General features: G+C 39.4%; 2 protein-coding genes across 4 annotated transcripts in view; both read left to right on the top strand.

Moving 5' to 3' along the window:
• The first annotated feature begins 9,457 nt into the window (after positions 1–9,457).
• Positions 9,458–40,212, top strand: trim36 (tripartite motif containing 36). 3 transcript variants are annotated; one of them, XM_034691206.1, is made up of 14 exons: positions 9,458–9,699; positions 10,834–11,080; positions 17,315–17,395; positions 18,444–18,790; positions 19,779–19,925; positions 21,759–21,854; positions 22,899–23,036; positions 23,207–23,322; positions 25,506–25,627; positions 31,957–32,074; positions 32,184–32,383; positions 34,709–34,892; positions 35,345–35,458; positions 36,905–40,212. In XM_034691206.1, exons 1-14 carry the CDS (start codon positions 9,658–9,660, stop codon positions 37,272–37,274), a joined length of 2,322 nt encoding a protein of 773 aa, XP_034547097.1. In that variant the 5' UTR covers positions 9,458–9,657; the 3' UTR covers positions 37,275–40,212. The 3 variants fall into 3 exon arrangements, with proteins under 3 accessions (XP_034547097.1, XP_034547098.1, XP_034547099.1); XM_034691207.1 differs by lacking the exon at positions 17,315–17,395 and having other exon boundaries at positions 9,459–9,699; XM_034691208.1 differs by lacking the exon at positions 17,315–17,395 and having other exon boundaries at positions 9,460–9,699; positions 10,834–11,068.
• A 4,093-nt stretch (positions 40,213–44,305) lies between these two features.
• Positions 44,306–56,779, top strand: part of ccser1 (coiled-coil serine-rich protein 1) — a 178,793-nt gene continuing 166,319 nt past the window's right edge. Inside the window, 3 exon segments of the mRNA XM_034692672.1 lie at positions 44,306–44,501; positions 53,051–54,069; positions 54,825–55,242. Coding sequence (XP_034548563.1) covers positions 53,074–54,069; positions 54,825–55,242 — 1,414 coding nt within the window. The 5' untranslated portion in view covers positions 44,306–44,501; positions 53,051–53,073.

Raw genomic sequence — 56,779 nt, 5'->3', positions numbered from 1 at the left:
AATGTGGCCTTGTGGTGCTTAGAAATTCCGATGTGAATGTGAAGGCAGAACAAAATTTAGAAAGCACTTGATCACTTATGTTATGACCTCTTATGCTTACATTTATGATTCAGTTTTTAGAACAAAGGAAAAACAATGCTAAAATGTGTCCCTACCCGTGAGAATACAGCCCAACCCAGGTTAACATTGTCAGGAGATGCTTCCTCAAGAGCCAGCTGTAGCAGCTGTGGTTTGGGTGTGGTTACAATCTCCTGTTCAACAGACAACTTATACCTTTGTGGCAAAAAAAAGACTTGTCTCCTTTATAGACTGCAAGAAAGAGAGGCTGAGAGAGAGAAAACTCGTGTTAATATGCGGCTCTGTGAACTGTGATGACTCCAGTTTTCTGTCATTCATTGAATCCAGTCCAGAAAACCATGAAGCTGACCACCGTCAAATAAATCTTTTGTCAAACACATGCAACTCAGGGAAAGATGACTTGATGTTTCGATATTTCTCAGATAGGGCTGTTGCTACTGCACGTGTGCACTGTTTTACCGCATTGCACCATGTGCTATGAATGAACTTACTGTACATGTGCTTATATAACAGCTGCTTCCTCTGTAGTTATTTAAGTTCAATCAATTCTACTTTGTAAAACAAACTAATCAATGCCAACTATTGATTATACAATCAAGTGGAGGGCACTGTGGCTCAGTTATGGGCCTTTTTATGGGGAAGTCAAGAGTCATCTTCACATTGTGTTATACATGAGCACAGGGCTCTTCCTGGGCCCAGGAGTCTACTGAAAGGGTCATTAAAGGCTGGAGAAAGCCCCCATATGTGATGCACTTGACCTGTGAGGCAACAGGGCACCATTATTGGGGAGTCAATATGCAATTACTTTTGCCTTTATGAATGTGTATTTCACTAATACTGCCATCAGAAGGTAACATGTGACCTTTCACTAATGATTTACTTACATTTAAAACTACAGGCTAGCGGCTTGTTTCCAGAGAATAATGTGATGTGTTGTGTGTCATTTGCAGTGGTGAACAAAGTACACAGCTACATTACTTAAATCAAAGTATAGATACCCCTGGTGAAATATTACTCCAATATAAGTGAAAGTTGCTCTGTCAAATTATGACTTGAGTTAAAGTACTGAAGTACTTCCATTTAAAAATACTTAAGTATTCAAAGTACTTCTTAAAAATATCTCAAAACTTTGTATTTTCACAATACATGAGTGCAGTCAAGAACACATAGGACTACATTCTGTTACATCATGTTTATCTAGAGACCATTACTTGAGATCTCTAAAAACTATACCATGGAATAAAAACAGACACTAAGTTACTCCAAGCACAGACAACTTAGTTTGAAATGTTCATCTGAAGGAATAAATGTTGCGTATCTCAACACACTTTTTCAGGTTGGACTGTGAATGTTTGTATGTTTGGGCAGAGTGGGAAACAGGGAGAACATTTCAAACGATACGTATCATTCTTCATTTCAAAAACCTCTAACACGGGCTGAAGATATGACCATGGGTGCTCAGGTGGAGAATTATAGACATCATTACCACCTCTAAATGAACTGCCTGATCTGAGTGAAATTTGCTCTGTTTGATATACAGGTATGACTAAACCACTGAGACAAACAGAACTACACAAACACATTTTACTGTCTTAGGGATCAGATTTCAGAAAAGAGAAGGAAATGAATGAGCTGACTTCAAAGCAAACGTAGTGAGTAACTATAGCACTAATAGAAATGTAGTGGAGTAAAATGTACAATAATTGTCTTCTAAATGTAGTGGAATAAAAGTAACAAGTATCCCCAAAAGATAACACTCAAGATAAGTACAGATACTCAAAAAATGCACTTAAGTACTGTGCTCAAGTAAATTTACTTTGTTACTGTCCACCACTGGTCATTTGTCCCAGAATGGAAAAATAATTTAAACTGGCTTTGACTTTGGGACAGAAATTCATGACTCTGTAGATCCTTTGACTTCTCTGTGAGTGCTGATATGAGGAACGCATATAGGTTTGAGTGAAAGTTCTCAACCACCATTGGACACATTATATTGACATTCAATGGAAAACACCAAAGTTCCCCTTCAGTTTCAACCACAGCAGTTCTAATTTCTACCTTGTGCCAACTTCATTCACATTAAATGTTTGGTTTACAACCACAAACCATGCCTGCATTCCCATCTGCCTCATTTGTTCATTGTGTTAATTGCTGATTAGCATGTTAACATGATAAATGAATAAACATGACACATTTTAGTATGTTTGGAGTATAGAAACAAATGTTAACAAACTGTCATGAGTGGCCCACCTAACAAAGCTGCCACAATGTAGACAGAGCTGTAGACTCAGGGTTGAATAAAGGGAATTTGCAGGTGCCCCAAAGCACTGCTTGAACAGCCACTTGAGGTTGGCTTTATTTTATTTCAAATTTGGACAGCTTTTTACAGCCTGGTTCATAATTTGGTGTTGGTCTCTATGGCTTACTTTCACATGTTAGACATCTTCCAATGCTCTGGGATATAATTCAATCACACTCATCTAAATTATAAGACACAAAAGTAAGGCTGTGGCTGCTGTGACTGACAGTTGGTGCCTTGCCGTCTTCTAGGAGTCACCTCAGCGAACTCAAGGCCCTGACTTAACCTCTTGGGTGTACATCTTCTTGTCCTGATATGGTCATTTCCAGCTCCAAATTGGCAAGGTCGTGACAGCCAAAATGTAGTCCACAAACCAATGGGTGACATCATAGTGGCTTCATACACCTCTAAACTACAGTGTGTTATGTACTCAAAGTCTTTTTCTTAACCCAACAATGCCAAAAGTTGTTCTAGTTGTTGAATTCATAGTATTAAAAAGATTCGTAACAACTTACAAAATTATGACAGATAGTTTAAAAGTGTTACACTATGGGGTTCAAGTTTATCCCAGCTTTTTAGGAAAAAACAGTTTTAACTTTGAGATGTTCCCTCTTAGAAATGACTCCATTGCAGTAAACACCCCTTGTTTCAGTGCTTTTGTAAACAGTGGTCATAATGAGTTATTAGTTTTGTCATGCTCCGTTTGCTGGCTCTGTGAGGGCAGTCTGCCCGGTTGTCCCCTTCTACGTGCTCAATGGGGTGGAATATGTCTGCATGAAGCCATGAGGCCATCTGGTGACGCGGAACAAGTGGCATTGCCAGAAAAATTAAACACACGAACTTAATCCGGCCTCACGCGCTCGCCTCACATTTCTGCTCATGCATGAAGACACTGTTCTCTATATGAACCTGTGACATACATCGGGGGCAACTCCTCCCTCGATACAGCAGGACACAAACCCATGTGATACTAAAGAGCTGCGGCAGTCACAAATTTGGGTCGCAAAAAGCAGAAACCAGCTCACGTGAACCATCGTATGCACACATGGGCGCGCGGCCAGCCATGCGTAAATGTCTAACTTGACTGGACGCAGCGCTTAACAGATTTAAGACCCCCTCCCCAGTCCCTTTTAATCTTCAGCCAGAGATTATTACGATTATTTGTGGTGATTGATGGATGAAAACGGAAGTCATTCAGTGCGGGGTTGATGGATGACAAAGCAGGAGGATACAAAGAGCTCTGTGCGTATAGAGACATCGCCGCTAAGGGATGATGTAGATGGAGATACTGAGGAGAGGAGAGGAGAGGAGGGCGGGGTTTTCCCTCCAAGATGAGGCAAACTAAAAGCAAACTGGCTTCTCAGAGCCGGCGCATGTACTGTAGAGACTCTAGACAAACACATAAGGCTGCACACAGAGGGAGGGAGGAGAGAAGAGGATGGTGATGTGGTCTGAGGAGCGGTTCGTCATCTTATCTCACCTCTCATGTAAAGCTGCGGAGCGTTTGATCTCTTTTCTATAAGCCGCAGCTGCTTTTTGTGTTGTTTTTTTCTCTACGTTTTTTTTTTATTATCCCTGTTTGTCAGCCTACTGTATACATCCATCATCTCCATCTGTAGCCATGTCGGACTCTGAAGATATGACGGAGTTCGCCAGCATCGTGGAGCGGATCGAACGAGGCGAGGTGAGTCTCATCCGAATGATTTACGGCTCTCCACTGACAGCAGCGGTCTGTCTGTCATAACGAGTCCGAAAGCAGCGGCGCCGGGCCGGCCTGCAGGGCTGTCAGGGGACGGAGAGGTGGACTGACAGACCCGTACCACTCTATATCAGCCTATTTTTGACTAGAATAGAGCTCAAATTTTCCATTGGTTAACAACACAGTTGATAGTATAATTTTACTACCTTAAATATTCCTACATTGGTATTAACATGGATTATTCTGGTCCCATAGTTGGACCCACACCTATTCCACTCTCATGTATTGTACTCTATTTTTTTCCGTTTCCATTTTCAGGTGTGTCACTGCTACTGTAGTCAAATTAATGACAAACATATTAGGTCCAATCCAATGATGCTAAACATTGATACATTTACATTAAATTATATATTTGTGTTCTTACAGCCCAATAATTACACCTACTGTACATTATATTCTGACATTGTAATATGCATTGATACCATAATCTATCTATCTATCTATCTATCTATCTATCTATCTATCTATCTATCTATCTATCTATCTATCTATCTATCTATCTATCTATCTATGAACATTGTAATGAGCAGTAATAGACCCTCCTCTCATTCCCTTTCTTTTCTGATCTATTATTAGAAAATATGTAAGGCATTCGTTTCCTTTCTGATTTAACCCAACACCCCTGGAGTTCAGAAGTACTCATGCAGTCCTGTATTGTAGCCAGCTCAGGTTTTAATTTGACATTATTGTGTCCTGTATGTTCATTGTTAAGTAGTGACATGCTGCCATGACTGTATTCTGATGATGTAAGAGGATCTGAGGTATTTCTGTTAACAGCACCTTGAATAACCCATACACTGACCCCATAGCTCCTTATTCATCTCTGTATATTGTTCTCCATTCTGTGTCAGGGCTTCCTGGCCGTAAGGCACAGGCCTCTTTGCTATTCTTGGAAAAAATCATGAGCATAAAGAGTTTAATTAGAGGCTTCAGTTGCTGAGAGTGCTAGGAGTTAGATAGTGCTGCAAGCAGCTCACAGACTACTGTCAATATGTGGGACACTTGGCAGCAGCTGTGCTCTGAGACGGGGCACCGGGTTACTGAGGTGTGTGTGCACAGAGAGGGGGGTTGTCACCCATTTTACCCGTTTCAGACTGACAGAATGTGTTGAAACACATCTTTGCTGCTCACTCAATCCCTGACATTTCATCCATGCATGCATGAGCTGTGTGTGTGCGTGTGCGTGTGTGTCTGTTTCACATGTCTTGTTGAATATAGAGCACACAGAACATGCAAATTACTCAGTGGCCAGCTAGTGTTGCTGAATTCAGTGATAAAATTGTAATCAGGCTTGTCTTGCACAATAAGGTTTACTCCTATCTCTGTGAAGTCAGAACGATCAGTGAGAATAAACAACATCAAAACATCAACAGCACAAAATAAATAAAAGTGTTTCTATTTTAAGAGACTCTTGGTTAGAACTCTTTGTAGTATCATTGAACAGCACAACAAGAGACTGTAGACATTTTGCGCCCTGAAATGTCCTTTTTTGTTTATTTTTCACACACAGTCCCGCCTTCCTAAAGTGAATTCTACATTTTTAATGGGTGGGAAACAATAAGCTACAAAGAAAAGAAATCAGTGTAAATGCACTTTATATAAAGTTTAGCAGTCAGTGATAAAGGCGTAAAGAACCTTTGGCAATGAGAATGGTAAAAACACTGACTTTTAATAAAACACGATGGATCTATCTGTTTTTTTCATCCTTGGCTCACATAGGCACTATATCACTGCAACCACAGTAGATACAAAAAGTTTGATTTACTGTGGTAAAAGTTGTCTAGATATCAGCTAGAACTCAAGACATTGGTGGAAATTCTGTTACCTCCCTTGAGATACATACTGTGAAATTGCTGGAGCCCCACTGACATTGTCTGTACCGTTAGCTGCCAACAAACGCTGCTGGAAAGAGAATGACTCGACAAAGTCCTTCAGATGGCTGCAGTGCCTTTGGTGACTGTGCACTCTGTGATTAAATCAAAGATTTTAGCTTCAGTCTGTAACGTTGAACAAAGCTTTCTGTGCTACTCCCTACACATTTTACAGCTCCCTCCTGAGCTGTGTCATGGCACATTTTGTTATTTAACTGAAGCACTGCATGTTGACCTGCTAGGGGGCCCTGATGTACAATAAAATGAACCCTATGCCACTGCAGCAGACCATTAGCAGATCATAAATCCTCTGAATAAAAAGGAGGGGGCCTGACATTGGTAGAGACTGTGAAGTTCACAGGAGTTATAGCTTTTATGGATTCTTTTATAAGCTATAGGAGCCCTATTTGAGTGTTTCATATATTAACCTATTACTCTTTTGACTCTGAAAACCTCTGTTACATATTTCATGTCAATGTAAAGCAAGAGTGCGGTGAGTTTTTTTGAACTTAGCATTTTAAGCAATACTATAGGAACATATAGGCTCAACACTTTTCAGTACACGTAAGCAACTAATGGGCTATAAGTCAGCCACACTGCCATCCCATGCACTACTGTCTCTGCATCATAAAACACAAACTGCACACACTGTGTTTTTTCTGCTAAAAGTGCAATCAGGGCATGTCATGCTAGAGTTGCATTCAGTAGACAAAACTTACTGCACAAACGCACTCCTTCAAGTTTTATATACTGTATAGTTTTTGTTATTTCATTCTTTGGTCTTTGAGAGTATAGAGTATTTTTTTCAGGTTGACTCAAGTGACTCATGTCTCATTTTGTGTTAAGATGAACCTTTGGTTGATGTTTTAGCTGTTAGCTAAGCTAGGGCTACTGTTAGCCATGGCTAATGACATTGGCTGGTTAACACTTGGTCCACACCTAAAACATCTTAAAACTAAATGTTGTAAAGTTGTAAAACAAAAAAATGCCCAGAAGAGAACTCCTGCTGAATTTGGTGACCCCTGAATTTCCCCCTTGTGACACCAGTAGGTTAGCATTAGGGGATGACAATACATTAGCTACACAATAATTAAGTGTATGTTTCTAAAATTACCTGAAAATGTATGACACATAGGTGATAGATAGATAATCTTCTGACTTTTCAAGTACTGGACTTCAAGTATCAAACACTACAGGTTGAAGTTTTCACTTGGTAAGAATTTAATTGATGAAAACAAAAACACATCCCTCTTAATAAAACTTAAGTGTCTCTTAGCTTTTGCTGTAGTTCAACCAGCAGGTAGTTCAGATATTTGTGTTCCTCTGGGGATGATGCTTTATAACTGTGATGATGACCTGTGCTTTCAAAGCAGCATGTTAAACAATGAAATATCTCAGAATCTACTGTATGGACTAGCAAAGCATTCAGGGTAAATATTAATGTTGCTGTTAATATGAAATCTAAGAGCTAAGGCAAACTCTTAGCATTTTCTGCCATAGCATCATTATGTCCCATTTCAGTTTGTCTAATACTTGGTGATGACCATAGACTGTGTAAAATATGGACATAATATCCGTGACGTCAACCATCTGTTTCTGAAGCGCTGTTTGAGGCCAATCGTCGGCAGCAGCCATATTGCTGCTGTCGAGCGATTGTGACGTAAAGAGGCGGGCTTTGAGCCTCCTAGCCAACAGCGACAGTGTTCCCGCCTGTCAATCAAGTCAGCTGTGCCTCTCATTAGAAGACTCGTAATCTAATTATCTTCGAAATTGCAGCGTTAGAAAAAAAATCACCCCCGTACAGTGTGTGCCAATGGAGAAATGAGTTATCCAGACTACACTCGTCTTTTATACCAGGCTGTAAACATGTTTATTTCTGCTGTAAAGATCGGCTTTTTTGAATTACTGTGTATGTGGTTTCCGGTACTTCCGAAGCCAGCCTCAAGCTGGTCCTCGATGAACTGCAGTTTTTAGCACTTCCGCATTAGACTCATATTTTTAGACCGGAGGTTGCCGCTTGGAGAGGCAAAAATTTTAAAAACCTGCAAAAAATCTCTATATTCCACAGCTGTATTTTCAGTGTAATGCTCCAAATGCTAGTATGCTAACACAGATCAAAACATTTTTTATGTTAACACACTGGTTTTAAGCCAGTTATTCATTTAAAATGCATCAATCAGCAAAGTTATTTCTTTTCACACTTTGACATGTTTTATAAGAACTTACTGATACACTTGACCTGGGACAGGTTGCTTGTCCTAAATTTATATATACATGATTATATGCACATAATTGTTCTGGTTTTTTTTTTTGTACTTTTCTTGTTTCTATATAAATGAGTTTATTTTCTTGAAAACAGTTTAGTGTGTAAGTAATGTGGAATCAACATGAAATTATGTCTCTTACAATTGAGTATGCTACATGTGACACTCATTGATTGACATCTATCATTCTTGTTCCAATTGGGAAGAAGATGCATGTAAACTAGTAAAGATAAGGCAGCTGTGTTGTGGTCATAAGGGTGAATACAGTTAAATTTACAAGGAGCACATGAAAGCAGCAGTGGTTCCTATGGAGATTAACACCCTCCGCTCCCCCCTCTCTCTCAATTCAATTCAATTCAATTCAATTCAATTCAATTCATAGGGCTTTATTAGCATGGAAATAATAGGTAATCATTGCTAAATCTTAAATAGAAATAAAACACAAAATAAAAAACAATTACAGAATACCAAAGATCAATGTTAAACTAACAGCTGTGCAGTTTAAAATATATAAACAATAACAATAATATTAATAACAAAATAACAACAATAATAACAATAACAAAAAATACGAATGACATAAATAATACTAATAACAGCAATAATAACAATAATAATAATAATAATAATAATAATAATAATAATAATAATAATAATAATAATATAATTGCATTTAGCTTTTCAAAATATTTACAGATGACTACAGATTATTTATTAGCATGGAAAACATACATAATCATTGCTAAAGCTTAAATAGAAATAAAACACAAAACAACAAACAATTACAGAATACCAAAGATCAATGTTAAACTAACAGAGCTGTGCAGTTTGACCATTTTTTAAGTATAGAAGAAAGAAAATATATGAATAATAAAAAATAAAATTAAAAATAACAATAATAGTAACAACAAAAATAAAAATAATTACAAGAATAATACTCACAACAATAATTATAATAATAATATTTCATTTAGCTTTTCAAAATATTTACAGATGACTACAGATTATTTATAATTGTTATTATGTTTATTCTCTCTACCCACCCACCCCCCTCTCTCTCTCTCTCTCTCTCTCTCTCTCTCTTTCTCTCTCTCTCTCTCTCTCTCTCTCTCTCTCTCTCTCTCTCTCTCTCTCTCTCTCTCTCTCCCCGCCCCCTGCCTCAGTGCACTGCAGCAGTGAATTGGCTGCTGATTCACCACAGCGCTGCCCCTGTCTGTCTGTGTCGGCAGCGTCACTCTATTTAAATTCATTCAGTCGTCGCTGTCGGCATCCTCTGCTGCTGCCTGAGAAGTCATTTGTTTTTAGCCCGAACTACAGAAAACACTGGACTAAGTGTTTCAATTTGATTTTAACTCGTACATACAGGGAGGCACATTCCGCTTCATCATGAATCTGAATGCAGAGAAGCGGCGTGGCAGCATGTCTGTGGTAAGTTTGAAGAAGATTGAAGAAGCCGGGTGGATGATAACAACGCTCCTCGAGTCGTCATTGTTTAACAGCCAGTGGCTTCGCTGCTGTGCATGTTAAGAGACCGAGCACTATTGGAACTACCAGTGACTTGTTCCCATTTATTACTATTCACGAGTTGTATTTCTATATGAAACTTTTAACTTTGGACGTCTTTGTTTGCTTTTAATGTTTAAACTTCCTCTATCCTTCTGGGTATTGTCTTTCTCCACGCGTGGAGGCGTTTTCTGTCGTGAATGTTTGCTTAGGCAGACTTTATTGGTGATTCTTTCTCCCACCAGCTGAAATAAATGAACTAATCAGTTGTTTAATCGTTAGAGGACAGTTTCAGCTCCACAGCTTGTTTTTTTAAATGTTTCTACTCGTGTCAAAATGATAAAACGTGAGCTGCTGGATGGGTTTGTTTTACTACTGTTTGTCTATATTTAGCCGGAGTTAATCCTGTCTTATGTAACAGAAACAGAGTAAAGACCCCATGGCTGGATGTTATTGTGACCATCAGCGATTTTCAATGTGTTATAGAATAAAGCTGCCCTTCATGCTTATATCCAAGTTTGTTAGCCTGGCCAGTCAAGTCAGATGTCTACCAAGGAATCTGGTTTTGCTTGAGATATCTGTCTGTTCACTTGCTGTTTTTCTTTTACACGTTGTAAAGTGCTTGGTCACTTAAAATCCTATGAAATAGTACTTTCAAGGGTCCTCAGTTACCCTTTGTTTTGATTGTGTGCTATAAAAATATTGATAAATGATTGATACTGTCTGTATTTAACCATAGAGGCAGAATCTCTAACCTGAAAGAAAGAAAAAAAGGCTTGTTTTCACAGCTTAAAATGTAGATAATAGGCGTACCACAGCTGCATATTAAATGTCCTAATAATAGGTTATTCTTTCAGAAATAAAAGAAGGCTGCTTCCTCCAAACACTGAATTTGCTGTGCTTATTTCAGAATCGTCTGTGATGCTATTTCTGTCTTAGTGTTCACCCTCCTTCTTTTGTCCTTTGCTGAGTGTGTTAAAGGCAGACAGCAGGTGTTGTGTTGCTTATTGAAAAAGTACAGTTAATCAAATGTATGTCCGCTACTGTCTCCAACACCAGGTCCCGATCAAGAATATCGAGAGGGAGCTGATCTGCCCAATCTGTAAGGAGCTCTTCACCCACCCGCTGATCCTGCCCTGCCAGCATAGCGTCTGCCACAAGTGTGTCAGGGAGCTGCTCATGCTAAACCATGAGGACTCTTTCGATGCTGGCTCTGAGTGCTCCTTGCCCGGAAGCCCCAAGTCCAGGGTGCCCTCTCCCTCCATGGAGAGACTAGACAGGCTTGTGAGATCAGGTGGGTCTCGTGGTAAGGAAATAAAGAAGCTTGATTTGAAATGAAATTGTTCACAGGAATGATGGGTGCAGAGAGTTGGAACTCTCATTTGTCCAAGGTTTAAATCGTTTCACAACGGTGCTTTTGAGGCATTAGTAGGAGCAGTGTTGCTTCTGTTGTTGGTCAGCATGATTCAGTGATTTGTTATGTGAGCCAATGGAGGCTAATGCTCAAGCAATCGATGAGCAGAAAAGTATCAAATGCATCTCAGGCCGTTGGTGCTTCCAAGGAAGATAAAATTAGTTCTGTCTCTGTAATGCTACCTTCCGGTATATTGCCTTTCTTCCAATTCCCTTAACTTCACTTTTTAGTCATCATTCTGTCAGCATTCAACAGGTTTCAATAGCTTTAGTGTGGGATTCACAACAAAGAGAAGGATTAAAAGCTTTTTTATGTGGTTTCAAAAAGAAACTATTCAATTACCTAAAGGGTTGTGCCATTGCGAAGATGATTTCCTGAACTAATAACAAAAACCTTTATCCGATGCAAATTAAAGGTTAAAGGCAAAATAAAAAGCCAATGGAAACTATGAAAAAATGGGCCAGGCATTGTTATACTGTCTGGGTTTAAATGTGGTGCAGACACTGCCCTCCTTCTCTTGTCCTAGATAAACACCAAACAAACATCACAATGATTTAATAATTTTAATGCTCAGCCATTACATCGTCAGTCAGCACATCTTCCTCTAATCCTGTCTGCTTTTACAGACCTCTTTAAACAGTCAGGAACTTGACAAGCTGTATTTTTTTTGTCTACTGAGAGAAAAGAAATGGTGACAAGCTCTCTCAAGCCCTAATTGTCTTCACTGTCTGCCTCTTAGGGCCCAGGGGCATCAAACATCCCCTTCAATCATGTAAAAGTGAATGTTTTCATTGGGAAATGTTTCAGGAACTGTGAAGAGAGTAGCTATAATTTTCACTATCTTTAATCAGATAAACAGTATATGTGTGTGTTGTGCACATGAGTGAACAAAGCACATCTGTAAGCTTCTTTAGGGCATTTTCAACTCTAAAACCAAGCTGAGCCAGAGGAAGGGGAAAAATGCGGTGGAGGAGGGGTTGAAGTTGCAGGCAGCTAAGTTAACTTGTCACAACATTTGTTCTTTTCTAACCACATGGCATGGCTGCAGCCAAGCTTGAGCAGGTCAATGTCTAAGCCATGAAACAGCACGGTGGGACACAAGGCTGCCTTTCTGCCCTCTGAGAGCTCTGGGCTACAGGCCATTTCTAGAAAGATGGAGTCTCATTTGTACTCTTCTCAGCTTCTTGTCCACAAAGTCAGAGTTGCGTCTGACTTTTAAAATATATAATGATTCAAAGTGTGTTTTGTCCCGAATCTCATGCAAAGACTCAACATACTCAAAATGAAAAAGAACAGTATTGAAAGTAAAAAAGTTCCCAGTTTTAGTGATTTATGTTTACTTTATTTAGTGGAGAAAAAGATGGTCTGGTTGGTGGTGACACTACCTGGAAACCTACTTCATAATCATTTCAAATTGTTCAGACAAACAAACAGCGATTACTTCAATTCAAAATAATGTACGAGAACCATTTTGTACTAACTGCAAAAGTGAGTTCTTTTTTTTTTTACAAAGTTAATACATTTGATAAATATTATGCTGTAAAAAATTGGGCCCCAATTTTGAATTTGGCAGAGAAGATCAAAATAGCCTTTACATTGCTGGTATTGAACATTGTACTTTTATCTTCAGCACCAAACCTAAAAGGGTTTGAAATCCTAAAAGTAAACACTGACTCCCAAACCTGTGCTAAACACTTTTGCTGAAAACAGTTCAAGTATTTTGGAAGTGGGGCAAAATTAAGTACACCAAATACAGTCAGTATGCAAATCCCAAACACTTGATATTTAAGCATGTGTTAATGGGGATTAATACACAAAGGACGTTGGAGGAGCAGCTCAGAGCCGAAGAATAAACTAATTGTAGCGAGTTGTAAAATAGCTCTTTTAGAATAAGTAAAGCTCATTGTTGTGAAATTGGCAGTAGCTTTCAAGCCGAAGTTTTTCGTCCATTAGTGCAAGTCTCATGTAATTCATTTCTCGATTTCTTGTATGCTGACTAAATGTTTTTTTGCAAAGACTGTCCATAGCTCATCTTTGGTAAGGCTTCAAGACATACAAGTGGATTCCATTCAAACTGATTTAAATCCACTTTGTATACTCAATGGCCAGGTAGTGTCAAACTGATGGTATACATTCAACTAAGATGCCAGTGGGGCTCTGACCAACACTGAGAATCTAAAACAGGTTGAGCTATTAAGATCCCCAGAGTACAGTGAGGTGAACAGCTTTTTTTTGGGAGCTATTCAGCCATTCATGGTTCAACACCACTGAGACTGGGCTCTCGAACACTGCGTCCCTCATTCAGAGTCCCCCCCCTCCTTCAACCTGAATGAGTTCATTCTTCACTGGCAGGACTGCATCTGTTTACGCAGGGAATAATCAAATCCTGCTCTTAAATAGGGAAATCTGATGCATTGCTCAACGACTCTGCACAAAGACAGCTCTGTCACTTCTTCATTCTGTCTGATTGTGACTTGATTCATGTTGCTTTGTCTGTTTCAAAACCTAACTTTCCTAGATGTTGATCATGTAAAATGTAAACTTTTCATGTTTTGCTCTTGTAAAATAATTCAAAGTGTATTCATTCAGCAGATTAAGAAAGCAAACATTTCGGCCATCTGATAAACCTGTAGGGAGTATGCTATGAGAAAATAAACCCCCTGACAGAACAACAGAGTAACATTGCTGACCGGGTCCAGCACCGGGAGATCAGATCATTTGTGGCCATGGTGACGCAACCTGCCTGTAAGGAATGAATAAGGGATTAGTGGAGGGGAGAGAAAGAAAAGACTTAAGGCTATATTTATCATGTGCAGCTTGGACAAGCCTTTCTGTGCTTGGACAGAGGGGGGCGGATACTAAAGCTTCATCAGCATTGTTTCTCAACTTCATCTTTCTTTAAGTTACTGGGGCTCACATAGAGCGTGGTGCATTTATGTTTGACAGCTAACTCTTGAATGTGCACTTTAAAGTTGATGTAATTACTGTTGAATTAGTAGTTTGACATTTAGGGCAAATATTCTTTCAATTGTTATGCCCACGTTTCAATATAACAGATTCTGCTTCTATGTCTGTATGCTAAATATGAAGCTACAGCCAGAGGAAAGTTAGCTAGGCTTGGCACTAAATTCTCACCCCCTCAGATACTGTTGTTTTGCCTGTTTTTGTGTTCTTGCATGCCATAGAAGCAATTGTATACTTGATTTTAGATGAAGGTAGAAATGAGAAGGTGTCTCATTTCTAAATGCAGACTTTTGCCCACTGAAACATTCACTGTCATTGATTGAAGAACACCTGTAGCTAGCTGGCTAATCTAAATTGGTTGGTTGTGAATATATTATTCCGTAAGCTTCTTGTTTTTGATTGGGAAACAAAATCGTTTGATTTAATCTGTACAGAAGCGTATGTAAAAGATTTTTCATAATGTAGTTGGAGGATGTTTTTACAATTGGACAGAGCCAAGCAAGCTGTTACTTTGCTAAGTAAGCTAACTGTCTCTGTGGCTTCGCTTCATGTTTGGCATACAGGTTGTTTTTTTTCTCACGATTTGCATTTTTGTTGCACAAATACAATTTCCAAAACAACAGCCGAAGCCTGAAAAGTTGCATGATTTTATGCCTTAAAAGCTTGTTGATATATTTTTTCAATAAGTGCAATATCAAGAGTTAATTGTACCTAAATAACTGTTGACGTCATGTATGTATATTTTGAACACACTGTTTTGTATTTCACTCTGAACTGCATAACCAGATTTTCTTTGAACTCCAAGTTCTCCTTCACATTATTTTAAGTTGGCTTCTTTTCTCCAAATTGTCAAATGTCATGATGTTTTTTTTAAAAAACAATAACATCACTTCACGTTATGTATTGTTTCATTTCCTGTTGGTCTCACTTCACTTCTCTGTTCATTGCTTGCAGCCACAGTGCGAAGGTCGTTGGGAAGTCGAGGTAGACGCGGGCTCCGTGTTTTGAGTAGCTGTAGTAGTGAGTACAGTGTTACTAGAACCCCGTAAAACCCTAGTTTGGTTCTACCTTCTCTCCACTTAATCTACTTTAGCCCTGTCAACACAACCATACAGACTCACAACACCGGACAGGTACAAAAGAGATATTTCAGGTTGACTCACTCTAATTTATGCTTTCAGAGTTGTAAAGCTCATTATTATTGTGTTAGACACCTAATGATTTGTAACAGTGGATGAAATTAAAAGCTGGATGCCTCTTAAAAAAAAATCGCCCTGAGCCTTTAAAGTAATCTGATGGTTAAATACAGATCAACCAGGTATTTAGAGATGATGTAAAATGCTTCAGGTTATGGCTGTCTTAACCTGTGGTATTTGATCTTCTCAGAAGGGAAGGAAAATTAGAGAAAGCTGAGAGGAAAAGTGAAAACCTTTTAATGGACAATGAGTCAGCACATAAGGAAGCTGATTAAAAGAGGAGTGGCATGGAGAAAATTTGATGGGGAGGTAATAATGTGTCAAAGTAGAATTTAAATTAGCCAGAAGTAGAAATAGTTGAAGTTTTTCAGGATTGTAGAAGGGACAGGTATGTCTGTGTTTGTATACGCCAGCAAAGCTTTACATTCATGTTTTCAAAGAACATGGTGGCAGGTAAAGCCTCTTTAATGAGCCGGAGAACTGTAAGTCTCTGTTCTTTATAAGGAAAACGCACAACACTGAAGGAAAACATACAATGTGTTTGGGCTTGTTAAGATTCTTAACAGGCTTCAAATGATTGATATGTGCATGCCTTCAGGCTGTACTGATTAGGCTTCACTCGACAATCATTATGGTTTGAGAAACAATTTAGAAGAGCGCAGACCTGTTTCAGCCTTACTCTAATCATTTTGGGCATGCTGAACTGAGAAGTGTCAGAAAGCTGGCCAAGTAAAGCAAAACTGAATACTGGTTTTGTTGGCAAATCAGTGCAGTAATATAATGCTCAGACTATGCTTTTAAGAAAATAATCCTTCTCCTGTTCTGAAGTGGATATCTTTCTTAGAATTTTCTTTTAAATATCAAATGCCAAGATATGATGTCCAAATGAACAGTATATGGTTTAAGATAAAATAAAAAACAGGAGAGAAAAAAAAATCAAACCTTAAACTATTGTCTTCAGCTTCTGACAAAATGAGAGAAGATCCAGTTGAGCTTTTTTCTTTTAAAAAAAGTAACGACATTTTACCAATTCATCGCTTTATACATTTCAATTTACGTCAGAAATTTTAAAATGATTTGAAGCATTTCTAGAGTGCTCGACAAAAGGCCCTTTTCCTCAGGAACCATCAATAGTTTTTATAAAAATATTAAATTACATGTGCAGACATAACCACATTTTCTGTTTAACACTGCCCCTGGAATGACTAACAGAAATACAAAACTTCTGCCTTAATTCCACTATCAAACCTTATCCATGCATGGTGGACAAATAAAAATCAAGCCCCTTTTTCATCTGCAATGACTTGTCAGTTTCTGCCCTCAAATCTGCAGCCTCCATCTGCAGATCCACAAAGCAACACACAAACTTTACTGCAGGCTTGACTTATATGTTTCTAGCTGGCCACACTTGTTTTCCTGAGCAGAAGACCTCAGTCATCATACCTTCTCCTAAAATGACACACATACATGATCTCACTGTGCTTGCAGGGTGGAAACCTGCATCAGTCATTGGCTCAGATATTGAGGCTTTCTGACATATTTCTATTTTCATCCAAAGACATAACTCATGGTAGCTAGCCCATGTCACCTTCATCGCCATCATCAGGCTACGTTTTTCATCATATTTCCCACAACAGTGTTATTAAGTTCAGTTTGTCCTGAACTCAGGTAGGACGGGTAATTAAAGTATGGGCAAACAGATCTCAGAACAGTTTGTTGTATTACTCAGACAACACAACCACTGTGTTTAACTGTCCACGCACTGTCACAGCCTTCAGTTCTGCCCATATCTTTGTCACATGGCATGCACACGGCTAGCTACCCATAACACATATAGTTTACCTGTTTGCTGTTTCGTGTCTGCTTTTCCCTCAGCTGAACCTTTTTTTTCTTTTGCTAAAGTGTTGTATTCAAATAGTGTTCTTGTGTTCACGCTTACCTGAGGAGTGTTTGATTTAATTTCCAGGTCCTCGGAAACGAAGTGGAAATTCTGGCTTTCATACTGAGATAAATCCAGCACTCCTCGCTTCCCCTGTCCCCCAAAAACGTGAAGCAACTTTTTTGTCATTCACTGTGCCTTGTGCTGACCTCAGTTTGCTGGCTTTATTTGAATGTGTGTAATATCTGTCTTGCTTGCGTCTGTGATGTGACCTTGTGTGAGCACCTGGTGTTACTGTGTTGCTGCATTGTTACGGCGCTGCTACAGCAGTAACAAGCACAATATTGTGAGAGACTCTTAAAGGCAGTGTAGCTTTAAGAGGAGTTTGTTGTTGTGAAAAAAGTGTTGATGCACTGACCTGGACATGTTATATTAGACTTTAAGTGCAGGGCATTTTTGTTTAAGTTTTAACTCACAAAGTCTTATTCAGTTACATTGCATGTTTTCTAAATGCACTGGTTTGTCACACTTTTATTTTCTTGATCACTCATTTTGGGAAGATAGAATGATTTATTTTTGTCCAGATCATTGTAAGCACTTATATAGTCTCCCCCCTTTGGTACATGTTGACTGACACGCAGTGCAATTTCTCATGCAGACATTGTATTTTTCGACAAGCTTCAAGGATGCCTTCCTTCCCATGACTATCCCGCATCTCATCACTCTTGAATCTTCCCCAGTTGTCTTGTAAAGTCTCTATTCTTGGACTTATTTCCCTGAATGACAAGTGCTCAATAACTGCTTGTTCAGATTTTTAGCTCCATACATCCATGTCTTCATGGAGTTTTGGTCATTATGGAAATAAAGCACAAAGGGAGACGTACTGAGGCCCTATTTGTTACAGCTTGATATTTTCATGTGTTATCAAAGGCATTTTTGCCTTAACATCATACTTGGCAAGTTTCACAGATGATGTAATACTGCTTTTGTGAATCTCGGCCCAGAATCTGTTGAGCACAAGCGGGGGTTCACATTTTCAAAGCCCCTATTCGACTCTTGGAAACTATCCCTTCACAGTAATTTTGTAGTCAAAGGACACAGTTGTTCAAATGTCAAAATAGGGCCTCAGACAAGACTGGAAACTGGGTGACCCAAAGGTTCGGAGTCTCTATTACCCCCGATCTTTTCTCACTTGTCCTTCTCTGCTCTCTTCCAGGCTCCATCTCGTCCCCAGGGTGGCGCAGAGGCTCTGTGACTCCCCGGATCACCACCATCCCTTGCCCGGGCTGTCAGCATGACATTGACCTCGGTGAGCGCGGCATCAGCATGCTGTTTCGTAACTTCACCCTGGAGAGCATCGTCGAGCGCTACCGCCAGGCGGCCCGAGCAGCCATCGCGATCATGTGTAACATTTGTAAGCCTCCCCAGCAGCAGGAGGCCACAAAGAGCTGCATGGACTGTAAGGCCAGCTACTGTAACGAGTGTTTCAAGCTACACCACCCTTGGGGGACACCAAAAGCTCAGCATGAGTATGTCGGTCCCACAACCAATTTTAGGCCCAAGGCAAGTATGACTACTTAAGGAGAAGGCTTTATCTGTTTTTTTCTGTTCGTTTTTTCTGTTGTTTCATTAAGACGTCCAACTGTTCACTTGGACTATGTCCCTCTGAGTATGCGTCATCACACAAGTGAAAAATAATCATTAGTATGTATGGATTTGTTCCAGACTTTAAATGGTTGAAAATGAGAGATGTTTGCTAAGGAACTGGATGTAGAAGTTGAATGCAAGCAGGCTGGACATTTGTAAATGGTAAATGGACTATATTTATATAACACTTGGTCTAGTCTTCTGAACATTCAAAGTGCTTTAACAGTACATGTCACATTCACCCATTCACACCACATTCATACACTGCTGGCACAGCCACCAGGGCAATTTGGGGTTAAGTGTTTTGGCTGAGGACACTTGGGCATATGGACAGCCATACCTGGGATCATATCCCCAACCTTCCAGTTGAAAGATGACCAATATACCACTGAGCCACAACAGCCCAGTTTGTGCTTTTCTTAAACATTACTGGTCAGGAAAGTCCCAATAGCTGAACTCACACAGGTAATTATACTTGCAAGTTTCCCTGTTTGATATAATGTAATATATCTAACTCATACGATACAGCTTCTCCACATGTTCTCCAGTGACTGCCTTATTCCATTCTTGATCATACAGAACAAAACCAACAAGTCTTTTTGTAATCTTGCCTCTCTGGACTAGTCTATAGATTGTTTTTGTTCTTTCCAATCCCTGACCAAATGCTGTTTGAACAGATCTGATGAGGATCCTGCTTCTATAAAAAAAATGCTGATCTTAAATTCTATTTTAAGACACTTCAGGAAGTTGCTCACAGAGCTGTCTAGAGACTTTTAAAGTGTTGGTCATCTTCCTGTTTCTGTTTTTGTAAACTTTTGATCACTGCACTAATGTAGTGCTGAATTTAAGTTCTAATGAGTTTTGTCTCTGAGTTCACTCATTGTTATTCTGTAAAATATTTCAGGTGCTCATGTGTCCAGAGCACGAGATGGAGAAGGTGAACATGTATTGTGAGGTGTGCAAACGACCCGTGTGTCACTTGTGCAAGCTTGGAGGATCCCACGCCAACCACAAAGTCACATCTATGAGCAGTGCCTACAAGATCCTTAAGGTACCACATTCAGACACTCTTAACCATTTGAGGAAAGATGGCTTGTGTGTTTGTTGGTGGGTCTGTGATGAAAAATCAGTCATTTTAACTGTACAGCAATACAAATTTATGATAACAAGGTTTGAAGTGAGCTTTAACACAAACTGTTAAGAAGGCTTGAAAAAGAGTAACTAAAAAGTGCAGGGTTGTGTTGTGCTGTACCTCCTTTTGATTGGTCCCAGAGTCTCTACTCTCCTGCTGTAATATTAATGCCAACCTCTACCTGTGCTAACCACCTTAGACTGCAGAAATAAATCTCCTCTGTTTGGAAATTTTAAACCTGACACTGGCTGTCATTTTTAAAACTAATGAGTCTTGCTTGTAGTCATCAGATAATTTTGCTACTCGGTTGATTTAAATTCAGTCAGTTTGATTTCTCTTATGTGGAACAACATCAAGAAATATGTTAAAAGGCTCTTGGGTTGCCATGAGGGCGACACAAAAAAACCCAGTCAAATCTTTAACAGAATAGATTGAATTGAAACATGATCAGCAGTAATTTGAGATTGTTGGCATGAGCTCTTTGGCTTAGGAGGCAAGGGGGTTTAAGCAAGTCATGAGTCTGAGAAGTTCAATCTGCTGCTCTGTTGACAGGATCACTGCTCTGCTTTTGAATATTTAATGAGACCATTTGTTCCATGTGATTTTCTGTTTATTGTATCTTTTAAATTGTTGGAGGATGTATCGGATTTCTTGAACAGTCAGTCTTAGAACCCTCCAACGGTCAGGAAGTACATTAGGTTTCAGTTGCTTTGAACAGTAATGCTCTGTCATATTGATGTTATGCTCTAAAAAATGTTGTTTTGACATGCTGCACCCACTGAAACAAATGCTCACTCTGCGTGACATGGTTAGTGCGGATGCTCCGTAAATGTCCAGAACTTTTAATCAGTCAGGAAATATTTTGAAGTAGCAGCTAGTGTTATGAATGATTTCAAGATAAGACGAAATGCTGTGACCCATGTCAGACCTTGATGCTTGGGAAGCTGACCATCCAGTCCCACTTATATTCCTTGAAACAGCACATATTTTAATGATCTTTATTATGTATTTAGGGTTAAGCTGGTTTTACATGATAAAACATGTGCTCTTCCACTGCCAGGAGGTAGAGCGCAGACTAAAGGCTCACTTGCGGAGGCTGAGCAAGAGATGAATAAGCCATAAGAAAATAATGCAGGCCAGTCTCCATGTTTCTAGACAAGTGTCAGACACAGATTGTATCATGCACTCAGCTTGTGTTTTGCAAAACAAAGATATGTTTGTCATTCATAGCTCCCCCTGCAGCAGTGGCTCGCTCCGGGCTATATTTTGAAACAACTTATAACTCGCTAGTTATGCTTTTAAAGGTCACTGACAACTGATTTCAAAGTTTAGATATTGAACTTTGAGGGAAGTGCGAGATAAAAACAATTATTTCTGGATTGTAATATTAATTCCTAGATACCAGACCCACTGATAATATCTATAGAGTCCACTAAGAGTGGTGGAATTGATCATTGCAATAACTAAAGTGACCACTGGGCTAAAGTGGACGCATATTGGAGTGTCAACACAGTTATTCCTCACTTATGTGAAACACCATTGTTTATGATAAGACTGCCGTGTCAGTTTTTCCAATGAAAAAAATCAAACCTCCAGAAAGGAGTGTGTTTTTGCTGCTCATGTTTAAGACTCTAGAATGTAGTTGTTTACGTAGCTTAGAGCTCTAAAGTGTTAAGATTGTATGGACCTAATTCTGTGTTTCTAATATGTACTAAACTTGCTGTAACTGCTGCTGGTCTTTTCTCTTATCAGGAGAAGCTTGCCAAGAGTATCCATTACCTCATCAGCAAAGAGGACCAGGTCAGGAATCAGATTACTGAGCTTGATCTACTCATCAATCAGACTGAGGTGAGAGAGCTGACTCATCCTGCAGTGACTCCACAGTCCTTTTTTTACTCCACTCCAAAAGTGTTACACCTTACGTATTTGATTTCAAACCTTGAAAATGTTAGATTTTACTGTTTTGAAGTGTTTTTTTCTGATTTCATCTACTAAAATATGTAGCACTGCATTTAACTAAGCATTATGATATACAATTGACAGGCAATAAAACAAAATTCACTTATCCCATTTTGTCTTTCCAGGACACTTTAAAAATATATATTTTGTTTGATATTCTAATAACAAAACCCCCCCCATTCATTTTCAGTTTAATTCCCTGATTTCAGACTCCTCCCCCGCCTTAAACCCAGTTTACACCTCCTTGTGTTTGGTTCAAAATTCTTGAAATATATCTTTCTCTTTAGATTTTGTTTCTTAATTTACAGACTAAGATAACTAATTAACCTCTTAAAGGACAATAATGCATCTGATTATAGCTCTGTGCCCTGATGTTAAATCACATCTCTATTTACAGAAAAGAAGAAGGTAATCGGTCAGAGGAGGTAGAAATCCTGTATAACAATATTTAATTTAAAAGACGAATATCTAAACAGCTTCCATAGAACCAGTCAGAGAAGTTCAGAAACAATCACACCTTGTCTGTGTGCGAATAAGGAAGGTCCCTAAACAAACAGTATGCAAACCACGCAAACAGGGAAACACAGGATTTGCCTTATGCGTACGTCTGCATTTCAGCCTCTGACCTTCTTCCTCTTTAACTGTGACGTGAATCTTCCCACAGTTTTGATGTTCTGTAAAAAGAGTACATATGACTCATGGTTTAAGGTTGCTTTCTTGTTTTATGAATTTTTGTGGTCCCTTTATCTTTGTCCCTATATACTGAAGTTATGTGATGTGACCTGTTAGGCTTCACCTTGTTTGAATATTGCTTAAAGTACAGTGGAGGTTTGTATCCACCTTTTGTTAAACCAAAGATTTACCACAGCTGATGATACAATGAGTTTGTTTAATTCGAATAAAGCCAAGACAAAACAATCTTCTCTTACACAGGAAAATGGACAGCTTGCAGAACGCCAAGCTAATGAACACTTTGAGCGTCTCTTTGAGACCCTGCAGGAGAGGAAGTCGGAGATGTTACAATCCATTGAACAGTCCAGAAATCGACGCCTTGGACAGCTTAAGGCCCAGGTATAAAACGCCATTTTAGTTGGCAATCTTTCAAAAACACATATGCACTATTTACCCATCATATTCTTAACCGCAGAAGTAGCTTCCTTTCTTTAATGGAAATTCACTCTGTTATAGTATCTGTTAAATATAGATCCACCATTTTTAATAACAGTCATAATTTGTCCTAGGTGGAGGAGTACCAGGGCATGCTGGAGAACAGCGGTCTAGTGGGCTACGCTCAGGAGGTGCTGAAAGAGACGGATCAGTCCTGCTTTGTACAGACAGCGAAGCAGCTACACACAAGGTAGAGCTGGGAGATACTCAGCAAATTTACACTTCAAATGATGACAAAAGTTCTGTACTGATCAATGTTACCAAGAAAATGTCAGACATTTTGGCAGATGGGTATGAGGCAAGGCATTCAATGGTATTGATTGTTTTACTAAGTTTAAATTATGCAACTTTCTTAATTTATATGACAGTTTCAGCTGTTATGTCGCATGTGACAAGGACACATTAAGTTTTAAAGCATAAAGAGTGCATTCTCTCTGAGGCCTCAGATGGCACAGAGGTTTATTGAACAACATTTATCTTGGAGGATTATACTTAAGACAGTATCTATCCGTGAACAATGCTCTAATGTGTAGAAATCTCTGGCACTGTGCTAATGATATCAATACAGACATTTAGAGCTGTGATAAGAAATTAGTTAAAGGATTTAGTTAATTGGAAGATAAAATAATTTACAACTATGGGGGTGGAATTGCAACAATTTATAGCAATGACTTTAGTAGCTCAAGCTTTTTACTCCCATTGAAGTTTCCCTTCATAAGCCTGATAAAAGAAAATTAAGCCGGGCCTAAAATAATGAATTATTTGCAAATTTCCCCACCAATGTTTTGACTGTGTACTGCAGTAAACTTTCAAATACTTGATCAAGCAGCTTATTTATGCTAACCAGATATTCTTATCCCAAAACAGAAGCTGTTCGTAAAACAAGATCAACAGTTATAGATTGAAGTCAGCTCACAGAAAGTTAATATTCATTGATGCCTTCTTGTTTCCCAGTGGATGTAATTAGTGGGGGTTTTCTTTACCAGGTGCAGCTAAAAAAAATTAATATTGTGAAGAAGTTCATATTTTTCTTCAGCTATATTGGAGTGGAAATAAAAAATGAATATATTCTAGATTCCTTACATGAGAACTAAAATGTGTTTTTCAATCTTATTTTTGATAATTATGGCCTACAACTAAAAAAATATACAAACAAATACCTCAAAATTTAGAATATTCGTTTTGAGTGAGAATATCACTAATCAAACAGTATAAATACCTTGTATCTCTCGGCCTAGTTCAGTACACACCACCACACTCATGGGGGAGGCTGCTGACTTGACGGTTGTTCAGAATAAGATCTACAACACCCTCCACAACACCCTCCACAACACCCTCCACAACACCCTCCACAACATCCTCCACAACACCCTCCACAAAGAGGGTAAGCCACTGAAGGTCATTATTGAACAGGCTGGCTGTTTTAAAAGGAAGCTGTATCAAAGGATATCAATGGAAAGTTGACTGGAAGGGGAAAGTGTGGTAGCAAAACGTGCACATGCAACAGGGATGACAACACTCCTGTTTTCTGAAGTCATCAGCTTTCTCATCACCTGGCCACATCTATCCAATACTACTGCAACACACATTTGCTGTCCATTTTAAATATCATGCATATTTCACAGCCTCATCAGCCGCAGATGACATCTTCAGCAATCTCACCATGGCTGCCCCGTTTTTGCAGTTTTGATCAGCTCCCTGTCTCATCAGCCTCAAACTTCTGTCAACAACAACTGTCAAATCGCAGATCCAGATGCCCGTGATAAAACCAGCACATTAAAACGTATTTCCAGGGATCAAACTTCCGTCAGATAATATCAGAGATTTACCTTAGCGAACTAGATTATGAAAAAAATGAACTTTTCCACAATATTTAAATTTGTTAAGCTGCACCTGTGTGTTGTGAGCATCAATCTGATTATATGTTTGGGTGACTGGAGTGTGTCAGAAGCCCACCAAGCCACGTGCACAGTTTACTAATCTCCAGAGTGATTAAGGAAAGTGTTCGGTGAAAGCTCCGAAGAGTCTTGGGGTTGTCTTCTGCTCTGAGCTTTTAATTGATCTTCATTAAAAGCTTTAGATAATCACTAAACCTTTTCACTCTCAGAAGCATGATACTGTGTTCTTTTACAGTCTCCTTCTTTTGAAAGACACCTGTTTTTTATTACTCTACTTTTAATAAGGAAAAATAATTCCCCAGGGTACAGTGCTGATTTAAAGTTGAAATTACAGTGTAACATACCTGATATCATTTATAGGAAAAGGCCATCTGCTGTTGTATGATTGGTGAACTTTAAGTAATTTGATGTGAGTACATTGAAGTATCCATCAATAAAGATTGAATCATATTGTATCTGTCTGTTATGTTTTCAGGATCCAGAGGGCCACAGAGTCTCTGCGGACTTTCCACCCCTCAGCTGACCCCTGCTTTGATGAGTTTGTGCTCGACACCTCCAGAGAAGAAAATCTGCTCAAAGAGATGTGCTTTGGTGGAGGTACATCTCCATTTTATGTTATATCTCTACATACACTAGTTATTGTAGCAAGGAAAAGCAAGCATGTTTTTTTTCCTCTATTTGATTCTAAACCTAAATGAGAGTTACTTCCAGTTATGAATCACAATAAATTTGCATTCTGGTCAATAATTTTTGGGACATCAGTCCAAAATTGGTCTCTGTTAGCATACATTGTGTGCATTTCATGTTTACACAAATCATAACCCCTTCACACATGCACTGCACTTAAAATTCCCCTCATTACCCTGGTTGGCTGCATGTGGGAACACAAAAGGCCACATTTGTTCACCCTGATTTAACACATTATTTTCCTGGCAGCCCCATAATACAAAGTTTGCATGAAGTCAGGGTGAGCTGATGTGTGAATACAGCGGATAATAGTCTGGAACATTTACCACAAGCGACTTATTGGTGATGTTGTTCACATTTGAGTTTATCTGCTTTACTGATAAATGACACCCTCCCCCTACCTAAACCAATCAAACTATTTCCAGTATTTGATTCTCAGTGATCAAAGTTTTCTAACTTTGTGAGCATGATGAACCCATATGCTTGCCTTCACTTATTTCTCAGTGGATACAAAAATAATATTTTCTATACACAGCTACACAGTTGGAGTGAAAATGTAAAGAATTGGTAAACCTTTTCAGCAATTTTTATAGCCAAATGTTTTAACTGTGACACTTAGATAACCATTTCAGCCCTTTGATGTTGATACTTCGGCTAACTACTAATTCTTTGAGCTAAGTATTCCACCATTTCTTCAAGTGCACTTTTCAACTTTTAATCTATTTGTTTGTGCTGACTATTGCAACCATTTGTTCTTTACTTGTAGTCACCTATTTCAACTGTTCATACGCTTGCCAAGCATTAATTACACCCTTAAGCCCTTGGAAATAACAGATCTAGAGCACAGAAAAAAAGTGCTGACAAAGAACTTTGACATGGTGAAAAGTGCAAGTAACACACACAATGTTTTCCCCTTCTAAACTAACTTAGTAAAACCCATTATTTGTCATTACCTGTCCATCACATGAACAGCCCTGTGAACAGTGTTGTGTTAAAAGTTCAGAGGTCACTTGTGAAAACCTGAATTAGATCAACAATCCTGGAAACACCCGCAGTGGATTTTACCGCTCTGTGAAGCTTCTTTTCTGGTCTGCTGAATAAGAAAGGCTTATTTTATGAAAAGCTGCCATGGGAATCAGAAAATTCTCTATGAAAATTATGTAACATAATTCACTTTTCATTAAAATTGGTGACAGAGATAGAGGCAAAACAAACAATTAAACATGGCATGTGTCTGATTATATTAAAGCAAAGTACTTAACTGTCAACGCAGAAATGTGAAACTTATTGTAGGAGGATTTTTGGAGCATCAAAGGAGCATTTCAGGGTAGAAAGATTTCTGAAAAGGAAAGAAAAAATGTCAGATTCAAAATATCTAACATAGAAGCAAATGATCAATAAATGTTTCCAATAACAAAGCTCAAAAGTTTACAGATAAATGAGCAAGCTGCAGAAAATGGACTAACTATGGATGTGTTACTAATAACCTATAAGGTCAGAGGTTAAGTCAGTGCCTAACAAGGTGACACTCTTTAACATGTAACATAAAGCAGATGAAATATTGCAGGCTGTAAGACTCTGTGAAAACTTTGTTAGGCATCATCAGATTAGGATGTTGTTCAGAAATGCTAAAAATGATACCTATAAACTATACTTGGAGAAGTCTGCCTGGTACACTACCATTAAGTGCAAGTGAACTGAATGTTATCGTATTAACTTAAGCAGATTGTGGCGCTGGTTCCACTGCGCTCATATTCATGCTGTGACTGCATGATGAAAGGACTTGATGAGACAGACTCAATATGCCAGAGCGATGGCTCATGGCGTTTGGCTGCGGTTGGCTGAGGCTTGTTTCAAACGCCGTTAGTGTGGCTGGAGTCTAGCTTGTCAACATTACGTGCATCAGTGAGTCATTGTCCCAGATAGTGACACTTAGTTATGACTGCTCCTTTAGCTGTTGTAAGCATGAGACAGCTGGCTGCTACCTGAGGTTTGGGGGCACCCTGGAAAAGGAGCAATATGTGGTCAGTAACAGTACATAGTGAGTTGTTTGGATTTGAGTAGCAGCTGTGCTTCAAGACAGAAGCAATCAAAAAGTATTCATCCTGCACCAGAATTAAACGTGTCGGACAAGTTGGTGCTTCTAAACAACAGAGAGGTGTCTCTGCAGGTGACAAACAAAGCTTTAAGGAAAAGGAGGTTGTGACTCTTGGCTGATAAGATGTGAGATCTGTCTCAGGCTACAGTTGGCTCTGTCTGAACTTATGGTCCACGTACTGCATGAGTCAACAACTGATGAAATAGTTGACTAAAGCTGAGATAACTTGATAAAGAGCATGTGTTAAAGACTTGTTGTTCAAGAGCTTTGGATATTTACCAAGAGATAATAGGCTTTTTGCTACAAGCCCAAACTTGGAAAGAAATGTCTCTGAAAAGTTGGGCTTTACAGAATGTGATCTCTGAGTGTGAAAATGTTGAAAAGTTGCTGAAATAGCAGAAATTCAAGGGGCTTAGTTTACAAAAAAGATATGAGAAAGAGGAAGAATCCGAGACATGAAACAAGAACTATGCAAAGACAGTTTTCCATTTATTTTCCTAAATGTTGTTGGAGGAAATGAATGACTGTTTTTGAAGTTTTGCAAAAAATCAACAACAAAATTTTTTTTGAGGTATTTGTCATTTACAATTTAGAGACATTAATACTACTGATAAGTAAAAATGAAGTACATCAAACACAAAGTGTCTTAGAGCAGGGGTTTCCAAACTTTTCAGTCCGCAACCCCCAAAATATAGGTGCCAAAGTCTTGTGACCCCCACTGTCCCTCAAAGTGATTTAATGAGGCTTCATTTAGCTGGTCTGAGGAAAATTAGCCTACCTATATGAGCATGTGGCTGTGTTTCCTGTGCTGTTATGAATTAACCTACTGCTACTGATGCTTTTGATAATTAACTGTTCACTAACCCTAAACTTAGGAGTCATCAGGCAAAAAGAAAGGCAGAAAACTCATTACATTATCTATTTTCGAGCTTTTATTTCAAGGTTAGCTACCATTTTTGTCGATATTTTTTACTATAATTGGTCAAATTTACTATTTTCAGATCACTTAAAGAAATAATAACCTACTGGAGGACATCTCACGACCCCCCCATTTGTGTTTCATGACCCCCCCAAGGGGTCACGACCCACACTTTGGGAACCCCTGTCTTAAAGAGTGAAAAATATAATATTTGTTAATCCCAAAATTTTTTAGAGTTCCATTGTTTAATCTGCACTTTTCTTTCTGGATATAAACACTAACTCAAATATTTTCTACAAGAGGAAATGGACTTTTGTATGAAATATACCCTAAAAGATTAATTGCTGTATACTTCTTGTGAAGTGTTGCATGTACAATGAGTGGCGGTCATATTAATGTGTCCTTTTATGTAAGTGGCCACAGGGAGTTGCTGGAGCTCTTGTTCTAAGCTCTAAGGGAGAAAAGAAGCTGTTCAGACATTTCTACCCTGCAGTAATTTAATTTAAATCTTGGCAGACGATGCAGCGGGAGGAACCACTATAGTGTCTCAGGATGGTGCCTGAAAGCTTTTGTAGAGTGCATCCATTATATAAGAAACCAGAAACGCATTCATATTACTCACAGAACTGAAGGCTGATTTGATGATATTATTGGTTCAAGTTTTACTTTTTTGGTTTATTTGTTGTGTTCAAGTGTTAATTGCTTATAGCTTGTCCCTGTGTTCTCTACTGTTAACCCTATGCTCTTTTTCTCAAGAGCACACGAAAAGACTTTTCAGCCTGACATTTAGAGGAAACTTTGATTTGGCAATGACAATTTCTCTTAAATGTTTTCACTTTAAAGTCTGAGTTTTAATCTTAAATCTTTAAGATATAACAGCACAGTGAAGTTCACTCCTCACAGATTTATGTGAGTGGACTATAAGAGGGAGCAGTGAATCTAAAACAGACACGAGACAAAGCGGTTCCCTGCAGTGCAGCTTGGCATAGCTGCTGTCTGTCTAGCCGCAGCCTTTACCGTACGTGATCAATAGTGCTTTTTTTCAGTCGCTGAACTCTGGTGCCTGCTGCCTGCTGTGATAGATGGCTGACTGCCCGTGACTGCTTGATTTTGCCTGTTGGTCCATCTGTTGGAAACAAGTGAAAAAATCTTGTTGGTTAGTTTGTCCTAAAGAATGCCTGTATCGGATTTTAACCGCAGTGCTTCATGGGGCAGATGTAGCTGTAAATGTGTTGTTACAGTTACAGGCTCGTTTTGATTTCTAGTTTATTTAACCCTCTTGTTATGTTTGTTTCTCAGGAACAGCAATAATGTTCTTGTTATTTATCTTAAAGTGTCGAACCCCCCCCCCCCCCCCCCCCCCCCAAAAAAAACAAAAATCCCAATAAACATTATTTTAATGTCATTATTAACTCCATTACGAACCTTTTAAATCAATATTTAGTGCAATGGTGTTCTTTAATTCTCACAGATCATGGTTCAATGAGGATAACTCACTCGTTTTTCATTAAAATCCATGTTAAAACTTTTTATGAACATACATTAGAAAGACCTAAATATGAATGCAGTAGTTTTACATTACTTAGATGTTTGTTTAATTTATTTCTTTTTAGATTTTTGAACTTTAAAATGGGTCAATTTGACCCGCAACACATCAGGAGGGTTAAAGGATCATCTTTAGTACTGATTTTCCTCAATTCTTCTATCAAAATGTTAAGCTCAAGCATGTAAACTGAAGATAAAATACCTCTCTTTATATTATGTTTGCAGTGTATTAGGGACATTATGATGTAGTTCTCAATGAATGTGCACAGGTCTATAAGAGGACACGCGCTTGTGAAGAAGCTCGTGTGCCTGGCAAAAAAAGAGGACTTTTGAGATCGGGGATTAACCGAGTGACTTTGGAGGCTCAGAAGGCTCTGCTGCAGTTATGACACCAGTCAGCCAGAGGGGAATCTGTCTTTAGGGGAAAAGTTCTTTAGAAAAGACCATCCCAATTAGAGGAATTTGGAAAAAGAAGGTCAGAGCAAGAAGAGGAAATATTGCAAAGTAGATTAGGGGGAATAGTTCTCACAGGGAGAATGGGTCAAGTGTGTAGAGAGGGAAAAAGACAGTGACCTACATGGTTACAGTAGAGTGATTCTGTTCCTGCAGAATAGTGAGCTGTATGCAGCGAGAAAAAGAGAAGAGAGGGTATGTGAACAGAATCATTACAGTGGCTGCCATTGATACATAAGAGGGGACTAATGGGAAACAGTGCTGTTAGAGTGTTGATATATGAAACATCAGAGATAGACAGCTTGATGCATTACAGGAAAAGTTAACAACCACCAAGAGGAGACAATAAAATGTGATAAAGGAAGTGGTTCAGGAAGAGGGGAAAGTGGTGTGAAGGGGTCAGGAGAGGCCATGGTAAAGATATGGAGGAAGAGAAGAAAAGAGGTGGTGTTGATGGTGTTGGTGGGAGAGTTTAGAGAGTGCTTTTCCTGGCAGTGAGTCCATGTGAAAACCTCTTAGCGGGCTCCATTATGCAAGACAGTCTTGTACATTGTCCTGAAAGGGTAGTCCTGATCCTGACAAATCTAATCTTTGCCACACTCACCCTGCTGATTTTGCTTACACCAGAGTTATTGAACAGCAGGACGTTACTAAACATGATTAAGGAGCAAGAGATTTCCTCGTGTTGGTATTAGGTTTTCCTGTTTATGTGTGAGGTCTGTCACATCTTGCTAATCACCACCACCACCGTAATGTGCAATATGTTCAAATGTTGTAGATTAAGGCTGACACACTATATTTGAAGACCCAATACCTGTCATCTCGTGGAGTGATGGTTCAGTGTTCTGTGGTTTGTTCACTTGCCTTGACTGTTTCTCTGCGGACAGTGGTAGATTTTATCTCTTTCAATCTTGTTCAGTTCATTAGTGAGTAGTATTTTTTGATGAAAAACCCCATCTTACTTTCTTTAACAGTGAAAGTTATCACTCGTTGTTGCAGACAATTAAAAATTAGACATTGTTTCGTCAATAGCCTCATTCAAAACCTTCCTAATGGCAGTGGTTGCAGACTGAATCTGTGTAGGATAGTCTCTTCGCTTATGGTTTTGTTTGCTTTTGAAATCAATACTAATGCTTTCACATGACTTACAGTCTGTTTCATAACAAGCTATAAACTCCTTACAGGAGCTTTAACTAACCGGTTTCTTTCTTCTTCTCTTTCCAGTTCCGGACCCTCCTCTAATTGACTTGTCCAACAGCAAAGTCTACAACGAGGCCTCAATCTGCTGGAGGCTGTCTGATGACCACTCACCCACAGATCACCAACTGCTGGAATACCGCAGGTGGGTGACGGCAAACAATGAGACAAAACAACAGAAAAGTGTTTTATTGTAACCAAAAAAAACAAAAAACACACCTCATTTCTTAACTTGAATCCTTTTCTTTTTTCAGACTCTGGGGTCCGAACCAGTCGCAGGTGGACGGTGAGGACAGTGGTGCCTGGAGGTCCACAGACAAGGTGTATGGTTCCAGCACTGTGGTGTGTGACCTGGAGCCCGACAGCCAGTACGCCTTTAGAGTACGAAGCTGCAGGAACTCCATGTTCAGCCCCTACAGCCCTGAAGTTTCCTTCCACACTCCACCCGCACCTGGTAAGTGCAAAATATTGTTTTACTATAAAGACTTATAAGATCTCTGCTGCCTAAGTCCCTAAATTCCCCCTTTTTCTTTTTGTTCCTCTGAGTCTTCAGAGGGCTGTGAGTAGCAGAAGGAAAACAATGTTAGATATATAAGCATGGGAATTTTAGGATGTCATTTGAAATCCTGAAATTGTGAATGATGTGAAACGACGTGGCATAAAATTGGCTCAAGCTCAGTTGAATTAGAGAGGTTCTATTTTTGTTGCACTTTTTAATCAATTGTTTTTATGTACAGGATTAAGCTACGCTGGTAGATTCAGCTCCTGTTGTAGGGCCTCTTTTTGGCCAAGGCAACAGCTAAGCTCCTCTATCCTTTTTACTTCTCAGAGCACGTCTGAGTGTCCTGCACTGAACGCTGTTTTTTTTTTTAGAAAGATTATCAGATAACGGATGCTTTTGTTTTTAAAATTTGAATTCTCCTGCACATGCTCAATTAAGGTATTGAAGCACAATGGTGTTTTTGTTCATCGCCATGGTAATGGCTTATGTGTGTCAGATTGTTGAAACCAATATAGCCTTTGTCTGAATGTGTGGGAGTGGAGAGTGTTCAACAGTGCGACAGCTTGGAAAAGGAACCTGCAGGTGCATTTGTTGCTGGCATTTGTAACTCGCCTGACAGAGCCAAGGTGGAATTCATTAAAAACCATCATCATTCCCAACCATCTGCTGAACTTGAATCCAAATTGTTTACTCTCAGTGAGGGACTGTATCTCTTTGATTTATGTTCTACTTGGCAATCCTAATGGTCTCTTTTTGACTGCTAGAAAAGATAACACAGACAGCAGTTTTAAAAGTGTGAGGTAGTTTCCTGTCTCTTGAATTTGACACATTTCTTTCTTTCCCAGAGTTGGGCAGTTGCCTACGTGCATACATGAAACATAGTTCCTTAATCTGATATTTTTGTCATGCACAAGCTTCATCATTTGTGTTGTGATTGGAGCTTCCACATTCCTGTGCGCTCTGGTTCGTGTAAGACTGAGTGGATGGATTCACTGTGCGTCAGTAATGAGGTGAAATTTCAGGCCAGGGTGAAATATAGAGGAAAGAACATACACAATCGTAACACTCACACACTCACTGCTAAATATGACAAATTATTACGACATCACAACATGCAAGCTCTTTATTTTTTGCTTGTCCTCATTTATTAGTATTGATATTTTTCAAACTTTCAAAATGCTGGTGTTGGGTGAAACATTTCTCCGTCCCTGATGCTGCTTAGTTCGTATTAACATGCTATTGAATAACTATAAATATCTTGGTCTACTTCTTAATTGGATGTGAAATTAAAATGAAGATGCTTTGGGACCAACTTCATGCTGCTTCAATTATGTCTGACCCATTTTTTCTTTGATAATGAATTAAATGACAGAAACAATTCAGTGTTATATGCTCTGTTGCAACATGGATGTAGTTGTCAGGTTTTTTTTAAAAACAGGAAACTGATTTCAAAGACAACATTTGCATGAATGGTAAAGCAAAGGCAGTACATTTTATGAACAGAACTTGTGTGAGCCAAAACTGGTTAGTCTGATCTGCAATGCATTACTTCTCCAGTAATGTACAACTTACCTGTGCCAATAATGCATAACATTTAGCCAGTCGAATTAACTTTTTGAAAATGCTCATGCTTTAGTATTACTTATAGTCATCCAGTTTAGCCTGTCTCTAGAGCTGCATCCAGACCACATAACATCAGATAAAACTGCAGCATTGCTGTCTGGTCACCCTGTAGGCAGGCTTATACTGTTATCATTATCATGGCCTAGTTAGTGCAAAGGCTTCCCCAGACACATGCAAATGAACTGGTCTTCCCCAGTATGCGTCTCAGATTTCCTGGGATGGTTGAGTGAACAGGCATAATCATGTCAGCCTATATGTCTCCTGGATTATGGTAATGGTGGCCTTTGGCCCATAAACTATTCATAGAATGTGTTAAAATGCATCCAGATGAGGAGGAGAAATGGCAGCTGCACGTTAGTAATGAGGAGTTTCATAGGGACTTAATTCATCTTGGTGTAATGATCACAGCAAGCAGGGCTTGAGTAAGTCTTTATGGTTGTGCTATGGCGCCCTCATGTGTCAGCTCATGTCAACTACCCAGTTCCAAGCCTGTCCACGAAGGAAATAATCCACCAGTGTTGCATGCCTTCACAAAACCTGTTATCTTTTGAAACTAAAGTTTTCTATTTTTCTTCGTTTTGTCCTCGTTTCTGACAATTTGTCCTCTTGTTTTTTTAATCCACTGTCACATTCTCTCTCTCCCATCACATACAGCTTTTGGTTTCCTGTTCAGTGATAAGTGTGGCTTCAGTACAGAGCGCCTCATCCTTAACAAGAGACGGGACACTGTGGAGAACGTAGCCGGCATGGCTTTCCTCCTCGCTGCAGATCGCGTGCAGACGGGTAGCTACATCGGTCTGGACTACATTATTGGGGACACGGGCATCACTCAGGGAAGGTAAGCCAATTACTCACAACACTGGGACTTTTTTCCACGAGGATATATCCGGATGCTTACTTTATGCTACAGAATAAATATCTGTAAAAGAGTGAGCCTTATTAAAGGATGTACTTTAAAATCAAAAGGTATGAGCTGCACACACATTAGCCATTAAAGGTTTAATCTAATTAAAATGATAACACAGACTATGGTGGTATCTTTCTCTGTCTGTTATTATCAGTATCGCCTCCAGACATGATATAAAATATTTAAGAGATGGAGCAAAGATGGAGCTTTATTTGTGAGCTAAGAAATTAGGGACATAGATGATTTAAAATTTCCGACTATCTCTATCAGCCTTAGTTCAGAGAGTGCTGAGTCATTAATTACCATGAGAACACAATTGCAAGTAACTAAGAAAACTCATTTTAGCATCCTAATTTTCATTCCTTGTAATGGTTGTTTTGCAGGCACTACTGGGCCTTAAAGGTGGAACCGTACTCCTACATGGTTAAAGTTGGAGTGGCCTCTGACTCAAAGCTGATTGAATGGTTTCACAATCCCAGAGATACCAGCAGCCCAAGGTGAGTGCAGCCATATGTCAACGTACACAACACACAGCTATTGTCAACAATCCAGCCACAGTCCGTTGACACATGGCAAACCAGGAGCACAAATTCCATTCATCTTCATTTTTTACATGCCTGACTTTTGCACACGAGAGCAACAACCGTTCAACAGCGCTAAGAGTGTTTGAGTTGTATTTAATCCTGTGATGTAAGAGAGTCGGTCTAAACTCATAAAGAGCTTACTCGCAGACAAAGCCTGCCTTTCTCACTGGATAAGCTCACGTAGAAGCATGTAAAGGAACACATTATTAACATAAATTAATCTCAGTTCTGTGATATTTATTCCATAATGCATGCAGGGTGATTAACACAGGCAGCATTCGGCTACTGTACTCATTTGAAAGCTGAGTATGCATAATTCATGCTGTAAAAGAAACCTTATTTAAGAGGAAAAGCTACGTACAGGTAATACTGGATTGTTCTTTACACATTTTGTCACAATTAACAAAATGGCATGCCTTTTCTAAATTCCTTCATGTCTGGATCTGTCTCAAACATAGCTATAGGGAATGACAGGATTTGTCAGTTGAATGAAAATAGATCTTGGAGATTATTGAGCAATCAGTGAATGACTAGGATGTTACTGGTACAACTAAAACAGATTGTTGATATTTGACAATTCTTTTGTTTTAGCCAAGCGGCAACCTCCAGTCTCAAACTATTAAGCCCATGCGGAACTGTTATAATCTGCAATTCATCGAGACTCTGCTTGAGGCTGGCTGAAGAAACACCAGAAACCACATAAACGCCAATTCAAAAATGACGATCTTTGCAGCATTAATAAACATGTTTACAGCCTGGTTAAAAAAATGGCTTGGCTCTACCTAGCTAATTTCTCCATCAGCACACACTGTACGGGGGGTGAATTTTTTTCTAATATGCCGATTCAGAAGATATTAAGATTATGAGTTTTCGCCCAAATAAGGACATGGCTGACTTAACTCCCGGTCAGGAACGCACAGCTGTTGGCTAGGAGGCTCAAACTCCTCCCCTTTACGTCACACTATTCCTGGTTGAGTTCCGCATTTCCAATATGGCTTACTCCGTCGATTGGCTTCCAAACAGCGTTTAGGGACAGATGGGTGACGTCACGGATACTACGTCCATACTTTATACAGTCTATGGTTTTAGCTAAAGAAATCAAATATAAACAAATAAGATGAGACATAAGAAAGCTACTATTATAGGCCTTTTCTCCCAAAAAATCTCTTTATTCTATAGATAAATTTAAAATCAAAGTAATAATTTGTTGTAGCCCCAACACTTCTGACACATATATATATTTTTCTGACATTTATGAACTTGGGCACATCATCATTCCACTTCTCTACTAGCTTCGTTTCAGACTTAAGTTTAATTACCTCTGTATCCCTTGTAACCCCTCTCCCTTTCTTGTCCCAGGTATGACCATGACAGTGGGCATGACAGCGGCAGCGAGGACGCATGCTACGAGCTGTCCCAGCCCTTCACTCTCCTCACCCTGGGCATGGGCAAACTCTTCATCCCCAAAGCCTCTTCATCTTCCTCTGTTTCCTCAGCAAGCGCAGCATCAAACGACCCTGGCAACCGTGTGCTACCCATGCCACAGCGTTTGGGTGTATGCCTCGATTACGATGCATGTCGTGTGTATTTTTACGACGCTGACACCATGAGGTGCCTTTATGAGAGGCAGGTAGAGTGCTCGGGAACAATGTTTCCAGCTTTTGGCCTCATGGGCAGTGGCAAGGTGCAGCTGGAGGAGTTTATCACGGCTAAGAGGCTGACTTTTTGAGGAGAGACTGAGTACGATGATGCACTAGGATTTGTGCATCTGTTAAGTCTTTGGCATGATCTGTGAAGAGTTGTTTTTATGGACAGGGTAATGGAGTACAGTGCAAACTGTTATTCTTAATGTACAATGAGACCGGTGTGATCAGGGTGTTTGGTCCTAATTGTGAAAATGGGATCTTGAGTTAGCATGTTTAAGGTACAATCCACACAAAAGAGCCTGACACTAAATGTTGGTGTCTATATACAAAGCAGATAGTCTGTGGTATGTGAAAAGACTTCTCTACCTACCAAAGTCTCTGTATCAGTTAATTGTATTTACCTGCTTTTAATTACCAGCTATTATCAGCTGTTTATGTAGTGGAAATGGCTGCAAAGTTAGCCTGCAGCTACTTAAAATCTTAATTGTTTTAACATGAAATGCCTTGGAGCTTACAGTGACACTTCCTCTTTTGCCAGGTATACATTTAGAAATAATTTGGTGTGCATAAATTAAGTAATCCATTTGTTTTTTGGCTCTTCTTTGTAACTGTCTAAACGTAGCAGCATAGGTTAACGTGTAATCTTGGAGGACCTGAGAGCCTTGTAGCTACTGCGGAGCTAGCGCCTCTGTGCCTTTTTTTTTAGGAAATGGCTCACTTAGTTTGCTCGAGCAGGCAGATGTTGGTGTCATTGCACAAGCATTATAGAAATAATTATCAGCATAAATACTGTATGTGAGTTTTTACTGTAGTTGGAGTATAATCACAAACACTGGTGTTCAAGTTGTAACTGCTATATAGTCTTCATCATGACTTGTTACTTATTTAATCTTCACTTTATCACAAGAAGCACTACTCTTCCTCCTTTTCACCGTTTTGTTCAGCTGTTTTTGCACAACATTATGTAAAAGAGCATCGCACATGATACAACTCACAATCACCTTTTGATCACAACTCAGTAATGATAAAGACAAAATGAACACATGATGTCTTTCTCTCACTTTCTCATTAACTTTCACCCTTCACTAACACAATCATGAATCCAGGACACGTTACTGATTTCTAAAGCCTCTCACTGTTTGCACAGCACTGAATGTGACTTTGAACATCATTCAACCAGCTGGGTACCACAACACCGTTTACTTGCAGTCAACATCATTTTGACGGCTGCAGAGTCACTTACAGCCAAAGTGTGTTGGTTCTGGTGCTTACTTAAGTGCAAAACCCATCTGTGTGTCCAAGCTGCCTATAGACAGTTGGACAACAAGTAACACACACTTATTCAGGTTCCTTTGACAAGTGCTATCACGAAACACACTGTTCTGTACTTTTTTTACTATCTAAACCACAGTTTACTTGCAATGCAGACACATAAAGTGTAGCATGTCAGAGGTGAACAGGCTGTCGGACAGACACCTTAGTGACTGACTGGATCTGATCAAGGTAGATCATATATTTAAGAAAGAGCACATTATTCAGACTGATGGTAGGCGACCACATTTGTTTTCTAACAGACATATACTGTATATGTGCCTGCACCTGGGTTTGTTTGTACATTCACGTATAGTTTGATTTCTGGAGGGTTAGGGTAATAGATGTGTGTTTTCTCAGGTTTCTGGTCCTGTGATTGGGGCCGATGCTACCTACCTCTATCCGTCAGGCCTGGAAAACCTTAACTACTGTACCTTTCCTCGCAGAAACAACTTTTGTTTGAGTTGCAGTTTTTTATCCGTAACAATTAAGTTCAACATCTCTGCCTTCTCTTTAATGTCAGATAATAAGCTGAACTTTCCAAATGTCTGATTCAAGTCCCATGTACAGTACACATGAATCTAGAGTATATCATTTTCAGAGAAATTCAGTACATCTTAAACGTTTATGTTAACAGTCAGTGTTTGCTTGTAGACTTAAAAGATGTGTATCGCTATTGGTGAAATATAACTGTAAACTTGTAACCCTGTTCAGCTGCCTTTTGTCAGGGTTTTTCAAACGGTACTAACAACCTTTTCTTCATCTTTTTTTTGTGGTGTTTGTTTTGGCTAATCATGTTCGATGGGACACATTGTGGGATTTTTTTAGGGTTCAAAACATTTAAAAATTCATGCTCTTACATCTAGCTGTGCAGTAACGTCTTTTGAAATGAGCTATTGGATTTTGTGACTGTTTGCATGTTTGTCTCACGTGTTGGTAATTTTTTTCACTTCTATCCTTAAAGCTCACATACCTGTATCTTAAACTGACTGTTTCAACATCTTTAAAGCACCTCTATGCATTTAGAATGTATTCCTGTTTTTTACAGAACAAACAGCTGAATGTTTCGCTTTCTGTTTGGTTTTCTTTGATTCTTTTGTTACACTTGGGGTCACAGCACAGTTGTATGTAGTAAAAATAATCTGATAAAAGGCATGCAATCTCATAATCCCATCTGATCTCAAATTAAAAAATCATCCCAGCCTGCTTTTCAGCCATGAATTTAGAACCAAATATTCAGCAGGCTGGCTTTCAATTTAATTCCAAGCTAGCACTTTAAAAATCTGTAGCATGTCAGCAAATGTTTGGCTCTGCAGGTGTGTATGATAAATGTGTGGGTGCAATATTATTGAACAGGCAGTAGAGTAGAAGTTTAGACAAGCCTGGAAAGACAACTTGCACTGCAGTTTGTTTATACTTTACTTTGTGGATTTAAATGAGCTTTTCCTGATAATGAGTGAGATTTAAACACTACTTAATTTGTGATTTTGTTTCTCAGTAACACTCATTGTTTCTGAACTCTTAATAAGTGACAGTGCATTTGTCCCTGTGTGTTTTCTCCAGAGGATTTGGATGTGGTGTGTATGTGGTGGGTGTCTGTATGTGCAGTAAAGATGTGGAGTTATTGTTTTTGCTCCGATTCCTGGAAATGCTACACTTTCTTTGCTGTGTGGGGTTTCAATAAATAAAACTAATGTGTTTTTAAATCTATTTTGTCTCTTCATTAATGCTATTTATAAAAATGTTCCTTTTTTTATATACTTCATCAGCTGTTGACTGTGCTCTGTGACCATTTTGGCCAGGTAAGTTAACATTATAGATTTTTTGCAGTAATCACCACCCCTGAATTTTACTGTTAGTCAGTGGACAGTCTTTATTCTTACATATCTTCCTTTTAATAATGCTATGGTTCAAGCACTGCACATCTGAGATACGTATGACTTTGGAGCTCTTATGCTAGATACAGAAAACTCTTAATTCTCTTAAGTTCATGCTCTTCGATATGCTTAAAATGTTTGTCTTGTAACGCTAGTGCAGAGCTTTAGTAGGATGACCGCTTCCAGAAGGGATTTGCTTATGTTATTATGCATTTCACATAAAACTAAAAAATGGGAAATGATAATTAAGAAAATGTATAGAGCCCCTCGGGTGTCTTGAAGCACAGTCGCTTGAAGGGTTTTCTTTTAAAACACAAACTTAAAAGCCAATACCTCAAATGTCTCCAAAAGATATATGACTTATGCCTATCATCCAACTTCCTTGTCTTTGTTGCAACTTTTTTAGTAATTTACATTAACTTTGCATTTAATCTTTAGTCATTTCAATGTTGTTTGGAATTATGTTAATAATGGTATTAATATAAGAAATTGTACTTTAAATTTGAAGTTACTTATTATCTTGATTTGATCTTTATTGGTCTCAAACGAATCAAAAAATGTGATAATAGAAATTTAAAGATTAAAGTATACCTATCAATAATGTATCAAACAGCGAACATTAGAGAAAACACACATGATATGTTTCAAAGAGGCAGAGGGAAGAAAAAAGCTTACCTCGTCTTGCCCTTTCCTTATGATATCAAATAATTAGTAAAAAAAAAAAAAAAAACATTGTAAAACATTTAACTATGAAATAAATATTGAAACAAGAAAAAATCATAAAACAATTGCAAGGAAAAATAATTATTCATTTTCACTTGCTTTTTAATTTATTGCTTTCTTTAACCCACAGCAAAAATGTTTATGGGTCAACTTGACCTGGAGCATGTTTAATTATCCAGAAGTGTCAGAACTCAAAAAAATCCCAAAAGCATTTTTTAATCTCATTATTAACTCCATTACTAACCCTTTAAATCAATATTTTGTGCAATGGTGTTCTTTAATCCTCAAGGATCATGGTTCAATGAGGATAACTCACTCATTTGTTATGAAAATTCATGTTAAAGCTTTCTTTAATGTACATTTGAAAGACCTAAATATAAATACAATAGTTTTGCATGACATAGATTTCATTTTCATTTTTTATTTTTAAAATGTTATGAAGTGATGTTGATAAATTAACAGGAGACACCTCTTCTGTCACATGCTGCCCAGATTTTAATGCTGTATTTAGCTGACTTGGAAGGTATATATTGCCTAAAATGGAAGGAACCTCTGAATGCCTCTAGCCTTTCATCCACTGTGACATTAGGGCCTGGGCTATAGAGGAGTGGAAGTTGCTCTACCCACTTGTCCCTCACTGTTCTAATGGCTGACAGCTTGTCTCTATTCAATCTCAGCTCCTGCAGTCACATGCAGAAGTGTCCTTGGGCAAGACACTGAACCCCAAACTGCTCCCTCAGTTGTTCAGCGGTGTATGAATGTCTAGGATAAGATTAGCTAATACTGATGGTCCCTTACTATAGCAGCCTCTACCATCATTGGGTGAGCGAGTAATGTAAAAGAGCTTTGAGTGGTCAGAAGACTTGAAAAGAGATATATGAGTACAAGTCAATTTACCATTTACTATTTATCATGAACTGCTCAAAAGCTGACTTGATGTCTGTTACACAAGTCACTGCTATCCTAGTAGCTCTGTCTTTATAATGTTTTCTGTAGACAGTTTTGCCTGACGTATATTTGGGGATGAAGATTGCTGTATTTCCCCATTTTTGATGTGAATGTCTGCTTGGAGGAATATGAATATCTGTTTCCTCATTTGGTTCATAATCAGAATCATCAGACTCAGAATTTACCACAAGATGGTCTTCATCTTCAGACACATCCTCCTCTCTTTCACTGTCATGAGGGGGGGGGGGGGGGGGGGGGATATGTGAAAGGAACCATTTTTATTTTATATATTGATTACGCTAATTAAGGCAAGTAGAATCAGAATCAGAATCCGCTTTATTGGCCAGGTATGCTTGAACAAACAAGGAATTTGTTTCGGTAAACTGTGCTCTCTGTACAAGGCATAAGAATAAGCCATACAAATATAAATATAATAATAACATAAACTATAAATACAAAAGAACAACATATAGGCATGACTAATATGTACAGGCTAAACATAATATGATAATAGTGCAGTGATGAGTAGTGCAGAGGTAGTTTTACATTAAAAAAGGACATGTAGATGATAGTTGAAATAAAATAAATACAAATATGTGAATTCTGCTTGGAGAATTGTTACATTGTATATCTACATGATTATTTACAGAGAGTATTTAGTGTTCATCAGAGTGACAGCCTGGGGGAAGAAACTGTTCTTATGGCGGGTTGTTTTGGCGCACAGTGATCTGTAGCGCCTGCTGGAGGGGAGGAGTTTGAAGAATTTGTGTCTAGGGCGTGAGGAGTAAGCGGTGAGGTAGCAGAAGTTTCATACCGAAAAAACACTTTTAACAATTTGTTATGATTTTTGAATTTTGAAAAGGGTTAAACTGACCCTGAATATAACAGGAGGATTATTGAATGTGTAGGATCAGTTAGGTTCATCTCATCCCTCATCTCATCTCATCTAATCAATGTATCAAACAAGAACAAGCAGCTAATTTAGCAATGTAAAATGCATAACTGTCCATTAATCAAGGCTGCATTTTTAACTCTGTTCATATGCTAATGTTTTAACAAGTAACAATCAAACAAACAAACAGCCTCGCTCTCTGATAATTAGATCTGTATGCACTTTCCTTAACAGAATGGTAGCATTAAATCTAATTCCCTTATTTCAGTTGTGCTATTACATTTTTTTTTACGACTGAATAAACACTAAAATCAAAAGTATTACACAATTATCAAAACCTTACACTCAAGGAGCAAAACATCAGCCTAGATCTGCACCACTATAAGCACAATGTCAACCTCCCACTTTTTGCAAACAATACACACAGTGATTTACAAAACACCAAACACACTTGTATACATTAGACACAGAAGTATATCATGATGTCACTTCCTTGCAATTTTAAAGCATTGACTGTCAAATTACCACACCTATGAGCCAATTGGTTAAACACAGCCATCAGATGCAGAAACGCAGGACTGCTTAATTGTAGACACACCAATCAGGTTTAAGCACTATAACAATGCAGCAGGTGAGTTCACCTATCTTCAACTGGATACCGTTTTTTATGTTTGTCTGATATTTGCTGAGCTTACAGAGTTATGCACACTACTGTAGTAGCATGAAAACTGGGACGTTTTGTTGTGATTCTCCATGTTGCCATGTTGACTGATGCCATGTGTACTTACCTCACAGTACTCTTATCACTGAGAAGTAGAATTGCTAAAAGTGTATTAGGTTAGCAGCAGCAGTGTGTAACTGGTCCAAACAGAATTCAGCCAATTGAAACTTGTGTTTCATATGGTAAAAAAATATGTTTTTGATAAATTAGTGTATGTAGTTTTCACAAGAGTGTTTCATTTTGCAAAGGATCTGAGGTGTTCTGCTACTTGTGTGTGTGGTTGTGTGAATTATGCGTAGTGTTTTGACAAAATGGGCCCTGTTTTCAAAATCGTGTTTAAGCAATCGAAAAAAACTGCAAAAAGCGTTCGATACCCAAATAAGCAAGCAGGGGTAAGACCAAGATGGTCACACTTTTCCTCCTACAAAATGCCAAAACCTTAGTATTCCCTTTCTAGTTATTGTTTATATTGACAACGCCCCCCAGGATGGGTGTATTGATCGTATAAGCCGGAGAAGGCTGTCCATCCACCTGCTGGAGGATGGAGAGTTGTAGGAAGAGGAGGAGGAGGAGGAGGAGGAGGACGTCATGCTATGCACGCTCGCTCACGGCGTGCCGTCGCAACGCGGAAGAGACGTCGGAGGAAAAGACACTCCACGTCACGGAGGTGTAACGTCGGCGTCAGTGCTACACAAGGTGCTACCTCAGTACTGTACCACTGAACAATCACAGATTTCCTCATGTAGGTTACAATAACTCGTTTCCCCACAAAGCGAAGATATTGCTCGGCTGTTTCCTCGTTGGTCGGCCTCGGTGGAGATCCTGGAATCCCCTGAAGGTAACGTTGTTTGGGTGTTTGTCCGCTGCTCTGCCTGCTAGCAAGCCCGGGCTGAACCAGGGCTCTGTGCCCATGTCACATCCTCCGAGCACCGCTGACCTTTGCTGCTAAAACACAGCGATACATTTTATTTACACCATGTAGTGAGTGTTTGTGTTTTCTCACTGTCCGTGTGTGTCGGTGGATTGAGTCAGCTAGCTGGTTTAAGGTCGATAGGCTGCTAAACGTTGTTGACGTCCCTGTTTGACAGTTGTTGATGCCCCGCTGTGCTGCTGCGAGGAACACGGGCATTTACATGTCAGGCAGACTGGAGCCTCTCTCTATTACAGGGGCGTCAAACTCAGTTCAGTTCAGGGGCCACATACACCACAAGTTGATCTGAAGTGGGCCGGACCAGTACAATCATAACATAATAACCTGTGAATAGCGACAACTCCAAATTGTTCCCTTTGTTTTAGTGCAAAAAATTACAAGTACATTCTTCTACATTTAATGAACTATCTTTCTACAAAAACAGCTGTTGTATTTTTTGCCATGATGAGTCTCATAGTGGGGCTGAATATTTTACTCTTTAAGCGCTGAAACCTGCTGCGAACACACCAAACACACAGGTTACCCATTCACCTGACACAGAGTGTAATGTTTACTGCTAAAGAACAGATGGATTATAATAATGAACAAGGTAAAGTTGATTATTTTGGACCCCTCAGCTTCAGCATGAACAGTTTGCTTGCTGGACAGTGTTGTATGGGCAACATGTTTGACACCCCTGTTCTATTATCTGATAAAAGGCTACAGCTAATTAATGCACAGAATGAAATGCATCTGGACCATTGTAGCAGTTGTGACAACTAATTGTATAGTAATAATAATACAGAAAGTAATTAGTAACAACATGCTAAGGCCTATTTATATGTGTGCATTTGATACTGGAGGGTAGTACAAAACGTGGAGTAACCCCCAATCATGAATTATTAAAAGGCCCCACTACAGCAACAGTAATTATTTTACAGATGAATGGATTGGTGTTGTTATAATTGAGAGTTAGTTTGTGAAAAAAAAAACCATCTAATTTCTGCATCTTGAATGTGATTTTTTTTTTGTAGTTTCTCTGTCACAGCAAAAAAAAACCTAAAAAACATTGGGTTGTGGAAAGCAAATGAAATCAACACCTTCCATCTGCCAAATGCAGAGTAGCCTATATGTTGACTGGCACAGGGGAACAAATGAAGCCAGCTGCCATCATGGTATAAACATCAATCATAAAAAGTAAGTTTGGAGTGCAGACTATACCTTATATATATTGCCAAGTACCAAATGCTCTGTGTTTACAGTTCTTAAATATTGTACCACCATTTTCTGACACATTATCCACCAAACAACTCATCAGTCTGACAAACAATGGATTGATAACCAGTGAAAATGATGATAGTAGATTTAAGTAAAAACAACAAACAAAACATTAATATGCTCTGCTCATATTTTTTCACACAATGCTCAATCCAGTTTTTTTTTTAAATTTAAATTTGTATCTGCTTGTGTTTTCGATTTGTAGCACTTTCAGCCATATGTGTTTTCGTCAAATATGTGGCTATTTGTCTCTTTACTTGTGCTTATTTTGAGCCGCAGCGTGTTCGTTTAACACAGCATTTATTTTGTCAGTGTCCAGGCTTGTGCTCACGTTGTGTTTTGTTGTCTATTTGCATGTGTATTCTCAAGTTGCTGTGTTTTAAAAGAAGTGCAGCCCAAGCTTTCTTTCCCATCAACATCAACATATGGCACCCAACTATCCGAATGTAAACGTTATGTTTATTTAATGGGGTGTGTAGTCTGCGTTTTTTAGTCTGGAGTTTGTTATTCCTTTAGAGGCCTAAGAACAGGCTGGCTGTCATATGTTCACAGTAGTAATGTTTCTGAGGGATATAAGGTGAGATAATGAACGCGTCTGTCAAGATGTCCTTCTGCTCAAGATAGCGTGTTGTTATTTTGACCACATGTCCTTACTTTGGGGTGGGAAATTAACTTTTTGAAATGTGTGAACCTCTACCATGTCCAAACTAAGAAGTCAATCATTGTTTTGTTTCGGAAATCTACCAGACATTCTCATATTATGGCCTATAGCTGTTTCAAAATCCCTTGGATGGACAGAGTTAGCAGTTCAGTTATGCCTCGTGAATATCCCTGAATCTATCTTACACATGAAACTAACACAAGAAACTAAGTCAAGTCCCAACATTGATGTCAGCATCAGGAATTTAGTGTTTTTTTGGTGCAGTCATGTCATGTCATGTCAGTTCTGTTAATACAGAGGTATGTAGCCAGCCAACTCTATACAATATTCACCTTCTTAAATCAAATCCCCAAAGACTTAAACACTTATCTGTCAGAGTCTCGGCTTAAATCACTGTCTTCATTAACATCAAGGTCCCATCAGTCTCCAAGTAGCCGTGACATTAGGTGTGAAATGTATTGTTAACTGTGTTCAGTGCAGCATTACAGTGTTGTTGTCTATCGTGTAACCCCCCACCCCACCCCCCCCCGTCACATGTAGCTAAATGATTTTCATGAAACATGCGGTTATTGTTGTGAAAGATTCCATGAGGAACCTGTTTCTTTGGATACACCTCGTTATTATGCACACCCTATACCACACCTTTTTATTATTTCATTCTCACAGGTAGTTATGTAGTAGAGAGCTGAGACAGGAATTTGGACTCATTTGCATTGGTCGGCTGATTTATTACATAACAAGGCTGCTGTGTTGGTTAGACAATGTAAACTACACAGAAGTGCAGCTGGACATGAAACTGAGCTGACTTATCAGGCGTGTGCAAAAAGATCACAGGAATACAGCAAGAGCTTCATCTAGCTGTTGATTCCTAAGACATTCGTCATAAGTGGGGCTGGGCGAAAATTCAATAATTATGATTATTGCGATATAATTTTTCTCAATATAAATTAAAAAAATGTTCGATAAAAATTCGATATAAACCGAACCTGTAATTACACCTCCCAACCACTGGAAATGGGGGTGCTAATGAGCCTTAAACGCTAGTTGCCACCAAGCGGCAACCTCCAGTCTAAAAATATGAGTCCAGTGCCGAAGTGCTAAAAATTGCAGTTCATCGAGGATCCGCTTGAGGCTGGCTCCGGAAGTACCGGAAACCACATACACACCAATTCAAAAAAGCCGATCTTTACAGCAGAAATAAACATGTTTACAGCCTGGTGCAAAAGACGAGTGTAGTCTGGATAGCTCATTTCTCGATCGTCATACACTGCGTGGGGAGTGAATTTTTTTCTAACGCAGCAATTTCAAAGATATTGAGATTATTTTGAGAAGATTGAGTCTTTCAATGAGAGGCACAGCTGACTTGATTGACAGGTGGGAACACTGTAGCTGTTGGCTAGGAGGCTCAAAGTCTGCCTCTTTATGTCACAATCGCTCGACAGCGGCAACATGGCTGCCACCGCAGTTTGGCCTCAAAACAGCGCTTCAGAAACAGATGGGTGACGTCACGGATACAACATCCATATTTTTTATGGTTGCCACCCAACATTAGACAGAAGAAGAAGACTGTATTGAACTGCCAATCATGTTGCAAGGAGAGAGGCAGGCGGGGCTTAAAGACGTTTGCAGATTCGTTAGTCTGACACTGTCGACTCTGAGATAACTATTAACTTAATACACTTCATTAAATATACTTTCAGGATGTGGGAAAAAGAAGAGCACAGAGAAAACTCCTGCTATGCATTTCAAATATGTTTAATGTCCACTGCGACCGTAGGACAACTGAACACTGAATAACTGTGATGCATTCACTGCACTGTGGGAAACAACATAACTCTGCCCGTAACCCTTAGGAATCTTAAAGGGGAGTGCAACACTTAAAACAATACTCTACCAAACTGATACACACTAAACAATTTTAAATATATTTGTTGTAAATTTAAATCAAATTATGGAAATCACCTCAACCTGAGAAAAATATAACCTACAAACTAAAACCACAGAAATCTCATCCACACAAAAGACCTGCTTCCTGTTAGCACTGTGAGAAATTCTGGATTCAAGAAGCTTATCAGAAAACTAAATCCAGATAAAAGCTAACACACGGTCTGGTTTCTTCAACTTTTAATCAGGAGGAAAAATCTGACTTAACATTTAAATTAAATAATGATTTTATATTTATCGTGATAATTATAACATCATTTTCAATATCGCCCAGCACTAATCGTAAGTGTATTATGTACTAAAATCATAACTGACTGTCTGAAGTTGAAAGAGCTTTCCTGTCAGGGTCATGATGAAGCACTGGTACTTTTCTGTGTCACAAAGGAAGATTTAAAATTAGCAGCAAGTAGCCATTAAAACCAGTGAGTTTTTACCTAGCCAATCAATATTAGCAACAACTCTTAGGGAAGCACTTTGTCATATCAGTTACTGTGAAGCAGGCGAACACAACAAACCGTACTGTTTGCAGTGAAGAGAAGAGGAACTGTGATGATGTCTACGTCTCTATCATAGGTAGTCTCAGGTCATGTGCATAGAGGAAGTAAACACCTGCCTCAGTGCCTCTGCTTCCCTTTTTGGCTTGGGCAGACTTCTCATTGGACTCAGCACTCCACCACCTCATTATGCTGGGGAGAAGTGTCTTAATGTCATCGCCACATTAGGTGCGTGTAAGTGTAAATACTGCTGTCATTGTGCCTCCCACAAGGCCTGGCACCTTAAGCCATTGCTTTACAGAGATGTTCTCAATCCGTTTTAATCTCTGTATAATTAATTATAGGTTTTTCAGGCTGCCTTGATGTGCCAGGTCAGAGAGCCATGACCGGGTCAAAAGGTTACGCGGTTTTGATAACAAGCAGAGAGCCGCTGAACTGTTGCCTCATATAGAGACTGTGGAAGAACATCAAAGTGTGTCACTTGGACGGACGCGTATAACATAACATCACTTATATTTGTGTGTAGTATTGACTGTGTCACGACTGTGAACTTCTCCTCGTTTTTCTTTGCCAATATTTATTGACTTTATTCGGACTACACTGAGTTTTTTGAGACGGACCTACATCACTGTGTGTTTAGAACTTGTTCAAATTTACCTTGAAGGAGGCGACACCCTCACACAGGAAGCCACTGAAGTAAAGGCTGTTAATGTAAGCTTATTACACTGAGATCGAAAATAAAACGCTCCAGTAGCTGTCATGGAGGCGGCTTCTTCAACATCACTGGGACCCACATTTTTACTGTTTGGCTAATTAATTGCAGAAAACAATGAAAACGTGAGTATTTACTGACAGGAATAACTCTCTTTAAACTGTGACTTAACCCGTAGGGATCAGGTCTTACAGGCATCCTGCTTGTCAGTTGTCTTTTACGCATGCCTCCGTGTTCCCCTGCTAGTTTTTTTCGACTCTTTCATTGATCTTTGTGGGAGATGATCATCTTTCCGTCGTCTTTTGCATTCTGTGCTTGTAAACAAACCAGCGACTGATTGAGTCAATATGTACATGAAATGCTTGGAAGCACATTTGCGGCTCTCTTCTTAAATTATGAGTAATTAGCACTGCTCATGCACAGTAATTCTTGAACTGCCATTGATTCTTTACTTTCTTTACCTCCCTCTGCTTCTCTCTCCCTCTGGGTCGGCTCTTGCTCTTCATATTAAAGCTGTCACATAAATGTCAGTTTTAATATGCAGCATGTTAGAGAGAAGTCAAGCCCTCCAGGTTCCATCCCTGTAGCACATCCTTGTTCAGACTATTTTTTGTTTAAGTCTGAACAAGAATATATGATATCTAGGGCAGGGCGTAAAATTAACTTTTTACCTCATCTGCCATTGGCTAGTGACCTCCAAAATTTTACCATCCAAATAAAAATAAAATAGTAACAGCCTCGTCAATTTTCTAGTTTTCTTTGAAACGTTGTCTAGTCTCATTACTCCGTTTAGCTGTCTGTTCCTCTGCTTGATCGTCTCCTTCCTCTTTGTTTATCCTTTCTGTTTGTGGTGGTTTCACGCTGGGAATGTGTCACCACATCTTCCTCGAAACTCTTCCTGCGGCCGCCATGCTTCTTCAAGCAAAGAGAATGGCTGTTTTCGAAACGGCATACTACCTTCTAATGTAGTAGGCAGTAGTTACAGCATACTACATACTGCGTTTGAATTTAGTATGTAGTATGACTGTTCTGTTCAATCTGTGTTGCGGTATGCTGGGCCAGACGTCACTTGGCTTCCGGTTTCGGAAAGCGGAAGTAAACAACAACCAAGCTGATAGATAAATCACTTATGATTTCAAAAGTTAGGAAGTGGTTTATATGGAATTTAATCATTTTCACAGCACCTAAAAACTGAGTTCCCCCTGTCAAAAAAGAAGAGAAAAGAAAAAGCAGAACGAGCGCTGTGCATTATGGGAAACAGTACGCGAGGCAGACTGGTCTGATGCATACTGTGAAATGTTCTTAAACCGGAAGGAGAGTTTTGGCATATTACAGATTTTGCTCTTGTCCACATACTACTTACGACATACTAGAGCTGAATGATTAATCAAATTCAAACCGACATCGCAATGTAATAGAATGCAATTTTCAAATCGCAAAGGCTGCGATTAAAAAAAAAAAAAAAAGTTTCATGTACACAGACGCAACCTTACCTGACATCCATGCAGAAGGTGGCCGTAATGCACCTTTCAGCTGGTTTGCCGACGGCCAAAAATCTCTGAAGAACGAGACACGTGCAAGCGGGGGATGAAGAAAACACCTTCAGCCATGCTAAGTTTTGATTTGTAGTTTTGTTGTTGACATCTTTAAAAATGGCCTCAGAAGAACTGATCATATTGAGGCGTACAAAATAATCAACACGCTGAATATCAACATGTGGAGCATGCTTATAAATAATCTCCGCAGACGCAGAGTCAGTGAAGACCCAGACAACATGTGGATTTACTGCAACAGGACAACTGAACTGAATCATATTTTAGACTCACAGTGTCCGGTTTTCTCTCAACTCGTTCTTATTGAGAAAAAATAGCATGTTTACGTGGTCAGGTGTCAGCCAGGAGCGCAACCAGGTCATAATCAGTCCAGCAGTGGAGAAAAAAAGGTCTTGTGGAGTCCAGCCCCCCAGCTGAGCGTCTATGCTGTGTGCAACACCTTCAGTCAGCTGATTCACATTGAAACATGCTTTAAACTGAAAACACTTGTTTGGCAGAATTTTGATAAGTAGTTGTGGTGAACACTTCCAAGACTGCAAGTCAAAATATTTAATAAGTTTATAACTCTAATTCAAGTAGATAAATAAACCGTCTTTCATTTTATTAATTCATGCTTCATTTGCCTTTATCTTAACATAAGCCCAGCCTATGAGAAAGAACAGTTTGTGTATAATAAATCTGATATTGTTTATTATAATACAGATTGATTTATTGCTTGTGTTTGTTGAAAAATACATGAAGAGGACCTTGAAAAAATAATCGTATATTAAATTGCAATCGCAATATTAAGGAAAATAATCACAATTAAATTATTTTCCAAAATCGTTCAGCCCTACTACATACTGAATTTTGGCCAAATCAGCACGTACTGCTAATATAGTAGGGAGTTTCGAAAACAGCCAATGAATGAATAGAACTCCAGCAGTTGAAGTCACGCTGTTCCTGACAAAATTTTCCATCGGCCACAGGCAGGTGTGTTTTTGTTTTACACACCAAACTAATCTTTAACCCGGCATTAGCACTTGGCAGGTGTTAATTTTACGCCCTGATCTAGGGCTAATCTGTACACATCATGTTGTCTTACTTGATCAACCTGAAAATGCTAACCATGATGTGTCATTTTGAGTAGATTCTGTCAGTTGTCAAAGAGATTCAGGGTAAGAATACTCGTGGACAGAAAGATGTTTTCAGCTTTATTGTGCAGCCTCACTTTGAAGCAGCAACCTTATCTTTATTCTAATCATGTGTAGAAAAGACTGCACCTCAGCCAAGCATCTTTAGTATGCTGGGTAGGAAAAAAAACACTATACCTGAAGATGAAATAGGAAAAGAGCTTGTTATGCATTTTGAATTTGTCAAGCACTCATATTTTCAAATGTTGTCATCGCACAGACAACACAGACACAACAAGGTTAGCAACACTTTTTTGATTTGCCTCATGTAACTCGTGATTAAATGGCAGATATCTGCCGCATATGGACTGTAATTTGTAACAGAGGCATCTGCAGGGTAAAGATGCAGCACTGATTTGTTTGCAATCATTCAGCGTGGGAAATGTGATCCTCAGTGCGAGATTTCTCACTTTAAATGGGCCTTACACTGAAGCTCCTTCTATTGATTCTTTTAAAATTATGATGAGATTTCTTACCTGCCACAGTAGAGAGGAAATTACAAGATTTAAAATGTGACAGGTGCTAAGTGTGCCTTCTCTTAGAGACTTCAGGTTTTAACAATCTTATCTCAATCACCAGGTTTTAGTCAGAGTACATAATGAAACCAGATTCATGTTGATGAATGTTTTCATTAAAGTTCTTGTGTTTCCTTTGTCCCCTCAGTGCTCCTCTGCCTCAGCGTCTAAATGGGTGAATCAGGCTCACGCCGTTCCACACTTGTTTCCCGCCTGCCGATCTTCCGCCGCAGTAACAGTAAGAGGCAGGAGTCTCTCCCCTCCTCTCCTTCTTCGGGCGGAGTAGGAAATGGTGTCCACAGCTCTTCACCTTCCAGCACCAACTCCAGTTCTGGCAGTACAGGGAAACGCAGAAGCCTCTTCCGCACTCCATCCCTCAGCTTCACAGCCAAGCGGAACAGTGAGCCTCGCGTCCAGCCAATCAACCTAAACCTCACACCTCCTCTGTCACAGGGCATCGATGCAAATGGAAACAACCAGCAGACGATAACTACATCAGCGTCAGCGGGGTTCAGTGATGGTGGTGGACGGCCCAAGCCGCGCCACTCATTCGGGTTCGGCAGTAGCAAGCAAAAGAAAATCACACGTTCTCAGACTGAGGATTTTGACAAAGCTTCCTCATCCTCCTCCACGTCCAATCGCAATGTGTTCATAAACTGCATCAGTGGCTCAGGAGCCAACGAGGGGGACGACTCGGGGTTCCTCGATGACTACAGCGCGGGGAGTACTTCCAACAAGCGACCAACCCGCCAAAAGAAACAGCTGCTGCCCAAATCTTTCTCAGCTCACCACCGCTTCTCTCGAAACTCTGATCACCACAGACCTCCCGAAGTGAACCTGGAACCTCCGAGCTCCACCACCATTACTCCAGCTGCTGGAGGGCTCACCCCGGGGTCGTGGCCTGGTGACCTGCTGGGTGCAGGTGGTGAGAGCTCCCTCCAGTCCCCTATGATATCAGAGGACCGCACCACAGCCATCACCCCTTCAGAGTTCATCCCCATCACAGAGGATTCTGTGTCAGAGGTGGATGCCCTGCCAGCCCCAAGCCCTGGGTCTGGAACAGCACCAGAACCACCTGACTCTGTGCCTGGACTGGCTATTGACACGGCTGCACCAGACCCTCCAGCTGCTCCAGAAAACTTCAGTGTGGTTGTCTCTACCTCACAGGTAGCTTTGCATAAACATCAAATTTGTCTCTTTAAATCGTTTACCATACGTCCTAATCAAATGAGCTCATCTGTTTAAATGTAAAGCATGTTAAAAATAGCTTGTGAACTACCAGTGGTACCACTTTCACTGTATAAATGCAGCATTTAAATAGCCTGCACATTAGATCTCTTTGCTCTTACGAATAGGAAGGTGTTAGTCAAAAGAAAAAATATAGTGCAGGGACAGAATATACAACCACTGGTGTCCTTGGATGTCAACAAAAACCATAAAGAAGGAATATTTATGACTGCTGTGTGGAATCTGGGAAATTTGGCATAAAAATTGAAGTACCAGGCATGAAAAAGTCCTTTTATTGAAAGAGCTAAGGCATGAAAAAGAAAACCCACAGATGTCTGCAAACTGCCCCCCACATTTTACACCTTTATGCTCAGGACTTTTCCTCCTTCAGAGAATTAGTTCTATTTTATTTCCTGGTAGAGGATGAACTCCAGAAACGAAAGTGTTTACCCAGTATAACATCTGCAAAGAGAAAGCTCTGTGCACAGGCCATTGAAAAGTAAATACTTTATGACTGTGTTATCAAAACAAGCACACTACTGCCCGAGGACACAAATAACCACCTTTTCAATACTGAATTAGGTTCTTCTCTCCTTTAATTGCTTTTTGCCTCAGTGGTTTTTCAGTTCTCATTTTTGACTATAACATTTTCAAATGCCATTTAACACACACTCAAATAAATATCCCCTCCTCAGGTTTTCTTCACTCCAGTCCAGTCCAGCACCGAAAAGCCTCTCCTCCCCGACACCAGCACAGCCAACAACACAGACTATGAGACTGCCGTTTCCCTCTCAGAGCCTGAGACAGCTGTACCCTGCCTACCTCTGAAGGAACAATCACGCGAAGAGAGGAGGGAGAGGGAGGAGGAGAGGAAGGAAGCCAGGGATGATGTGTTTGCAGAGCAGAGGAAGGGGTTAGCGGAGAAGAAGAAGTCCGGATACCACACGGAAACCACAAGTGAGAGCGAGGCATGTGTGGTTCGCAGCGAGGGTTGTCACTCCAACCCTGAGCAGTCGGAACGAAGGCCTAGAAACACACTCTCGGTTCAAGAGAGAGGAAGTTTCTGTGGCTGCCACGAACCCAGGTCCTCACACTTGAGGAAACCACACACAGGTATGAAACTGATGCAGACACAAGCGCTGATTTACATGTAAAGAAACAAACTTGGCTTCAGTACTTGTTGACATTCCTTTGTGGTGAGGGCTCCATGAGGTTTATGACCAGGTATGTCATCCCAAAAGAAGATGAACTACTGACATTTGCAAAAGATTTAGGATATGCGAAGGCCTCTACTGTTTACTGATTATATAGACTTTGCTTTTGAGTCTGACACACCATTATTTCTTTCAACTTGGATGTGTGCAGTGGTGGACAAAGTACTCAGCTTCATTACTTAAGTCAAAGTATAGATACTCCAGCTCAAATATTACTCCAATACAAGTGAAAGTTGCTCTGTCAGATTATTACTTGAGTTAAAGTACTGAAATACTTGCTTCTTAAAAAATCTCAAAACGTTGTATATATAAAATACATGAGTGCAGTCAAGAATACATAGGGGTACATTCTGTTGCATTATGTTCAGTTAAACAATTACTTGAAATCTCTAAAAACTATACCATGGAATAAAAACAGAAACTAAGTTACTTTAAGCACAGACAACTTAGATTGAAATGTTCATCTGGAATGAAACAGATGTTACGTAGCTGAACACTTTCTCAGGTTGGACTGTGAATTTTTGTATGTTTGGGCAGAGTGGGAAACAGGGAGAACATTTCAAACGTTACGTATCATTCTTCATTTTAAAAACCTCTAACACCGGCTGAAGATATGGGCATGGGTGCTCTTGTGGAGAATTATAGCCATCATTACCACCTCTAAATGAACTGCCTGATCTGAGTGAAATTTGCTCTGTTTGCCCCAAGATCAACCGTGGAGAAGCACTATATTCAGGTACGACTAAACTACTGAGACAAACAGAACCACACAAACACATTTTACTGTCTTAGGGATCAGATTTCAGAAAAGAGAAGGAAATTCACGAGCTGACGTCAAAGCTTAAGTAAATGGTAAATGGACTTGTACTTATATAGCGCTTTTCTAGTCTGTCTGACCACTCAAAGCGCTTTTACATTACTTGTCACATTCACCCATTCATACCCATTCACTCACTGATGGTAGAGGCTGCTATGTAGTGAGGGACCGTCAGTGGTAGCTAATCTCATTCGTTCACATTCACACACCTCTGAACAACAGAGGAAGCAATTTGGGGTTCAGTGTCTTGCTCAAGGACACTGGGAGCTGGGATCGAACCACCAACCTCAGCCGCCCCAAGTAGTGAGTAACTAGAGCAGTGTTTTTCAAACTTTTTTGAGCCAAGGCACATTTCATACATTAAAAAATCCTGAGTCACACCACCAACCAAAAGTGTTACAAAATGACACGTGTAGTCTCTGAATTAACAAATCTATTTTTCTGAGAGAGGGACTTTGGCTACTTCTTTAACTTTTTCAGGGCGAAGCCTCTTATTTACAATGGCTTTTGCTGGTAGTATTAATGTCTCTGCCACAGTGTGTGACTTTTTGATTTGGCTATGAGTTCAGCTACTAAGTAGCTAGCTTTGAGAGCCCTCGCAGACCCTGTTGTAGTTCTT

Source organism: Notolabrus celidotus, chromosome 9, assembly GCF_009762535.1.
Source record: "Notolabrus celidotus isolate fNotCel1 chromosome 9, fNotCel1.pri, whole genome shotgun sequence".
Lineage (NCBI taxonomy): Eukaryota > Metazoa > Chordata > Actinopteri > Labriformes > Labridae > Notolabrus > Notolabrus celidotus.
The sequence above is the reverse complement of the archived record's forward strand: the minus strand, read 5'-3'. Positions and strand labels throughout refer to the sequence as shown.

Excerpts from the sequence above, each read along its gene's own strand:
- trim36 (XM_034691206.1), top strand. The coding sequence starts at position 9,658 with ATGAATCTGAATGCAGAGAAGCGGCGTGGCAGCATGTCTGTG. Across the intron at positions 34,893-35,344 it reads ACGGGCATCACTCAGGGAAG|GCACTACTGGGCCTTAAAGG; the intron begins GTAAGCCAATTA and ends GTTGTTTTGCAG. Across the intron at positions 35,459-36,904 it reads AGAGATACCAGCAGCCCAAG|GTATGACCATGACAGTGGGC; the intron begins GTGAGTGCAGCC and ends TTCTTGTCCCAG.